Source organism: Poecilia mexicana, unplaced genomic scaffold, assembly GCF_051168715.1.
Source record: "Poecilia mexicana isolate PSO_F unplaced genomic scaffold, ASM5116871v1 scaffold_2, whole genome shotgun sequence".
Taxonomy (NCBI): Eukaryota; Metazoa; Chordata; class Actinopteri; order Cyprinodontiformes; family Poeciliidae; genus Poecilia; species Poecilia mexicana.
Genome location: NW_028263371.1, coordinates 43319073 through 43391161, shown reverse-complemented (window position 1 = coordinate 43391161; position 72089 = coordinate 43319073). Strand labels below are relative to the sequence as shown.

General features: G+C 36.7%; 1 protein-coding gene across 1 annotated transcript; it reads right to left on the bottom strand.

The window, feature by feature from the left end:
- Positions 1-35950: 35950 nt before the first annotated feature.
- fign (fidgetin) lies at positions 35951-70511 on the bottom strand. The gene is made up of 2 exons (XM_014976124.2): positions 70199-70511; positions 35951-39568 (listed from the first exon to the last, which is right to left on the bottom strand). Exon 2 carries the CDS (start codon positions 39558-39560, stop codon positions 37335-37337), a length of 2226 nt encoding a protein of 741 aa, XP_014831610.1. The 5' UTR covers positions 39561-39568; positions 70199-70511; the 3' UTR covers positions 35951-37334.
- Positions 70512-72089: the final 1578 nt, after the last annotated feature.

Genomic DNA, 72089 nt, shown 5'->3' with positions numbered 1-72089 from the left:
GGGAAGGGGAAATACGTTGCCCTTGTTAGCATATGGGCCACTTGCATTTCAGAAACTTATTATCATTCGGCCTGCACATTTCAGAGAATAACAGTAATAATCTAATTGTCAGGCAGGAGGAAAAGGCTTAATTTTCATGCCGTGAGGTCAAGATAAATTGGTTAAAAAGAGGGAAGATTGATTTTCTTTTTTGTAAATCAAATTCATTTAAATGAAGCTGCGTATGTGTAGTCCAGATGTATTCTCTCTCTCTCTCTTTTTTTTTGACACAAAGAGAATAATGATTTATAAAAATAGTTAAAATAAGAAGAAAGTAAATCACTTTGAACCCGGCACCTATTTTATAGGTTCTTTCTCAAAACAGCCGCTAATCAGTGAATCCTCTCAGCTTTTAGCTGTTCAGGGTAACTAAAAGCTTTATAGGCAGGGACCTAATCAGACACATATAATGCTAGCTTCACCTCCACGCCTCTTGCCCACCATTAAAGCTTGCATTGACATCTTTGTGACCATTTATGAAAAAAAAAAAGCTATAATAACCCCTTCACATATGTCCTTTGATTGCTTTATAGCTATCCTTGCACATGGTAATAGAACTTTAACAAAGATAAATGGAAAAGGGAAGAAAGACAAGCTCACTATGGTCAGTCAAAAGTCAAAGAGGAGCTTACAAGGCAAGGAACAGCATTGAAAGTGAAAGGTTGTTTTTTGAATTCTCTCGTCAAACTTGTTTGATGACGGTAAACATTGTAGAATCCTTCCACTCAGTCTCCTGTCATTGGGAATGCGAACAGCAGAGGGCAGCTTGAAAGCATGAATACAAACCAGAGGGGTGCATCTCTCAAGTCATCAAAGGCATGCACTCGTTTGCATCCCCGGGTTCCCAGCATACATCTTGGCTCCTGTCTGACAGCCGGCTGGAGAGACTGTGATCAGCATTGACCCCATCGCGGTCCCACACTGGGGACACAGTGGCGGAAGAAGGGGAATAAAAGAATTGTAGAGTGACAGGTAATTGACCAACACCGGGGAAGTAGCAGGTAATGTTTTGAAAGCGTTGTGTCAATTCGTGAGTCACATAAAATCTTGAGTTCCCTTCGTCTGCCCCCCCTCGCTCTTTCCTCTCTGCGCCTTGCCGTTTCCAGCAGGTTGCAGAGAGTTACAGCACTCTCTGCCGAAAAGCAAACCTCAAAGAAAACACTACTCTGTGCTGCTTTTATTGTTAAACCTGTGTTCAGCCATTGTCTGCCCTCCCCCCTGAGCTCCATCTCTCCCCAACACCCCCCCTTCTCTTTCTCACTATGGCTCAAGATGAATCTGCCAGCATGTGCCCATGCTCTTCATCACTGTCAGATGCCCCATGGTGGTCCTCCTCCTCTTTCTCAAACTGGGCGCCAACCGCTGGCTAGAATTATTCCTCACCTCCAAAACTCTCCCCACTGTTTCTAAATAAATGTGGCTGTAGTAACCGAGGAGTGTTGCTCATCCATCTTTACCACGCAGTGTGTGGAGTGTGCAGTGTTTACTGAAGTAGACAGAGAGTCCAATAAGCTGCACGGCACTGGAAGTGTAGAAACACAAAGTGCAGCAAATATTGGATTTCTGTAATTTGTTTAGTGGTATTTTGTTCCAGTCCAAAATTTAATGAAAACTGTTTCTTTGTTTTATCAACTGCTTTCCTGTTAATATCCTTAAAAAATGTATTTTGCTCAATCATCCAAAGTAGCTGTTTCCACATTTTTTCCCCCAATATTAGAGGAGCTCTTTAGCGACAGCTTGTCCACTTACATTGTCGAAATAGCTAACTGATAATATAATGTACCAGAATGCTGGCTAAATATATTTTTCCAGCTATATTCTTGTCTCTCACATTTTCTCATGTTTGTATAAACTCCTGTTTATTTTATCAGGCATTCATCTGACAAGTCAACATATGCAAAAAAAAAAAAAGAAAGTTAAAGAAAAAGGATATACAGGTTTAAAAATATTTAACAAATAAATATAAAAATGATATATTTGATGTTTTAGTTTTTTTTTCCCTCTATTTACTGTGGCTGTCCCGCAAAATAGCCATTTGTCTTCTAAAGTCAGCTACTTTGTAAGTGGAATCCAACTTTGTGTATCAATTAAACCTTATGTTGAACTGTTCTGTGAACGCCTCAGAGGTTCATTATATAATATTAGTGAACAAACAGCATCATGGAGTCCAAGGAACACAAAAGATGGATAAGCAGTACAGTTGATAAAACGTTGAAAGCAGGGTCCCAACACATGGCCATCCACATATATTGACAGGCTGGGCAAGGAGACCATTATTTAGACAAGCAGCTGTGAGGCCCATGGGAACGTTGCAGGAGCTGCAGAGATCCACTTATCAAGTGAGACTCTGTCAGCAGAACAATTATTATTCATCTACTTTGTAAATGTGGCCTTCATGGGAAAGTGTAAAGGAAAATGGCATTGTTGAAAGAAAACTGTAAGACTTTCTGTTTTGCAGTTCCATATAAGCCAATATGTAACAGTTCAAGGTTTATCAGTACTCTTCCCAAAGTAGCCATTGTGATATATCGGTAAAAAGTAAAAGTAATCAGTTAAAAGTAAGCCCTTTCAGTAATTTAATTGCAGAAAGGACTCCTATAATATGGAAAATGTGGTTTGCAAATTTAACAGTCCTTTCAATATCGCATGGATACTTTTGCAAGACACTGCAAGATTTAAGTAGAAGATTCATGTTGCATCTGGCTACAGGCAGGTGTTGGTTAAAGAAAGGCAAGAACATTTTTTTTTTCTGTTGGTGATGTAGAACCAAATACATATAACATGTTAAGCCATTTTCCTTTAGTGTAATTAAGCTCTTTCAAGGGACTAATGTCCTCACTGCTTTATACAAATTTGATTTATTTTTTGTGAATATTGTGTTGTTATTAAATGTTTCTATGCACACATAATAATTTTCTGAGAAATGATAGAAAATTGAAAGGGAAGTTGTTCTGTGTCCTTTAAAAAAAGAAAGTAATTTAAAAAAAAAAAGAAAAACACCTGAGATTAAACTTTTCTAGCAGTTTAATCAAATGACTCGCTGATCTCTTATGGAGCACATCTTCTAGGATTTTCTCCCTTTCCATGTGTGAATCTCATTCCTGAACACAAACTCACACACTAAGTTCGCCCAAGTTCAAATTTAAATGGTTTCCTAATTAACAAGTAAGCCCAAGCTTTAAAATGTCACATTTATTGTATTTTCCTATCTCTAAAATTCAGTGCAGAAACAGAATGATGTGTGTTTTATAGCAGTTATGATAAGAGGCTTACACAGTCAAAATCTCAATATAGATCATTTGACAAACGACTTTGGTGGCCACTCGTTAAATTGGTTTCACCCGCATATTTGGGCCTTATTTAAAAGATATCTTTGAATAATGGTAAGCAGTTTAGTGCCTCTGAAAAGAGGAGGGTGAAGTAAATGAACTCCATTTTACACTGTTTTGTTTAATCTAAAACATTGTACATTTTTTTTTTTTTTTTTTGCTTTTTTTTTTCTCCTTGCTCAGTTTATGGCTTATATATTCTAGGACAGATTAATACAGCTTAGGCACACCTATCTCAAATTTAAGGCAGTCTAATTCTCCGTGTCGCATATCAAGGACACAAGAACATATTATCTGATCATTCTGTGCATTCATTACATTAATGAATCAAATATGAATAAGTGTTCCTGCTCGGGAAACTTCATTACCATATGCATTAATATTAATGTCATTATGTGGCGAGGTTGAACTGAAATATCCAATGACACGTTTCAATATGCCAGATTTTGCAAAAATAACGAGGAAACAAAGCTGTATTGCTAAAGGTTTCAAATCTGGAAATGACACATGCAACAATAACTGTGAAAACATGACATGTGTCACTAATTATAATTAATTGCCCGCAGTTTGCTGTCTTTCGCTGAGCTGTATGCATGTATGTCCTAATCTTCTGCTGTATTGTGCAAGCTATGTACCTCGTTTCTTTGTAGATTGCTTTCAGCAAATCAGAAATTCTTTGTCCGCAGTAAAGATTTTTTTTTTCTGTTTTCGTAATATTTTTCCAGACTTAACTCTTATTGCCCTATTACTCCATTGTACTCATTTAAATAAAACTGTCCCCTTTTTGCCCATTTGATACTGTAACCACATTGTAATAGAAACTCAAATCATTTAGACATAACGAAGACAATTTGCTGAAGTTCAAACTCATTTCAAAATGTTCAAGAAAGTTACTTTGTGCCTTGGTTGTTTGGGGCTAGTCTGAGTATATCAGATACTGCTGATTTACTGAGATTTCCACTCAGAATGGTCTGAAAAACAGAAAAAAAATCCAGTGAACAGCAATTTTGAGGACAAAAAGTGTCTGGTTGATGTCAGGAGTTCGAGGGTTTAAGATGATCAAAGGCAAAAGTTGCTCAAATAACCTTTTGTTAAACCCAAAGTTTGTGGAATACCACCTTTGAATGCACCTCACATCAAATCTTAGGTACTAGGGGCTCAAAGTATCACTGTAATAATCAAACCAAACTTAAATTTAGTGTGAATATTAAGAAACACACATGCAACGCACTTACTTAATAAACATTACATGACCATCACATCTTTAGGTAGGCCAATATACTTAGCATGATAAGAAACATTAGCAGTTTATTTTTTTCCCCCTTTAGACATCATATGGAGATTTAGTGAGTATCCCGAGCAGTGTGAGCACTGCAAAGGCCTATTGTTTTTTGGTTGTTAGGGCCTGCCATAGCAATGCACAGGAGAGATATTATCTATTACTCTAAATAACTGTCACTTCCTTTCACCGTTAATGGGAGTTGTTCCGCTGCATGCTCCCCCCACAATCAAAACATGCAGCTGAATCTCGGCACGCGGGCTATTACTTCTGTTGGCATTTCGAGTAACCATGGCGAGTTACTAGATGGCAAGCCAAATTCAAATCAAAACAAATTCTAACTGACACTGTTTTGTGTCAGGCTCAGAACAGAGTTAGAATTTGTCTCCCCCTCTGTGTCTCACTCACACATGACAGTTTTCAGAGGATTAATCACCATAGCAACAGAACACTGAGGAGGGCAGGGATGTAGAGAACTACAGAGATGGCGGAACACTAAGTTCCTACAGAGGAGGGCAGAGCTTCCAGTTACAGAGACTACAGAGACACCACCTTGGCAGAACACTTACTACAGAAACTTATACATGTCTTACAATATATTTACCACCAATGACAAAAGAAAAAATATATACTTTAACTTTTCGGCAAAAATCACCAACTGCACAATTCTTGTTAAGTAGTACGTAGTATAAGATAAGTATTTCAAAAAAGCAGGAGAAATCTTATGTTTTTTGAACAATAACAATATTTGTTGTTAATCTGTTGCTTAGAGATGAACGCGTTTTCTGCAAATATAGTGCCACAAAGAAAAGATCTGATTTTAATTTTTGCTAAATTTACCATCTGTAAATTTCTTGTGTCTAAGCATATCGATAGTATTTCAAAATATGATTGGTTTTGTAAACAAGAATTAATTTGGTGTTCAGAAATTAGTGTTTTTTTTCTGGTAACAAAATGCCACAAAGTATTATTCAGATTCTTTACTTTTGTGTTGAATGTCTGTTTTATGATATATGTACCATCAATGCCAAAAAAAAAAAAAAAATCACTTTTTTGCAAAATTCACTAACTACACAATTCTTAAGTAGCAAGTAGTATAAGATCAGTACTATTTCATAAGAGCAGAAGAACTCATGTTTTTTGAACAATAATAATATTTGTTGTTAATCTGTTGCTAAGAGATGAGCGAGTTTTCTGGTAACTAAGTGCCACAAAGTAAACATCTGATTTTTAGTTTTGCAAAATTTGCCAACTGTAATTTTCTTGTCTAAGCAGATAAGCATTATTTCAAAATAGCTTATGTTTTGTAAACAATAGTATTACTTGTTATTAGATTGGTGTCAAGAGATTAACGTTTTTTTTTTTCTAGTAACGAACTGCCACAAAGTATGAACAGGTTTGAATGTTTTATAATGTATTCACCACCAATGACAAAATAATAATAATTAAAAAAAATTCACTTTTCTGTTTTTGTTTAGCCATGTTTAGCACATTCAATTAAGGAAGTCAATGTAAGACAACATGCTAGTTATACCCCACATGCCACTGGTAGCATTTAGGCTAACATTAGCATTTTGGCTCATTTTAGCTTATACACTAATTTTATCATACTGAATGGACTAAGCCCGTATTGCTCAACATGCTTGTGGCTCTCCACATGCTATTGAGTACATTGCTGGTTACTTTAACATTGATGCTGATTTTTAGCATCAGAAGGCTGGGTTCCAACTGATGTGCACACTTTGCAGGCCTCATTTAAATTTCTTCAGAAATTTTCTAGTTTCTCATTATACTTCCGTCAGTTCCCCTTGCACAGTCCTGGCAGGGTTGCACTGACCCTGTTGTTAGTTTCAACCCATTAGGTGCAAGAACTAATGGGTTGACTGGATAAGAGTGGGTGAGAGTATCCAGTCAAACAGTCAACATAGAAGTTTCTCCCATGCTCTGCAACAAATTTGGCCATTTTTGCTTGAAATGAAGCCTACTGTAAATTCAAATGTAAATTCATCTCACCTGCTCAGCCAATCGCTTCATCATGCCTCTCTTTCCCAGGCTATCAGTGCTGGTCTTCTCCTCATCTCGTCCAATCATCATAAGGCCAGATCTCATATCTATTCCACCTCCACCCCTTCTCTATCATTGACTCTTCACTTCCTCAATATCCCTTCAGTTCTTCACTATCCTTCCACCACCAATGTCCAGGTCCATGGAAGAAGACGTTTCTTCAGGGGTTTTCTGCTAGGGCCAGACCGCCAAATATAAAAAAAAAAATAATGATAAAATAAAATAATTCATGTAAGTCCTGCAAAGAAAGTCAGTGGCACAAAACATACAGTCAATAGTCCTCATAAATTCCCTAAGAAAATGTCATGGTCAAATGGTGACATCACTAAAGCCCCAACCCCTGAGAAAAGGAAGTGTCATGTTGTACTTTGAAAGGTCCATAATAGACCCTGTTGACCTAATCAATATGAAACTGTGCCCTGTGACAAAAGATAGGTTGATGTAACTGTCTTCTGAAATGTCTGTCGAAGGGGTGTGGCCATGGTCGCATGGTGAATCTGGCGTCATGCTGTAGCCTTTTATTTCCATAGTTATTTTCTGATCTGCACAAAAATCAATATAATCAATCTTAGCCCATCCCCCAAAAGATATTGGGTAAAATATGCGGTAGTTGTAGTCATTAAAACTGTCAGCTCTATGCTTTAGCTAATGTTTCTCTCCTTAAAGCACAGAACTAAACAGACTTTATTGTAAACTGCCTTCTTAGATATTTTATTGCCATTAGCCAGACACAAAATTAGTTTATTTCTTATTTATGAAAATGTAAAAAAAATCCTGCCACCATCTAAAAAAAAAAAGATATTCATTCTTCAGTTTACTACAACTTTTTTATTTCAACGGGTGATGAATTTAAATAAATGCAAAAACAAGAAAAAATAAAAATAAAAGAATTAAGCAGCCAATGTACAAAGAAAAATATTAAAAGATATTCAAGAAGCATGCAGTTCATTTAAAAGAAGCTTAAATGCTTAAATGAAAAGCTTGTTTGGTCTAATTTATTGAATATCTTTACATGACATTGTCTTATGAAAAACAAAACATGGATTATATTTCATTAGCATTGTGCCGTGGGATGCTATAATATTCTCACACTATATATTTTTAGCTTTTTCTTTAACAAAACAAAAAGCAGACAGCAACAGATCAGATGGAAAATGAAATATTTTGGCACACATTGGAAGAAAAATGTGCCTTCAGTGTTCTGAAAGCTGTTGCATGGTCACTTTTTTTTGGTTCCAAATGCACGAACAAGCTGGTTGTATTTTACCCCCGCTGAAACGTTGGCTGTCAGCAGAGCTCCCATCAAGAGCAGCGGTACCATCTAGTGCCTAGAGCGTCTGGCTCTGTCCGCTCTCTTTTTTCCAAGCAGACCGCGTCTCTGGCAGCTGCGTGCATGCACACTGGCCGAGGTCAAAGCTGTCACTTCAGAGGGCACTGTCAAATCTCAGCCAACGCTGGATGATGTGGGAGTGCTCCCTACAATCACCCAGATGTTTCCAATCAGCTGGACTTCTCCTATCCTCAACACCCACTTTCTGCCGCTGAGAGTGGACTGTCACTCTATTCCACCGGCTATGTTGGTGAAGGAAAAAAAAAAAAAGATTAATTGAACAGAATTTTTTTAGCTTGAACAACCAAACATGAAGTGCAGAATTTGGGATGTTTTCACTAAAGTACATATATTAAATGAATGAAATCTGTAGGGCAAGAAAGCTACGATAAACTATTCCTATAAATGAACAAGTTGGTCAAAATCTATTTAAACTACACATCATTTCCTTCTATATTCAATAAAATGTAAAGAACCAATGGGATTTCTGGATATTATTCAGGTTAAAATGTATACGACATCAAACAAAATGATCATACTTCAATTAAGGACTTTAAGAAAAACACTGCAAACTAAGATTTAATTTAATCAGTGATTTACCACATGTTGTTTAGTTTCTAATGATGCAATTAAATACACAAACATAAAACATAAAAAAAATAAAAATAAAATAAATTAAAAAAAAGACCAATGCTAAATCTACTCCACAAACTACTTTTACAGCAATTGGGGAAGAAAAATAGCATGCAAAATGTTGTCTTAGCTAATTCAAAATGAATCTTTTATTTCAAGGTTACTGGTATTTAGAAAGGGCCGGCTCTCCATCAAATCACCATCAAATTCTGACTCTAATAAACATTCATTTGAGGACCAAATAATTGGGTGAGGAGAATTAATAGTATAAAACATTATTTCTGATTCATCGTCTCACACCATAACCAAGAGAGAAGTAAATTGTAGGAGTGCCTTAAGCAGCAGTTGATTTTCTCAAAGCTGTCCCATGCTTCTTCTCTAAGTTACCTACATCTCTAGCTGAGCTCTAAGGAAGTCTGATTTTGTGCTCCAACAGCAAATTTATTTGCCCTCGAGTGATCATGAAATGACAAGTCGTACTTGTTTTTTTTTCAGGTGTTGGCCTTTTTTGAGATGTTTGCATTCTGATGTGCTGTAAATCCAAACAAAAGAAAGTCACTAAGCATGTCCAAGGTTTGGAGGAAAAATAAACAAAATTAGATTTATATCACAATTATGGAAAACGTGTCACAACCTGGCTCATTGGCTGTGACAAAAAGATAAACAAAAAAAATCATTGAGGTATAACTTCAAATAAAACATAACAACATATGAATTAACAGGTTGCAGCTTATTGAAAAAGACACCTTAACAACTGCTTGATTTAAAATTTTATTGTGAAATTTATTCAGTGCTGAGTAAAATGTCAATACAATTTTACAGTCTCAGGAAAAAGCACCTGGGAGAAACAGTCCACTGAATACGTTGATAAACATTTACCAGAATATTACGTATGAAATTGGTTTCTGATATATGTAATGTATTTCAGCAGGGCAAAATTATAAAGCAGCCATACATTGTGCTGAGTGCATAGTACATTAAAGCACCTTGTAGAAGAAAGGCCTGAAACACATTGCAGTGTGTAAGTAAGCGAGTTTATTTTACTCTCCAAATATGTACAACACAAAAATCAAAATGGTTTTTTTCAGTGCATCTGGGCATTAATCTTAAATTATAACAAATACACCTCAAGAAGGCCTTATTGAATTTGACAAGCGCATGGCTGCCGCTGTGTAGAAATCTAATGTGTTAAATGTGATGGATAAATGTACCAACTGTAGATTGTTTTACCTGAAGGAGCAAGAATGAATCATCCTTGACTTCACACCACCACAACAGTGAAGTGAGGCGTGTCTCAACCATTCAATGCAAATGATCCCAATTCGAGTGATATATTCAGCGGAAGACCGTTTCTAAATGGTCAGCCGAGCTAGCCACAGATATTAAAATAAATTATGTCTAATCTGAATTTTAGTCACGCTATATTAACTAATAGAAGTTAATATAGGCATGGTCTTTTTTTCAAAAGACAAAAAAAAAAAAAAAAGCGTTTGCATGTAAAATTAACAGTGGATGGGCTGACCTGTAAGCCATGCAATCTGATCACCATAATGATAGAGTAATAGCATATTTACATTGAAATCTTGTCTGCTAAGAACAGACTTGAATTGAAAGGCTGCGTCAAGGATTATTTAGTCTGGCCTGCTGGCCTCTTGCTGAATGTTTCTTTCTCAACTTCAATATGAGTCAAAAAGTTGCAATTTCATGAGTATTTATGCAGCTTGTCTCTTTGCTTCCCGACTCACCACCCTGATGTTCACTTTACTTCCAACCTTTTATCCTTCATCTCCTCTCTCTTTTCCCTCCTTCATCTTTAAAGGCAATTATCATTTTACTTCAAAAGTGTCAAAATCCTGCACTTCAGCTATATCTTGAGGAGTTTCGTGGGGATGAAGGAAATTCTTCACCGACAGAGATGAGCAGTGCTCTCCCACCATTCCCAAACCTTCTGATATTGCTGTCTTTGAAACAAGATAATTTCTTTGCATTTTAAATATTCCCAATTCATTTCACCCCACTTTGATATCCTTCAAGACACTGCTGTGCTATTTCAAGATAAAGGATGTAAGCACAGAAGTGATAGGATCAGAGTGGTGAAGAGGTTTTAGGTTTAAGTGGCGTGAAGGCAGTAATGGAAAAAAAAAAACGGTCTTGTAATACTAAATACTTTTCAGCTTAGAGTTTGACTCCTTGACTTGTTTAACACAAACTGCACTGATTGTAATTTTACTGTAGTACTACAGTTAATTAAGCTGATATAAATGTGAAAACAAAACAAAAAAAGGGGATTGGATGCACAGGGAAACGTTGGACCTGGGAGCCATTCTTGTAAGAACTACCACTGCTAAACCCTATGGAAAGGGCTTGACCAGCTATGTCGCTAAGCGTCACGATCTAAGATTAACAGTTTTTTTTCCAACTATTCATATAAAGAAGCCAATCACCTTCTGGGAAAACATTTTATAGTCAGTAAAGACAGAGAGTGAGCCCTTCTTGTACAATAATGAACATAGTTTGTTTACAGGAGACCTCAGACCTCTGCAGTAAATGTGGGATCATCTTTTGGAATCAGGTACTTTTAACACATCAACAGAAAAAGTTTGAGGTGAAGTTTGAGAGTCTTTTTTTTTTTTTTTTTTTGCAATTTCTGCAATGCATGATACTTTCCGTTAAACTTTGCAATCCAAGGAAGACACAGCAACAACAACAACAACAACAACAACAAACAGTTAATCCGCTAAAAAAATAAAAGCTAAAATATTGATTAAGTAATATTACCTGACAAAGCTTAGCCTCACAAAGTTTTATGGTCTGCAAGATGATCTGAATGCTCACTTTGGTGGACTTATTTGTTGTAGCCGTCGGATGAATTGTGTTGGATTCTCATCCATCAACGTTGGGTGTTCCTTTTCTTGAAGCTGAAGTTCCAGTTGTTTCAGTATCCTGGGCTCCCGAACAGAGGAGCTACAGTATTTTGGTGAGTGAGGAGAAATCAGTCGCTTTCACCTATTTCAGTTCACATATCAGACCCCAGGGAAAGTGACGGTGCTCACTCCATTCTTGCATTTACATCTTGGTTTTGAAAAGGAGTGTCTGCCATATGTGTATGATGATACATATAGTAGTGCACTTAGTGCTTTAGAGAAGCGCAGCTCCTAAGGATCTTTTTGTGTCAGAGAAGTGTATAGTAAAGTAAGTGTACTGGAGCATAAAAGACAGCCAGGTTGTGTTTTTTTTATGTTCTAGCACTTTTTAGAATTAGACTGTTAGCTTTTCTGGTGCTAAAACACAATATTTCTCTTTTCATTTAGATTTGGGAAGTCTGACCAAAGTTGCTCTGGCTTGAGTGTAAATTCTGTTTATTACACTTTTGAAGGAAAACAAAAATGCTTTTCAAGAAACTGGTCTTCTATAGAAATAGTTCTTTCTCCACTATCTTCACTGTACATATGACTCAATAATATTCAAATTTCGCCTGTTATTGGAGATCCACTGAAATAGGCATTGAACAAAATGTTGTGGTCAGTTTAGTTGGCCGCCTTTTTAAAAATCCTCACCACATGGGTTCCACAACATTGTTGACTGTGAATTTTGCATCCAGACATCCTGCAGGTTAAAAGAGGTGACATGTATTTAAAAATGCAAAATGACATCTAATGTTTAGTCTGGCTCCTTGTTTTCCAAACCCAGGGGTGGATCTGACCATCTGCTCCCCTGGTCAGATGGAACTACGCTTTTGGCAGCGCTTAGAGCTATTTCATTGGCCTGCATCTCAAAGGACTCCCAGTATTATCAGATTTCTCTTCCCTTGAAAAACTGAGACAGTGACACAGTAAGAATAACAATATGCTTAGCAAAGGAAAGGGGTGGAGGATAAAATGAGTAGAATGGAGGCGGCGGGACAACAATAACAACAAGTTGTCTTGCTAGCAGCCAGAGACTGTCACATTACAGATGGAATCATTTCACAAACATGGAGAATTAATACCCTAATGAAGCTTCGAGTGGCCATTAGGTGTGTGTAATGTGACTCCAGGGGGCTTGGATAGATGTCCAGCAGCTTTAGGCCCTTATTTGCGCACAGTCACCTCAGCGGTAGCTTTTATTAGGGTAGCATTAGAGGAAAAGGGAGAATGCCACAGAAAGATAGCGTTTTATTACTCTGGTTCCCAGGGAGCCATGCTCTACCTGTCACAGGCACACAATGCATGCTGTTTTAGTTCATTTTACAGCTAAATATCTCTGATACAAATGTTTCTGTCTGTAGAACAACATTTGGGCTATTATCACCAAAGTGTTCCAGCGCTGCCTGGGGATGAGTTATTTGGTGTAATGCTTCAAACAGTGTGGAAGGATTTCTGTGGAGACAGCTGTGAATATAAATTTCATTCATATTTTTCATTCACATTAATATACTCAATTCTTCCCTTCTCTCTCCCCCACACCTCTATTTCACTCCCCTGTTCTTTTGACAGCCCAATTGCACGCCTCTGCTTTTTTTTTTCTTTCTTTCTTTATCTCCTTACATTTTCAAGGAATGAATTGCTCTCCACTGTCACTAGGCTCTAGCCAAGAATTCATTTTTAGTGGGTCAAATGTTTCAGAATGTCATTTTTGACAGGAACCAACTACAGCCACTATGAACACAAGAACAGACACGGTTTGCTATTGTTTAATCTCTCCTTGCCTGTATCTAAACCCTCGTATTGTTTTTACACATTGTGCCACAATACAAACAAGAACATTGATAGATTTTATAAAGAGAGATAAACATAAAGCAACATAACAGTAAAATTTAGGAAAATGGATGAAGCAGTTTACAAAAACAATCCTAAAAGTGTGGCATACCCATGTATTCAGATCCCTTTTGTCAAGTTGACAAATGGAGCAAAATTCAGGAAATGCCAGGAAGAAAACCTATTGGAGCCTGCAAAATCTTGAGATGGGTGGAACTTCCTACAAACAGGAACAAAAATCATTTTGGTGTTTAGTTCTCTCACTCAAAATCCAAATCAGAATCTCTGGCAAGACTTGGACATTTTACTGATCTGATTGATCCTACCTTATAGATCTTGAGCTAAAATGTGTTAAGGAGAACATTTATGGTCGACATGTATAATATTGGTAGGTATGTAGTCCAGATGTCTTGCAGTTTTACTGGTAGCAAAATAATTTAAAAAAAGCATTATTTTTTTTCCCTCAAATTGTGCTGCATTGAACTATATCCATTTCCCACCAATTCATACCAACTTACTTGCTTCTGCTGAAGAAAAGCATTTACACAGCATGATACTGCCACCACCACGTTTCACCATGTGGATGGGGGGTTTTCATGGTGACCCGGAGTTCTGTTCTGTAAACATGCCTGCAACACTATGACAGACATACCCCAAAAGTCTACCAGATGTACAGTACCTGCACTAAAAGCTGTTTCTACAAAGAAGAGTGCATATGCAATATCATACAGCATGTTCAAGTTCACGGTTGTAGTGTAATAAAACGTGGAAAAGCTCACCGGGTTTGAATACTTTTGCACGACACTGCTGACATTATGCAAAGCAACCAAGCTATACGGAACACTGGCACAAATTGTTAGCTTAGGAATCAATATTGAATTAAAACACTCCCCACTCATGAATACAAAAAAAAAAATAAAGCACTAAAATGAGTAATGGTAAGGGGCTAGTGGAGCTGCAGGACTCTACAGTCAGCTAATGAAGGTTATGTTGCATGGCAGAATTCAGTAATTGCAACGCACAAGTGAGGTATTAGACAGGATGTAGCTAATGGAAAACAATCACATTTAACATGGCTCCTTGGTTCTAGCTGTTCAATAAGTGAGCAGCAGGCTGGCTCTCAGAAAACAGGAGGCGGCGGCGGGGTGAGGCGGGTTCACACAGCACAGGGTTTTAATGTGATCGGACTATAACAGACAATCTATTTACAGTGTGCTCTGGGGAGCTAATAAACAAATGTTGAGTAATTTCAGCCAGCAGTAATTACCCTTGCAGCTGACAAGGAGAGTGTGATACTCTCTCCTTCACCTCCGGCTCAGTCCAGGAGGCTCTTTGGAGCTTGGTCCTCTTCTGCTCATAGATGTGGCTCCGGGCCAGCAGTCAAAAATACAGGATCATTTACAGTACGCTGCTTCTCTCTGGGCACCGGGGGTGTCAGGTTCTACAAACTATTATGCTATTTTCTTCTTTGTTAAAGCAAGGCTGATGAGAATATGATTAAAACCTGATAATAAATGTAGAGCTGCACAATTTCTACATGGATGTGTTGCGGTTGTTTCCATATAATCCAATTATATTTAAACCCCTGTTACCGGTTTGAGAGCTAATTAACATTTTCACATTTGGTTTCAGTAGCGCTCCTCACTTCCTATAACCACACGCCTATGCACACTATTACCCCATTTAGAAAGCGTCAGACGAGGAGAACAAATATTAAGTTTAGGAAGGAAATGAATTAGTTTGCAGGTTAGATGGGTGCCAAGGCCAAAGTCATCTTCTTCCAGGGAGCTCAGACTTAATCCCTCGGTTACTGTGAAATAGATTTTTATGCAAATGTGTGTATTGATTGCTGCATCCTTCTTTGATGGGGAAAAAGTGTGTGTAATTAGATAGAGATAATCATTATGGAATAATCTATAATGGATCTTGTTTACATCAGCATAGAAAAGATTATCTACTGGACACAACTTCTTTATGGGATAGATCACTGCAGGTCATTTTACCCTTTTATGGGATTTTTTTTTTTCTGCTGTCGTATTGCACAGTTTTGTTTTCTCTCTATGAAGAATATGCGACAAACAAAAACAAAATAATAATAAAAAAAAGGATATAACCCTCTGCATATCTCTGTGCATTAGCTCAAACTGTCTGGTCTCCCTGAACAGTATGGCACAAACAATGCCACATATCAGATCCCTGCATTCTGTCCAGAATAACAAAAAGGAGTGGAGCGGTGACGTGCACGGTCCAGTTTGAGGGGCTGACAGACGGATAGTGAGCCAGCCGGTCCCTTATCCTCAGACAGGCAGATGTCCCCTCTCCCTGCGTGGCCGGCTGCTGACCAGGGGAGAGCCAGGCGGCTGCTGAAATGAAGAAACTTGAGAGCTCCTCAGGGGGTGAGCTGGTCATTTGATGTCCAGCACAAGGGCAGGGTGTGATGCTGAATGAGCTGAGGGAGAGAGGCAGCCTCTGCAGTCTGTTACAAAGGCCTGCTCAGATGGGTGGGGAAGGAGGGGAAATACTGAGCACACACAGAGTGTTACTATATTCCAAGCATTTTGAACCTGATCACCAAGTAGGATATCTGGGGATCAGATCAACTTACAAAAATGCTGATTTTTCGAGGAATTGCAGCAACAAAAGCACGTTTTAGTATTTTCATGAATAGTAGGATTTTCTCAAAAATGTTGTATGACACTGATTCACCTGCAGGACAAGCCTGCTGCACATTTACTGATGAGTAGTATTCTTGTGGACCTGTTGAAAGCTTTGGTTACAGTTGGCCATCATATGTTTGAAACATCAACAATATTAATAAAAACACAGTTACTGTGTCCAGCACAGTAAATTTGTCCTAAAAAGGTTTATTTACATTTATAAGTTCCTCAGGAATTAAGACTTTTCCTTTTATTTACATGAATTATTTGTGAAACGTCTGACATATTTTTTACATCGGCGATTTTTGCAGGCAACAGTCTTAGTTTGTGTTATTTAAACTTTATTTTGCTAATCAAGATTGTGAAATTAGAACTGTGTTCAGAGTGGGCCAGAGGTACAAGCCCACTCCAGGAATACTGTGGATCTCTCACACAGAATGCAGATTACAAAGTTTCACATTTTTTGCTATGCTTAAAATGTAAACAAATTATTATTTTTTTTAATTGAAAGTGTATTCAGCATTTAGAAAAAAAATATAAAACTAATGTTTTTAAAACTGCTAACTGTCATAATTCAATATTACCAATTTAATAATTTCTGTTTGTTGTATCTGTGCTGGAGTCATACTTATTGGACATAGTAATTGCAAACTTATCAAAAATCAAAACACAACTGGTTCAGGCGTTCTTAATTTAATGAGTCTGTATTGAAAGGCTGTTCTCTTTCAATACAGCCTGAGTTAGAATGTCTGAGAAACAACCTCCCTCCTCATTATATGCACTGCTTTGTACTTATTACTTAAAGTGAACTAAAGTAGAGGTCCTAAATCAAATTCCACCTCATGCAATTGTAGGCTTGCTCTGAGTAAGTCACATGATTTAGAATTCAAAAAATTTTACTTTATTACATTTTAATAAAATCACAAAATTATCAATGAAGAAAAGTATGTCCTCAAGATTTATCTAAAGGGAAATTTCAGTCTTAATTTTAATGCCTTCTACAAGATTTGGGGAATTGCTGTTGGCCTCCACAACTGCAAATTGCTTGGGACTCTGAGGTAATTATTTTGTCACTAAATATCATGTCATGCCTTTGCCTTTTTTATTGGTTACTGATCACTGTATTGTCAAACAAAGTCATTTTGCTTGGGTTTGCAACCACAACATAGGCTGTGATTAAAATATTTAGTCAGAAAGCTGGTATTTACAAACATTTCTTTAGTTTGTAATTTTTAGATAAAAAAAAGATGCAGTGGATTTTATAATAAAAATAAAGAAAAAGATAAAGTTCCTAAATATTGTAGGGTATTATTTTGTAAAACTAATATATAATTTTTGGTGGAATTTATTCTTCAGATCCTGCACTATCAAAACTAAATTTAGTAGCATATAAATGTGTTATTTACTGAAGAAATTTCCCACCAGGATAGCAACATTGTCTTTATAAAATCAATAAAATAATTTTATAGATGTTTTTTTTTTTTTTTTTTTTTTTGCACTTATTTTCCCTCACGGCAATTCCTTTGATTGTGTTGTCCACAATAAGTTACATTTAAATTCCCATTTAAGTTGATCTTTTTTTGACAATTGTTGCTTCTGTTGAGATTTAGATGTTTTTAAGTTTTGTATGTATTGACACCTAGACTCCACTATTTTACTGTTTTGTATATTTTAAGAACTGAACTAAATTAAGCTAAACTAAACTAAACTAAATTAAACTAAACTAAACTAGATTGTCCATTGTACAAAAAGAGAGTGATACTGACACAACCTACAACTGAAGTCCCATTGAAATACATGAAGTACAGTCACAGTGGCACTGTGGCGCTTTTCTCACCTGGCCTAGGTTCATTTTTTTCAGGCAGCAAAGAACCCCTTTGAAGGCTACAGAGACAAGATGAGAGGAATCCCTACCTGCAGAGGGATCAACTATGCTGAAGTGCCAGCACCACCGTCCTGTAATTAATCGCCAGCTATGGCAGCCTCAGTCTTACAGCTCTGCTCAACTTTTCCCTCACGACAAAACCTGCGGTCAAGAGATGTTAGGCAACATTAACTGCCTATACCATGTCCATTTTTCCTAGGGGAGGGGTGCATGTGTGTGTGTGTGTGTGTGTGGGTGTGGTGGTGGGTCTGTGGGTAGCACTGCTGTGGGAGCTCAGTGAGGAGAGCGACGGTGCATAAGCCATGGCTATGTACCTTTCATCTTGGAGGAGATTTGGAGAGGTTTCAGACCACAGAGACTTCTTAATTCTCACTAATTCATTTGCGTTCCAGATTCACTGGGCTAGGGATAACCTGAGAATGATAATGAACTCGCAAGGGGAGTGCATGGTCCCTTGTCTTTGAATGTGCCCAGAATAGATTCAGATAATCTTTCCCTGTGAATCTTTCTGGAGGAGAAGGATCCTATTAGGAGTGATTGCTTGCCATGAGTTGTTCTCAGAGTTGGAATATTTAGCTTGCAGACAAATAAATATGAGAAGACCTATCTTTGCTTTTAGATCCAAATTATACTTTGAAATACATGTCTATTTGCAAGACGCATGATCTGCAATCAATAATTTCTACCCACTTGCTTACATACAATCTGATTTTTCACCTATAGAATTCAAGTTTCATCTAAACAACCATTACCATTACAAATGAGACAGCAGGCTATTTACATTTATGGATTGAAATGCCTCATATTCAATACAATACACATTAGAGACATGTGTTTAAGTCTTTACTGTTCTAAAGTTTTTGTACTGACAAACAAAATGTTAAAAGTTACCATCTGGTGTGATAGTTTGCATTAATTTTATTTGCCTATATTAATATTATTGACTAGAAATTCTGCTAACCAGATACAAAAGACATATAAAATGTCTTAAGAAGTACTTACCAAACATTTTTTCCTGATCGATGAACAAGTTGGCATCTGTGATTGGCCACAAGAAAGCAATTCCCCCTAAGGGCATTTCGAGTTAGACATATTCTGAAAATGGGGATTCTGAGCTTTCTCATGATGCCAAAAGCATAGAAACAAAGAAAAATAAAAGAAGATAAAGTCATTTCAATGTCGGCATTCTGGTAACAAGATTTATGAGTAAACCGGCCTTAAAGTTTCAAACGAATTACACCCAAGCCTGATGATCTATCTGGGTTTGTTAAACAGGGCTGTTCATTTACATCACTTTACAATAACAAAACCTTCCACCATTGACTGTCAACAGGAGTGATTGGGAAGGCTTTTGTCTGGCTTATCTAATTAGAAATTTTAGAAGTTTTCATCTTTTTACGTCTGTGAACCCTAAACCTCAATGGAATTAAACCATGCCTAAACGCAACCTGTTTTCTTTCAGCCCCAAGAAAGCCTGGCATAAATAATTATTTTGTTTTAGGTGTGAGTGGTACTTTATGGAGATAGTCAGTGCTGTACGCACCGCTGCTCATGCAAGACCCGTCTGGTCACTGTCATATTGCATTCAGCACAGCGGCAGCAGCACAATGCAGGGCCAGGCAGGCCTGGGTTTCTAGGAGAAGTCATGCAGGACATAGCTGAGCAGACTAAAAACAGTACGATGGACATTAAGACCTATTGAGTCCATCATATTACGCTGCAAGTCTTAAATGCATTTCTCAAAAAAAGTATGTGTAGCCTTAGGTACTGTCATATTCTAGAAACAAGCAGCATTCATTAAAATATGTTTACACTTTGTTCCTTCTAAAAGCCATGAAAACATATTTTTGAGATGAAACTCATCCTTTCACACTTGACATTCACAAGCAAACTCTGTTTGTCCTTTGCAGTCAGACTGACACCTGAACTGAAGGAATTTTCCATATGCTTCTTTATAGTAGGCTGACAATGAATAGAGAGATTTTCGAGAGATTTATAGGTCTGTGGAGTTCTGAGGGATAGATTGAAAACTCTTGTGGAAAAAAAAAAAAAAAAAGGAGGGAAAGCTGCCTTACTTCAGGGCCGGTCTCATCTTTGGTCAAACAGAAGTGAGCTTAATTTGTGGGCCTGCCTGGGGAATATCAAAGGAAAAAAAGCTTTGAGTGACGCCGAGCTTGAGCTCCCTGATGTTAGTGAGATGAATGAAAGCAGGGTCTGCGGGCTACGGGCCTTCTCACTCTCTAACATTAACAAAGGTTCTTTAAGTTTTCATCAGTCATTTTCTTTAATTGGGTAGAATGCAGTTAAAAGGAAAACAGTGATGTAAAGAGCTGAACAGGAGACGTTTCAAATAAAAACGGTTTCGTTCCGCAGCCAAAACTTGATCCAACTGCTTGTTGGCATACCAATAAACATCAGCTATTTTTCTCTACAGACTTGTTGCACAAGTGCTTGTCATCGGAGGCGTGGCTGCTCTATGTGCAATTATAGATTGACGCTAATTAACAAATCACTTTCTAAAATGCATATGTCCCAAATGTGTCAAAATGTATAAACATGATAGAAGTCGTTTTATATCAGTATTTCTATTATATAATTTAAAGTTGGATAATATATAGATTCATTCATTCACACTGTATGTTAATTGGAAGTGTTTATTAGTGTTAATAGATTAATACATAGCTGATAAATTGTTAGAATTTAATAGATACTACAATTACTGTTGTTGATAATTATGGCTTAAGCTCCAAATTTAGTTTTTCAGAAAATTACAATATGAAACAACACCTATAAAAACTCATTTTGAATACAGAAATGTAGACCAATTGTGCAGGTTATACACGTGGTTGGGTTCCTTTAGCTTGAATTGCTGCCCGAATGCAAAGCGGCATGAAAGTGAGTCTTTTGTTCTGCTGAGGCGTGAAGGAAGCGCAGGATTCTTTAATAGTGAACTTAAGTTAATGTCCATTGTTTTTGTTGTTTTTGTTCCGTCTTCATCTGGGTAACATTGATTTTCTATGGGGTTTAGCTCAGGTAAGTTTTTGGATTATTCCAGTAAAGTGATACCATGGTGATGAAAGCTGGCACTTTTGGCTGCACGGGGAGATGTTATGTCTTGCTAGTACAATACAGTAACATTTCCTTAAAACTTAAAACAGACAAACACTAACAGATCTCACAGTTCCCCAGATCCAGGGAAGACACTTTTTCTTGTCTCTTCAGCAACTTTGATTTTGTGCCTCTTCAGTCTTACTCTAAATTATGGGATTTTTAATTCCAAACAAAATACAGGATCTGTTTTCATCAGAAACAATAACTTTGAACCCCTGAGCAACAGTTTAGTCCTTCACTGATTGATTTAACTCAAACACGCCCCCTCAATCCTTACATAGCGTTTGTGGCTTGTAAATTTATCTTCAATGACCTCTCCTTCATGTTGCTTGTGTACCTTTTTTTTTTTTACGGTTTTTAAATTTTACTGTATTTATACATTTTTTCAAACTTATTAATAATATTCTTAGATATCAGTGATTCTTGAGAATAGGGACAAAATGGGTTTTAATTTTCCCATATTTTTTTAAAATTATTTCTCAACCTTATGTATGCAAATATGACAAATAATGTTTAGAAAATATGAAGATGCTAAGGTACAGGCTCCCAGTTGCGAATTTTTTTTAAAAAAAATTACATTTTTAATCGACCTGACCCAAAACTTTGTCATCACCATCTGACAAAAATAAATCTAAAATGATTTTTAAAATACCCCATTAGTGATATTTTTACTCAATTTACAGACAAATGCTTCTCAAGAAATAAAATAAATATTATTTAAAACAAAAAACAAGAAAAAGTCCATCTGATGGAGTTGACAGTGCATGACGGAGTTGACACAGAACTGAAGGTGGTGACAAACTAGTGAGTAAAATGAAAAACTTGGTACATGTGAAGTAATGCAATTCATGTAAAATACATTAAAATGAATTAATTGCACAATTAAGTGAGATTTGACAACAATTTCACTGAAAGAGTCAGAAAAACTCTGACGGAGTTGACATCTGACGGAGTTGACGAAATGCCAAACTACCTCAATTTATATGATGTTATTCTGAAGGAGGCCATATTGTAGCTCGTCAGGTCCATGAAATCTTTACATTATACCAAAATTAAGCTTTTATTTCGCAAAATTTCATCAAAGTTTTGTAAACTGTCAGTTATGGAGTTGACACATCATGGTTGTGACAAACAACTTAGGAATAAAACAGAAGAAAAAACTAAAGAATAACTTAAGCTAACCGGAGCTAACTAGCCCTCCTAGCAAAGGAAGAGAAAAGACAACGTCATGGGGTCCTCAGAAGTTCTGGTGCCCCCCAATAATGCCTGATTTTTTTACATTCTTTTCATTTCTGACGGTGTTGACAAAAACTAAGGACAAATTTTGACGGAGTTGGAAAATATCTAAAAATTATTTTTAATTCAATTTATCGATACTTTTATAATTATTTATATGACTACTTATACTTAATTGTCATAATATATCATTTTAGTATTTCTTTAATTGTTTTAAACTATAAGAATGTGTTGAGTTCTGCTCCTGGACAAGGGCTTTTACAGGCATCATCCACCGACTACAATGTTTAAAATAAAAAAATATTCAGCAAAAAAAAGAAAAATATACATTGTTGTGCTCACATGACCCAGGTTAGTTTAGTTAGATATTTGAAAAAAATATATTTTGTGTATATTTTATTCAAATTTCATGCTTTATCCATAGGACCTGTTTTGTCCCTATTCTCAAGAATCACTGGACAGTCAGCTAGAAATAAGTTATGGGGGGAATCTTTCTCCCAATTATGTAACATTTGGAGAAAAGACATCCCCCTTAATACACAACACATTATTAATACATAGCATTTATGTATTAAAAATATCATTTTATTTGCATGTCATATTCAAATTTTCTGAGACACAACCGTTTTGGCTTTTATTTACTGTAAGCACCAGAAATAAGTTATTGGAATAAATCACTTTGTGTGTAATGAATCTTCGTCTTTTGTGTTTCAATTTCTGAATTGAATTACTGAAATAAACAAGCCTCCCAATGATGTTGTTTTTCTTAAGGTGCACCCGCAGATATCTGGGAATGTTTTTCTAGATGTCAAGCAGTTCTTTATTCTCTCATTAATTCCTCTGAATGTGACACTCATTGACGTAACAAAGCTCAAGTAAAAGAAGAGAAATAATAAAATGTTCTAATCTGACTCTAGTGGTAAATACAACAATTCAGCCTCTTTCCCTTTGAATGTTTTCAGACAGAGGGCTTTCTGTGCTATGTACGGGACTGGCTAACCCTGATAGGATGACCTAACATTTTGACAGGACAAAATATAAAGCTGCTCTTTATTCTGTGTATAACTCACTAGATGCGGGCATGGGAACTGCTTTAATCAATAGCAATGTGGGTGTACGGTATGATTTATTCCAAGCTTTGCTTTGTACACAAAGAGACCTCGAATATTGCCACAAGAGCTGGCTGTAACGAGACCCACTCAATTTTCCCTGAAAGCTTGTGTTGCGATGGTTGTTGCAGTGGAGTATTTACAAGTGGTATCTTATGAGCCTCTAAGGCTCCCCAACGAGACAGACCATTAGGTACGGCAAACAAGCCTCATCACCAGCTAAAACTGATGACTCAATGCTGGATGACTGACGGCTCTCTTTGTAAGATAATGCACTGACAGTGTTACACCAATCAAAACAGAGCTATCACTGTGTGCAAAGAAAGGCATTTGTAATGTCATTAAATCCAGATATGCCTCTCCTCACATCTGGCAGGCAGCCATGCGTGTGAAGGAGGGGGAGGGGTTAAGGGACAGGAAGAGCGAAGCAAAGCAAAAAAAAAAAAAAAAAAAAAGTACACCACTCGGGGCAATCATTCCTGGCAGAGTGCCGGTATCTGCAGTGTTTTTATTATTTTTGTGTAATTTCAATATGTTTCTCTGCACCTCAAGCTCGGGTTCAGCAACAGCTTACAGATTGCTTATGTCATAAATTTTTGACAAACTTCTCAATTGGTTTTGACCTTCATCTTTAGCCATCTGCTTTATTCTCTTTCTTCCATGTAGTCTCATCAGGGTTTTAACCAATAATAAATTTACATAGTCAAAGAGATGTGTTTGGACATTAAACTTAAAGTCATCTCTGACTTGTTTGTTTGTAAAGAAAAACAAACCTTTGGCCACTAACCTTCATACAGTAGCTCAGTTGAGTTCATTAAGCAGATATTCAGTCTCTTTAATGTCCGTATTTAATTTTCACAAACAGTTCTGTATAACAATACCTGCTCCATAATATCTATCCATTGTTTTGAAAAAATTAAGTCGATGGGAAAGCACAGGGCAACATAGATCCATGAGCATAAACCTTGTTATTTGTTTGGCTGACTGGCAAAACTTTAAAACATAAAAAATGAAAACGCTTTTTGCCGTCCACGTTATTTTGTTTCTAAAGTGAATCTGTATTTTCAATAGAGCTTAACCTTTAAAGTTACATTTCTTGTAATTGTTCATAATTTGTTCACCAGTCAGCAACAAGGTAGCTTTTTGATGCTTGTGGTTGAGCAAGTTAAATTCTCTTGCTAACATCTACCAGGTTTTGAGAGTAGAGGTCAAAAACAGTGAACTGACGAACCATATAAACAAAGTAGAAATCAATTGTTAAGGTGCATCATTTGTCATTAGTTTATCATCGTAAATCTTTTTTTTTTCTTTACCTTGAAAAAAAAATCTATTTATAACTGCTTCAGGATGGATAGATCACTTTCAGAGCCCATTTCAAAATGTAATTTTATAATATCACACGATGTTAGAGCTGCTGTTGCTGTTTGATCATCACATTCATTTGTTTTTTGTTTAGCTTGGTTTTTGTTATTGTGGTGTGAGAAACCTGCTTACGCCCATTCAGATCAAAAGCATGATAGAGACCTCTCGAATTGTAAACTGAGAATGTGGCATGAAGGAGTATCTTGTTTCATGATCCGGTGATCAGAGTAAACAACACGTTTCATATAACACAGCCAATCCACAGTTTGACATTTCCCTCTGATTTTCATATCTTTTCCTCAAATGACAGTCTGTGTAACATGTGGAGGCTTTAAAAATGCCATGGCTGATATGAAATCAATTTGCATTTCCCCAGTGCCTGGATAACATGGCCCTGTCAGAGGGCCCAGCAGATCTGTGGGAGATAATGACGTTTTAGAGGGCGACTTGCACAGTGGAAATGGATGAAATTGAAAGAGTGACGCTCTGTGTTTCTCATGATTGCCTTGACAGGGGAACGAGTGGCTATTGGACATCTACTCTTCTGTCTTTGCTCCCCATTAGGTCCTCTTGTACCCGGCCAGGGGTTAAGACAGACTAAAGAGATTCACCAATCTGGCCAGCCAATGCCTTCTTCGGTAAGTGGCAGTGTTTCAGAAATATCAGCTTTTTATATGCTGGTGAGGAATATACACACCACATGTTGCATTTCATTGGGACTCTTGCAGTTTATTTGACGACATGGACATGCTTATTTTCAACTCAGTACATGATTAGGAAGACAAAGAGAAAAATAAATTATACAAATAATAATAATAAAAAAAACTACAAATCTGTAAATAATCTTACGGAATAGCTGGGTTGAAGATTTACTTGCCATCAGCTTCATTTCCCAGTTTCTCTGTCAGGTTCAAGATGGGACTGAAGCTAATTCTGTTCAAAATGTTTACATGTGAATTTAAAGTTAAAAGATCACTTTAAACTTAAATCTGCCAGTGTTGTGAATATTTTTGTACTTAACTATATCTAATCATTTGTGGTGAGTAACAGTAAATTTCCGAAAGCTGAAAATGGATGCGTATCTATCATCACATGTAGTTAGCCCAATATTAACATCCTTGATCAGCCTATTGACATTTTATAAACCGATGGCTGATGTATTATTGTTAATGTCATGAAAAGCATGATCCATCATTTACTATTGGCACTTTATCCTTCCAGAGAGCCAGTGCTTATTTTCAGCAGTCATTGGGCAGGAGAGCAGGTTTCCACATGGAAAAACAAGGAAATACACAATAAACAACACAGTAAGTGTAAGGGAAGTTCAATGTTTTCCATCAACTCTAAACCTCTTTTTTTTTCTTTCTTTTTTTTTTTACAGTGAATGGAATCTAGAATAATTTGGAAAAAGGCCCCACTTGCATACAAATTCACACACCTCAGCCAGGCTTTGAAATCAAATTTCCTAGAACGACTCTGATGCTTTTTGTATTTTCTTAGGATTAATATTTGTTAGCCCACTTCTTAATTTTGGAATTAAGTAGATAGAGTGTAATTCCTCAAAATAAAAATTGACAGATTACATTGCCGTGAAAGAAAATTTGCTCAGAATATATACTCTAATTATTTTTTCCGGCTCACAGTTTGACTTGTGGATCCACTTTTATAAATATATATATACTCTCTGTGCACCTCATTATTTTTTCAAATCAGTATTGAATTGCTTTGAATACCTGGGGACATAACAAGGTCACATCATAATAATCTAAGAGTATATGATGCTGGGATCTCTGAAGAGCAAAATATGATGTTTTTCTTCTTACTACAACAAATAAAAACAGCTCACTTTGTAATCACAAGTGGCTCAGTAGGTCCAATGTCTACCTTTGGCAAGGTGTTGTGTATATTTTTGTTGCACTGATTTATACTAGAGTGTCCCAGGTATATAATGAGGAGCAGTCTTGCAATCTTTGGTAATGAGACACCGTGGCTCTAATCAACCTTATAAAAGTCTACTGGGGAGGAAAAAAGGGACTGTCACCCCAATAATAATTTTCAATTAATAAAAGCATCATTTTGCCCAGTCTCTCAGGATTGGGATAACTTAAGGGCCTACCTTCCCTTTTGGCTCCAAAACCATGCGAGACAAATACGTAGCTGATCGCAATTTTCCTCACACACGCGCACATGCTAACACGCACACACGCAGACACACAAGACAAGAATTTATACTTGTCCGTATGGTTTGTTAGCACTCAGGAGATAAAACTTTACATGTTGCTCCCAATTAGCACAGCAGTGACCGTGCACTGTCTCCCGTGCTCAGCTTCCCTTCTGAAGAGGCTCTATTTATGTAAAGACTCACAAGGATGTGAGAATTGAGGCAAGAGAGAGGAGATATGGACTGTGTGAGATAGAGGGTGTGTGAGTGTGTGCATAAAAAGGGTGAGAAAGAGAGTAGTGAAAGAAAGCGATAGAGAGAGAAAAAAGGGAGAATTGAAATGGCTTAAGCGTTCATTTTGAGTAGAGAGACAGGTCCTATTAACGTTTAACAGCGTTTGTGCAACTTGGTGCCGAGGTTATGATGCAAATGAGGAGGAATTAAAACTGGCCAGAGGTTTGTCATTGATGGATTGCAGTCTGGCAGTGCTCACACTTCCTAGTGTCCATCAGAAGCGATTACTGTGTAATTAAACCTTATTTCTGGACTCTCTAGTGCATAATTACTTTGTGAATGTAACCATCATCTAAAAGCTACAAAAAAAATGCTTCACCATTAGTCTAGCAGTCAGTTTTGTGGGGCTTGTGTCAGATATAGCCATCAGACGGCGCAAAAGAACTGTCACTTTTAATAAGAGGCAAAAAATTAAATGAAACAGTATGCTTATTGCAGAAAAATTAGGCTTTCAAGAGTCCTTTCATTTATTTGCATAATTTATCCCCCTACCCAGCCACCACCCCTGCCTAACCACACATCCACACACTGCAAGCTTTAAGCAATTTCCTTCACATTTAAATAGATTGCACATTTAAGGCTACTTAAGGAAAATTATCACTTTGCATATTTTAATTGTTATGAAGGAAGTGATTTGAGAGAGGTCTGTGGCTCATCCTCTTGAGCCAAGCGTTTGTGGAGCTGTCTGATTCGGCTGCTCAGCGCTGCGGCTCCACAGATAACCTCCGAGTTCACACACATCCACTCCAGTTTCATCAGAATGCAAATGAAGCCCAGAACACTGGGACAAGTGGATCTTTGATATTTACAAAATAGGCCGCTAATAACTCAAGTATAATTTGTTTGACTCAACTTTATTTTTCTCTTATCAGTCCTGATTTTATCTTCAGGTTGCTTTCCCCCCCTGCGTGTGTTGAATGTCTGTTTCCCTGGTTCACTCGAAAAAGCGAAAGCGTTTTTTCTCTGCAATATTTTTTTTGTCCTGAATGGAGAAAAAAATGCTCTGCTGTGGCGGACGATGAAATGTTGTTTTATCTGTATCGTTTTAATGTGTGTTGATCTCTATATCAGTCATTAGCACGCATCAGCTATTGGTACAGACAAGTTTGCTAAATGAACAGATGAGGTTTTAGTTATATCTTGTTGTCCCTTTCTGGATTTAAGCTTTTATCTAATCTCAAAATGATTAACTGAGATCAAAGATTTGTTTTACAGGAGACTCCTGGCCAAGACAGGCAACAGAAAAAAACAAAACAAAACAAAAAAAAAAACAAAAAAAAAAACACACAGTTTCACTAGTTAAATATTTTACATCTAACAACCAAAACTCTGCGCAGACATAAAAGAAAAACATGAAAGATAATGAATAAAGACAAAAAAAAAAAACCTGAAATGTGTAATGAATTACATAATGTAGCAAAAGTGCTTAAAATTAGCTTTAGATGCCAAAGCTTTGAAGAAAACAGAACATCACTTCCTTAATTGGTTCTCATTCATTTTACTGTTTATTTTTTGAAGGAAGTGAAAAAATGGTCACAATGGATTATATACATTTTTACTTTGGGTTGTTTTTACCTTGGCACATTAAATTATGGCATTTTTCTTGAGAATCAATTTTAAAATTGTTTGAATACAGAAAAATATATATATATATTGTAAAACTATTTGCAGTAAAATGCAATATTTTTATGGAATTTACCTATGAAGCTTTACTGGAGTATTGACTTAAAAGCTTTATTACACACATAATTATATATATTATTTGATCAATAAAACACATCAGCTGTACACCAGTTTAGCAAACATTTGAATATCACACAATACCACCTTTAAAAAAATAATAATTAAAACTTTTTGATTTACAGCATCGGAAATGTCTCTCAAGATAGTTGCTTAGCACAGCGACGTAGCAAAGCTTGTCAATAGAAAGTTGAGTGGGGAAAAAAAAAATGTTGTAGTGTGGCCATGAGAGGATTGTGAACCAAAGCCATTTTGAATGTTTAGGCCAGATTCACAAGGTGTTAATCTAGATTATTTGTGTTTCCCCCCATTTTTGTACATGAAGTCACTTATGCTTTACATATGAATGGTTCTTTACATATAGACTTACTTCCATTCTACATATCAACATGTGTAGAAATGTGCTTTCTTACTTCCATCCGTCTTCTTATCCCTAGTGGGGGTGCTTGTGCCTATCTCCAGTAGTCAGAGAGTGAGAAGCGAGGTACACCCTGGACAGGTCGCCAGTCCAGCTGTCTTTATTCCTTTAATTTAATTTTCCGGCAAAGAGATTTGTTAAAAAATAAATTGTTTTTGCATTCAACACTCCACTACTGGATTGTTGAATTACTATTTTTAAAGTGATGCTGCTCTTAAAGTGGAACATGATCAGTCCATTTCAGGAATGGGAGTCAAATTTGTTTTTAAAGTACCCAGTTTTTACCTTACTGATTTGCACCATATCTTACATGGACACATACGTTTGCCATATTTGAAAAAAAAAAATAAAATAAAACTATATATATACACAACAGGTTTTATAATGACAATATCTGCCCTTATATAAATAAGGTTGCTCAGAAAAGAAACCAAGACTGAGAGCAGAAAAAAAAAATAAAAATCTGCTTCATGTTATTTTTAAAACTATTTCACACCTACTAACTTGAACCAAATGTGCTTCCCAAGGTATAACTCTTTAGTTTGAACTTAAATCAACTTGCTATTAAAAAAACTGTGATGAAAACACTTAATTGCTGCTAACTTAATTAGTTTTACTATGTTTATATACAATTCTAGTGTGAGATCCCTGAGAAAAGTGGATACATTTTTATTCTGTTTTAGCTCGTGTAGATTGATGAAGAAATTAAATGAAGTATGTTACAAAACAAACCAGAGATCAGACACAGAAAAAGAGAGCGAAAACAACTTTATTCAGTTTTTCAGTAACTTTTATGTACCGTGAAATTAAAATACAATTAAGTTGACTGTACTGTAAATATGGCAATACATACACACATATAAACAGTTACGTGGTGCTTTTTTGTATGTATGTTGTATATCAGTAGCAAATGTACAATATATATACAGCTATGTGCAAGTTCATTTTCTGTACACATGTATGAAAAGTAAAAATTCAGAATGTTCACATGTTAACCTTGACTCCTCTCACTTGCATGTAGAATTGCCAGTGCACGTACATACACATCAACATGGCACTACACGGTCCACAGAGAATCGAAGCAACTCAATTTTATTTTATTTTATTTATTTTTTTTTTTTTAGGAACAGAGTTTGCGTTGAAAAAACTCGCAGAAAATACTGACAACACCTCAATGAGAAAGTGTTATAGATAAACTGTATATGTCAGAATGTGCAGGTAAGGTTCATCTTTGTCTTAAAGGTGCAGTTTTTTTCTTCGTTTTTTTTTTTCCTCTGTGACTTGTACTCGACAGTGTAGACAGCCTTTTTGAGGTAGACTGCTCAGATTCAAGGGCAAGCTTTTCTTCGTGTTTTTTTTTTTTTTTTTTCCATACAGTTTTTAATTCACAAATGCATGACATTCAAAATGAAACAACATAAGTACTACAAGTACAATATGCAGCAATGAGGTAGAAATGGTTTTAAAGGATGCACAACTATAAAACTAGGATGGGAAATACATTAGAAGCAATTCTCAACATTAAACTAATTACAGGAACACTGAAAGAAAGTGATTTAAGTCACAGAGTCTGTATCGCTTGGAAACTTGATGTGCTTATCAAAGGCCCTGCTCAAGTGCCATCTGTGATCACAGGTCCTTTCTTTTTACCAAACTCCATAATGTAATGCATCTAGTTTTCTAAATCTTTAAAGATTAAAAAAAATTAAAATAAAATAAAAATACATGTGAAATATATACCACACATTTTGAAATGTTTTCTTTTTTGCAAAAACACAGTCCTATTGTCAGGTTGCTATTATATTTAATTTCATGCAAATGGAACATTAGGTATAAGTAAAACACAAAGCACATTAATGGACATTAAACCAGATGCTGTAGAGGGAGACACAACCTTTTTTAACCACTGTTTGGCATTTTATCAAACTAAACTTTTGCTCTTTTGGATAATTTAGGATCACCAAACATTTCTATTATTTAGATGTCAAAATATTAAAGAAGACAGCTTATTTTTCAAATAAAGTGGTTTATAAGAAAATTGTGCAACTTTAAAAATATTAGTAAAATATCTTTCTAGACTGAAAGACAATTCAAAGAGGAAAAAACGGTTTGCCACTCCAGGTGGGAAGTACATGAGTGGGAGCATCATACTGTGTGGATATTTTGTAGGAGAGGGTGGCACCCTACAAAAAACTGGTGACATCATGAGTAAAGGATATTATGTATGATTATAAATGGACAATGACATCACCAGCTCTAGCCCTAAGCACAAGGCCAAATTCCTTACAAAGCTGTTTGAGGATGTTTTGAAATGTCCATCACAGAGATGCTTCCTCAGTCCCAGAGAAAAAATTGTGGACACAGCTCATTACCTACAAACCTGGCTCAGTTACACCAGTCCTGTCAGAAAGGAATAAGCCAAAATGTCATCACACTGCTGTGAGAAAAGTGTGAATGGAAACCCAAGATGTTAGGACCAAGTCAGACAGAATAAACAAATATATGCAGAGTAAATCAATGGTGGTGTGGAGAAATTAGTTTCTCCCTTCCTGTTTTCTTTTTTTTTGCATGCTTGTTACACTTGCATGTTTCAGAACATCAAATCAATTTAGATATTAGCCAAAGACAACAGAAATAAACACAAAATGCAGTTTTTTAAATGATGAATGATTAATAAGGTAGAAAAAAATTCTAAAGCTACATGGGCATGGGTGAATTATTTTTTCCCCCCATAATAATAAAGAACTTAATTTAAAGATTGTCTTTTGTGTTTACATGTGTTGTTTTTGTCTGATGCTTAACTTGGTTTGTTCTGAAACACTTCAAATATGCGAGGAAAAAAAAAAAAAAAAAAAAAAGCAGGAAGGGGCCAAACACTTTTTCACACCACTGTATATAAACATAGGAATTGAAAAAAAAAAGTTAATCAAATATCTTTAAAAAATGTATTGCTCTGATTATTCTGACAGGAAATTAGTAATTATTTTTGATAACCCCAGATACCCAAAGAAAAGTTAAGTGTGATTTAATGTCAGACAATGAGAAATAGGTTGTGTCTTTTTATGCAGTGTATGTAAACTTCTTTTTTACTGGACGGGACCAGATCTTTTAATATCTATGATATCACCGGTGATTGATATATTTTACCACACATCTGATTCACCACTGAGCTCTTGAACCTGTAAGATGTGTGCTTGTTCACCCAACTCATGGTTTCAATGCCCAATTTTAAATGAAATAACAACCCAACCCACTACAGTTAGAAGTTTGTATTTTCAGACATTTTCTGACTTGTGTGCCATTCATGCTTTTCAGTTTGTGCTCAAATAAAAAGCTGTAAACTGTTGATTGACTTAGAGAGTTACATTTTTAATAACAGTCACAAGTTTCCACTATTGATAGACATTGCTAAAAATGTTTGCATATTTTTGGAAATACACAAAGGTAGCACTGAAAATTCAAGAACACCAATTCATAAATTATTTTGAAAAAATGTCATAGGTTCTGGTCAATTTTCTTCTTTACATTTTGAAGCCTTGGCAAATTTTGGGATAAATTGACCCTTTTACTACTGGACTGTTTGTAACGATCACAGGTCAATTTGTGGCCACCACAACTCTTATTTAGGTTGTGTGCTGTTGTTAATGGTGTTTTAAAGCTACAAGTGGTAGGCTGTTTTATGCTAAACCAATTAGAAATATTTGCATTCATACTACAGTATTGTCGACTGTAAGAAAAGGTGAACATAAGAATTCAATAAGTAATATTTACCAACAGACTGTTTCAAAGAGTTGTAGTTTAATCTAGAGTTGCATTCCATCAGGTTTAATAAGAGTCAGCCTGCTCAAACGGTGATTAGAACCAACATGATGGCGAGTAGAACATAAAACATCTTCAGATAAAACATAATTGAATTTTAATTCTAAGCAAGATTCAGGGGTATTAAGTGGTATGATGATGATTTATCTTCATGGTTCATGAAAACACACAGATGCAATCACAAATAAATCACCACCATGGTTTCAGTGCATGGGTACAGAATATAGTAGTTCTTGCAGTGGTACAAAATGGGATGAAGTGGCAGTGAGGGTGCAAGCTGATGAGGAGGCACACAGAAGAAAATAAAGGATTGTAGTTTCATTCCAGGTTAAAAATAAAACAATAAGTGATACACCAATGTTCATCATCTAACTGGAACCATTGCCATCTGAATGTTTCAGGATGACTATGTGTCTACATGATTTCTGAAACAATTTTAACATGCGACTCTACATGACACACTTGACATAATTTGGGAGATTTATTTCTATGCAGAAAAAACAAAACAAAAATAAAACTCCAGAGTAATTATTTATGAAAATTTTGCAATGTGATTCTTAGCTAAAAAAATGTGACTCAGCAGGTAATCAGGACTCAAATAAATGACCCACACCCTTAAGGAAACATATAGGCACTCAATTCACACACACACTTGTCTCTTCATATACAGACTTATAATAATCATTTTACAAATGACAAACTTGTGCAGTTTTAAAGATAATGCAGCAAAGATATTATAACTGGGAATACAGATAAAGCATTCAACATAATGTAAAAGTAGAGTCAAGTATGACTCTAGACTAAGGAATAACTTTCTCAAATTGTGCCATCGTCATGGAAATTCTTTAAAAGTCCAGACCTTGAGAAGTTATTGGTTCCAGCCATGTTTCAATGAGAAAATGCTTAGCATTTGACAGAAGACTGAAATACGGTAAAGCATCAAGAAATATTGTATTAAGACACCTTCTTACAAGGAAAAAAAAGTCTGTCAGTGCCTCTGCAGTTTCTGTACAAGTACCCAAACGGTGCTCTCTTCTCCTCTGGCATGTTTCAGTGCGAGTGTTTTGCTCGCATTATAATACATTCAGTGCTTTTACTTGCCAATTAAGCTTTCAGACCGACTCATACATTGTTGGAAATGTTCTATGGAAATTTAGCAATTATTGGCAGCAAACAGTTTAATAATAGAGCAACTGTTTAAAATATGGGAGGAAAAATAAGTGGTATTTTGTACGGAAACTCTGTGAGTTTAGAATATAAGGAATGCGAATAAATTAATGAATTTGAGATAAAGAAAAGTGTAAAATCACTTGTGTGAACTTCTTATTGAAAGACTTTAAGACAAAGTATGAACACAGAATCACTAGGGTTTCTGTAACATATTTCTGATTTTGCAGGTTCAGGGTTCAAACAATGTACAGCAAGAACACCAGGCACTGAAAATAAGATGATAAAACCAAATTGTCCTAAGGCAAAGGCAAAGTGTGTCATTAAAAAAAACAAACAAAAAAAAATCTAAATGTAAAGCATATTTTACACAAAAATACTTTTTTGTTTTTAGCTGGGTATCATCATGAAATAAGATGGGCAAGCTGTGACATTTTGATGTCACTGTGAATTTGTCCTTCAGAGATAAACATAAGGTACAAAGGAACTTACACTGTACATAATCCTTGGGTTTTCATGAACGATAAAAACAGCAACAGGAGGGGGAAACGTAGCTTGGATCAGCTGTCTCGCTCAACCTTGAGATGTTTGTCTGCATTTTTAAATTTCTCTCGGCACAAGTTGAACACTTTAATCTCAAAGCTGGGATTAAAATAACGGGATCATTGTATCTGTTGTAAGTGAAGGTTTCTGACTTTGCAGCCAGCAGGAAATAAGAAGAAAAAAAAAAAATCAAAAATGTAAAATGTATTAGCTCAAGGCTGCAATTTCACCCACACAATGGGGCCATTATTTCCAAAGGCAAACCCGTAATTGCAATACCAAATTCTATTTAAAAAATAAATAAAAGCTGAGAATCCTAAACAAATTGATTTTTAAGGTTTGCAAATAAACCATAATTATCCCCTCATACATTCACTGCAGGAACCTTCTCGTCTTGAGATTCTTGAGCTACCAAAAAACCTTTTATATTTTAATGATGCAATTTTAAATGTGAGGCAAATGTTTATCACATGTAGTGTTTTAATACAAGCTTAGTAGTACATATTACCAACACATTCCTGAGTTTTCAAAAAGAAAACGGAAAATATAGTACAACTTTTCTGTGTGAATTACTCTTAGTAATTAGCTGTAGAAATATTTTTAGGAATTTCACAACTAACAACCTCCAAACTTAAAGATGTGCAAAAAGCCTTAAAATAAATAAATCTTGTTCTGTAATAGCATAATCAGACATTGCAAAATGTAGAAAAATCCAACTTGAGTAAATGTATTCAGTCACTTAAGAAATTGTTGTTTTTAAATAAAGTCCCAACCCTTACAGTGAGTGGGATCCCAAACAATTACTTAAATATAAGCAACTGTTGTGATCAAAGTGTTTAGGAATCCTTAATTAGAAATTAATGAGTTTCATTTTTTCTGGGATATTAATAGGTTCTGACAAAAGGGCCCATTCTTCTAAACCAATCCTCAAAATGTAAAAGTGTGTTAATAAATTAAAACATGGCTACATTATAAAGCAATGGAACAGGAGGAACGCCTTGGTGCGATCACATTGCTGCCTGAAGTGACCCAATTCCATTTCTTTTTTACGTAATGCGACCTGTATCCGATCTTTTCATGGCAGTGTGAACAGCACAGGTCAGATTCTTTTTTGAATGTGACCCATATCCGACTCAAATGCGACCTAACGTCCAGGTTGCATTCATCCGAACTGAACGTCACCGATTCTCAACAAATCTCAATATTCTGCGGCCTGATACGCAGAAGTGGGAAGAAAAACAACAACCATGACGGACTGTATGAGGATTAAGTTGTTAATATGCTGTTCCGGCCGGACAACAACTTCAAATATGTAAGCTAAGCTCCACCGTTAGCCTCCATATTTACTTCCGCAAACACTGAGCACTTCTTTTTATGGCAGCTGGCAGAACACTGAAAACGCTGACGCTATTGCGCCCTCTAGTGCGCATGCGGGACACTTTCAGGTCGTTTGCCCGTTTACACTGCAGAACGCATACAGGTCGCATTTACTGGCAGTGTGAGCGGCTCCGGCAAAAACATCGGAATAAAAAAAATATCGGAATTGGGTCACTTCAGGCTGCAGTGTGAACGCACCCTTAGTGCTCTCCTGTTGGCAAATGAGGTTTAAAAAGTAATATAAGAAAGGGCATCAATAGCAGTGGGGATTTAACACTATTATTTCTTATTAAATTAATGTACTCAAAATATAATATGGGATCTGCAAAAATATTTCAGTGTCATTTCAACCTCCTGCAATAAAAAATATATTTTAAAGCTTTTAACACATCTTTATCACAAATCCTAAGAGTTCTAGAGAACATTAATTTAAACTGAAATCACATTGACCAATTTATCCTCAAGCCTACCAAGGAAGGGCTACTGCAACCAAATTTAAGTCTTTAATGCAAACAAAATTTTAAAGATATGTGCATGTCCATTTTGCTATGATTAAATAAATCACATGCACACATAAAACCTGTGCAAGGTAATGATGCTCAGGGAAAATTCTGCCAATCAATTTAACTCAGCTGAAATTAACCACAACAGTTCACGGAGAGCACAAAACAGACAAAGCTGAACACTTTTTGCAGTAAAAAAAAAAAAAAGGTTTCTTTCACATTGTAAAGCTCTTATATAAGCACACCACCAATGAAGATTGTGAGGCAAAATGAAACTTAAACAGCACCATCTCAGGCACTTGATAGCAACAAAATCTCAAAATCAGCATTATATCTATATATATTTGTATATTTATATACAAAAAAGTGGGGCATCCTTTTAAATTTACTTTCATAAACACGTAACACTGTGGGATGTCCAGATTGCTTCCATAACTCTAGATAAAATGCTGATATCACCACTGTTTTCTTATTGTTTGAAAAGAACCAAATACTGTTTTTACTTAGCACATTTTAAGGAAACTGTGTTTAACTGGTTCCATTCACTGACTACAGCCAAACATTTTATTCCACTCAGTGTACACATCAAGCTCTTTTTGTGATATGCTCGGCTGGAATTTGCAAAATACATTTTCAAAGTCTTGGTACGCGACTGGTCTCATCTGACTGGGATGGATGCTGGGAAGGTCAGCCCCAGGAATGCCATGGAGAGAGCCAACGACAGCCTCTTGACACAGCTGGACTACATCCAGTCCAGAAAAACCCTCTGTCCTCTGAACCAATAATGAAATTTCTTTGTCACTGAGACAATAGTTGTGCTGCGAGAGAAGTTGGCTGATTATCTGGTGGCGTGCGGTTCCATCAGGCAATGGGATGAGCAAACGCTTAGTGAAGTACCTCCGTAAGGTCTCGGGTATCTCTTCTGGCTTACTGGTGGAGCAGACCACAAGAACATGGTCCTCTGCGGAGGTTAGAATACCATCGAGCTGGATGAGAAGCTCAGCCTTGAGGTGATTTACAGGGCTCTCCTCGGTAAGCTGGCCAGACAGTAGCAGATCCACATCGCTGATTAGGACTACTGCTGGTTGGCGACAGCGTGCTACAAGGAAAGAAGCTTGGATAATCTTGCCTCCTTCTCCAAGCCACTTGGTCACCAGTGCTGAACCACTCAGCCGCAAAAAAGCGGCCCCCAGCTGGCTGGCCATGCAGCGTGCCAGTAGCGTTTTACCAGTTCCCTGAGGTCCAAACAATAGCAGACTCCGAGGTAATGTGGAAAGTCCGCTAAACATGTCAGGTCTCAAAATAGGCCACAATATCTCCTCTTTAATAGTTGATTTGGCCATATCCAGACCTGCAATGTCAGTCCAGTCTACCGGAGAGCCCTGCTGAAGGATTTCCGTGTTGACCATTTCCACCAGGTTGGAATCACTGTTCTTTAATTGTTCCTCTGCAGCATGGATGGACGAGGTAGCCGTTCCTAAATCAGGCCCTGAAAGGGAGTGGGAGAGGTGCTGTCTGTGCTCATCAGTTTGCTCGCTCATGATTGGAGACCCAAACTTGCTGTAGGGCTCGCCAGTTCTTAGATCTCCTGCAGAGTTTTTGGTTGATCCGTAAGATGGAGGAGTTAGCGCTCTGCCAGAGTGCACATTAAATTTTCTTTGTTGATCAGAAGCCAGTTGCTGTTTGGTTGGTTTAAAAGCTAAAGACGATGGTTCGGTGTTTCTTTCAAAGCCAGTGCCCCTGTTTGAGTCTGAGACACTGCTGTCTGCTACTCTGTACATAGGGCTCTGTGAGGAGCGCTGTTGGCTGTAGTTGAAATTACCGTAGCTTGAGTCCACATCTCCATGTCCGCTCATGTAGAAAGCTTTTCGTTTTAATGAGTTGGATGAGCTGCCATTCAAAGGTGTAGGTGTGATTGGTGTGTGATTATGAGACTGGTAGGCGTATCCAGGCAAAGTGGAGGGAGGTATTGGAGTGGGAGCTGCAATGCCAGACGGTAGATAAGCAGAAGGTGGTGGTGGTGCTCCCCCAGGGCTATACCCAGGACCCACGGCAGTCTGTGAGGCATACCCTGTTGGAGGATAACTGTAGTTGGGAAGGTTGGGAGACCCAGCATTGTAGCTTGGCACTAAAGCAGGTGGAGGTGGTGGGGGTTGTAGAAGCCCAGCACTCTGGAGAGGAGAGGGGTGAGGGGAAGGGAGGGCAGGGGTGCTCTGGCTGCTGTAGCTGGAATGCAGGTAAGAGCCATTGTAACTGGCAGTATATTCCTGAGAGGGGAGGCCCGAGTGAAGAGTGGTGGCTGGATGACTCCCACAGTTACTACTTGAGTAGCTAGGCTCAGACAAGCTGCCTGCCACCCCTGGGGAGCTTCCTATGCTCGCAGACACGTCTGTAGGGGGGAGGGCAGCTGTCATTCCAGCTTTGCTCACAGATATAACATCTGGAGCACAGTTCATTGGGTAAATCCCCTCCTGCCAGGACTCATTCTCCGACTTTCGTCCATTCACGAGTCCACTGGAGCTATCGGAGTAGGCACACAGCAGGGCTCTTTCATTTGGGCCTTCTAGGATCCCAGAGTACTTCTCTGCATATTTCTTGAGCAGATTGGAGGCAGTCAGTGCAGAGATGTCATCGTTTGCCCACGCATACTGGTATGTTCGCTGTAAGTGCCCCCGATAGGCCTCCACTTTGTGTGCTGGGGAGCGGGTAGTGGATGAAATGTCAAAGTGTTGTTCTGCCCATTGTGTGTGCTCCGGGGTCCACTGCATCTTTAGACCTAGACAGTATGCATAAGGAAGAAATATGTCAACGTAAGCATTCATTTTTTTTCCACAATGGGCATGAGTGGGTATGAGATTCTCACATTATAACATTGAGCAGAAATACCACAATTTATGATATTTTGGTATTTAAGCAAAACTATGAAATGGAAATCTATAGATCTAATTAACATGAGACAGAAAAAACAACACTTATACCAACTGATGCATGTATATATGATTAATTGTCATTTTGATTTTGAGGAATTTACTTAACACAGCTCTGGAAAAAATTACAATCTGCTGTTATTTATTATTATTATTATTTATTTATTTTTTTTAAATCAGGATCCCTTAACTGTATGATGGCCTTTCCATTCCGGTGTCTGAACAACACAATAATTGGAAAGATTCAGAAATCAGCATTTGGCATAGTTCAACAAAGATGAAATTGAAATTGCTTTTGTGTGTAAATAGTAGTCAGTAAAACATGAAAAACATTGCAGTGGTCTCTGATTAATAAATGCATAAAGTAGTGCAATAAAGTAAAATTAGAAACTGTTTACTTTAAATGACTGTTGCGTATTTTACTATACGGTTAAGGCAGATAATTAATACTCCCAGGAGGAGTAATATTGAATTTGGTAAATAAATAACTTGGAAAAATTAATTGGAATGCAAATAAAGGTTTTTCAATTGATTATGAAGAGTATGAATAATTCTCAATGTGCCATTGTCAAAATACATGGCTAAATAATAACATAGAAAACAATACTCATTTGACATCGTTTTATCATCTTTTGAGAAATGTGCATCTTATACCCTAACCAAAACATGCTGTTTGGTTGTATGAGTATATTAAATGTGTATTGATAATGTTAGTCTCATCTGTTTTATATTGTATTTAAACTGTTTTATTAAACCTTTTAAATATTTAAAAGAAAAAAAAAACAGTAGGTTGATAATTAGTAGGCTGTGTGCAGTAGAACCGTTCTTATAGTTTGTAGTTCCTTTTAGCTTGCAGCCATAGTTTTTGCTTTTTAAGATGAAAAATTATTACAAACAGCCAAGCTAGGGAAAATTTTAGCCTTCTTTACACAACTTGACCCGCAATACACAGCAACATGTTTAGGAGGGCAGTGTGGTTCTACTCCCAAGCCTATTTAACAATAAGAAAAAAAAAAAAAAAGAAGAAGAAAGAAAGACATTTTATTTTTCCCAAGCTGTTGAGATTAAAACACTAAAAGCTGCTGGAGTGCATTAATTTTAAATATACAGACAGACATACACAACTAACTTAATGGTCAGCATGAGGATATTGGAGCCAACACCTGGTTACCATGGAATAATCTATCCAATGCAGAGCAGAATGACACAGACATTGCAGGTCAGTCTATAATCCAACTCTCATCTGAGGCATTCTGAGACAGTTTCAAATCTGCTTGGAGGAGAGCAGCAAAGCAATCTTCCTTGGCAGCGCTCTGTTGCTTTCATCACACAAAGCCCTCAGCCCAGCATGAATTACATCCACATCGAGTCTGCCTACTGCTTCCCACCCGACAGAGTGAAGAGGGGAAAAAAAAAAACAAGCTTCACTTGTCTTTTTCTCCGCAGCTTCGCTCAGCCTCTATATGAGGCCTAAAAGGGTTTGAATGACAGAAATAATGAAGTTAAATCCTAAAGTCGATCTGCAAATAATAATAAAAAAATATTCCTTCTAGCTGTGCTTCTTTATTCTGGGATGATGGGGAAATATTCCCTCAGAACAGTTTGCGGGAGATTAATTCTCAAAACAATTTGAAATAGTGAACAAAGTCTTGTGCATCTTTCATCAGCATTAAGCTGAGTGAGACACGCAGACACATGAGAGAGAATGATCCAAACATGTCCCTCTCTTTGTTCTGTTGACACCATGACGCTATACTTTATACTTCAGCGGGTTAAGCAGATATCAGACGATTTGAACTGAAAAACAGCTAGTGTCCAGAGGCAGATTACAAACGCAAGGCTTGTCTGTGAATTCCCTTCCGATTCCCTCCCAGCCATTTGCCAACCAGCCACACTAGACACCAGCAGCTAATTAGCAGGATGATGCTGCACTAATTGTGTTAATTTACAAGGTTTTAGTCAAAGAGATCTGTGCTGTGGCTCACATGGTTGTCAACCATCCAAGCTAATGACTGAAGGGAAATAAGCCTGAGGCAATAAGCTTGTGGGGAAAAATACGGTGATCAAAATAACAAAAAAAAAAAAAAAAATCCTAATGGATTGCAATTGAATGGAATTATTAAGAACATATAATCTGTAAAACAAAAAGATTAGTACTGTAAATGCATTTGTAACAAATTTATGAATTTTCACTAAGCAAACTAACAGAGATCCACCAATTAGGATTTCCTGGCAGATATTGATTTCTGGTTTTCTTCGAGGGATAATCAGCTGATTCCAATATTGATGGATTCTTATTTTTTATTCTGAAGAACACAACACATAAAAGAGAGAAAAAAATGAATGCTCAAAATAATGCTTATTGCTATGTATACATTGAAGTATATGCCAATTACCTTATTAAGATTTGTCTTGTGGGAAAAAGAGAAGTTTTCAGTTTTGGCTGATCTAACCAACAAAAAAAAAAAAAAAAAAAAAAAAAAAAAAAGTGTTTTATTGTTGGAGCCAATCCCGAATAAAACAAGCAGAGTTAAGTGCCTGGCTGAGTGATTGGTGAAACTCCACTTTTCTTTTTAATCAGTATGTTTTAGAAATCCTTATTTTAAATCAAACTATTTCTAAGGTAAATCTGATTAATTTTTTTTTTCTTATGAAATGAAAAAAAAAAAAAGAAAGAAAGAAAGAAATATCTTCCAATTAATGCAGAATTGAGGAAGCAGCAATGAGTGCTGTATTGTCTGCCAAGAATCTAAAGCGGTGGTGACACTGCAGCGAGAGTAGCGGGATAATGGATTTTGTAAAAATCATTCAGTTGAGTTCCTTAACACTCAAGGCCCATTTTGTCAATAGCAAAATTGCACACAGCTCACACCGAGAGAGATTCTTCTATTACTGCAAATCCTCTCTGAACAATTTGCCACTTTGGACAAATCAAAGAGGAGCTACTCACAAAGTGTACTTGAGCTCACTGAGCATCAGGTGTTTTATATAAAACGGAGAAAATCCAAGATAGTCAAAACAGATTTGCACTTTTTTGTTAGCTTAAAAAAATATACTAATCAAAGTAACCCACTTAATGCAAAATATTACTGACATTTTGTAAATACTCCACGCACTCGTAGTGCATGCATTTTAATTCTTTGCAGTATTACACATTGAGGAAAAATACATTTTCAAATATGATATGCTGCATGGAAAGCACAAACTCTATATTACCTTACACATATTTTCCATCAAACCAGATGATATGAACTCTAAAAGAATTCCCCCACAAAAAATTTACTGATAAATACTTCACATGCTGAAAAGTATTCGACACACACACAACAATCCGGTGCTTTGGATACTAGAGTGAAATGTTGCCCTTTATTCGACCTGCACCTCAAAAAGGGGAAAAACCATCTACAGTTTCCTTTGTTGTTCTCAAATAGTATAATTAGAGACCGTTCAACAAGAGGAATGTTCTCACTGCCTTAGGACATGAGCTAAAGTTCCACTGATCAGCCAAAAAAAAAAAAAAAAAAAGTCTTTGTTTTCCTGTTTTGAATTTGTCAGTTCTTGGGTGTATTTAAATTCTGAGAAGCCTATTTTGCAAAACTTTTTTTTTCCCCCTCCCCCAATTTTGGTCATGTTTTGTCGGTGCCAAAGTCAAATAAGCTGTCTTCTACTTTATGTGAAATCTAATTAAGAACCACACATTTCTGATAGGCATACAGACTTCTCATTGTTGGCATGAGCCGGTATGAGATTCTCACTCACTCTGTACAAAAACTTAACTGAAATGTGATTTTAATTATAAGGAAAACATACAATTATTCCCGCTTCTTCTAAAATATTGATACGTTGATTATTGCAGTTCTGATACCCATTTATGCAAGTTATTCAGTATTTTTATTTTATACATATGCTTAATTAGTAGGACTATCTGCTCTGGTAGTTGACCATCCAGTCAGCTGCTCAACACACAGGCTGTTTGTAGAAGCCTCGCATAATCTATTACAAATTTAGTAATGGGACATAGCAAATGTCCACTTAGAAAAACTCTAGCTAATTATAAATTGTAAGCAATATACTCTGTAAGTATAGTTATTACGTTGCCTATGTTTGGTAGGTGCCAAAGTATTTGGTGATGCTTGCTGTATAGTGCTGCAGAGAATGTCTACAGGGTAGAAATGCTGATAAATTCAATATGAGGATGTGTTGACATGGAAAAAAGATGCTTCATTGACAAAACAGTGATTGCAGCCTGATGCAGGTGGAACTTTCTTGATAAACTATGTTTGGTTTGGAAGGAAGGAATTTATTCATTTATTCCAGTGTGTAAATAAGGCTAACTGAGGTCCACATTTACAAATAACCCAAAGCAATATGATATTTAAACTCCATCTTTAATTATATCGTCATGGCAACATTTGCCATCATTATCACATATTGAATGTTGCCTAATATTTTGAACTTCTCCCTCCATATTTTTTTAAACTATAATTTAAAAATATTTCCCAATGGGGTAATTTGCAACTGGAAATATTTAAGTAATAAATATATAAAGTGGTGAACTTGCTTTTTTTGTAAGAAATGGATTAAAGATTCAGAACTCTCCACCACTCTTCCAGGCATCGCAATACAAAAGACTAAACTGTAGGAGCAGAATGACAGAAAAATTTAGGAGATTTGAAAATAATGATTGCACACTTTAATATCTCATCTTTACACTCATCTCTATGACCAAAGTGTTATGTACTAATTACTGCACATACAATGTCCCGCTCTTCAACAAGAAGAAAAGAAAGCATTGATGGGAGGCATCTGGCAAGTGGTAAAGCAATGGTGTCATTTGGTGCCGTGCTGTTTAATTTCTGGTTGAGTGATCGTTGTCGATGAAACAGGGACGCTGACCTTTTTGGTAACTATTAATTTGGTAAGCCCTATAGGCCGATTTTAAGCAAACAAGGCTGGGGCCTCCACTCTGTCCATCCAATTTCCTAGTGCGTAAATTGGACCACCGCTTGCACAATTCTCTATTCATTACAGTGCTGCTGAAAGGAAGCACAGAGGTGGCAGAGTGGTTTTCTTTCCCCCTTTCTGTGCATGTGTGCACGGTTTGTGTGTACGAGCAATCGGGTGAGGAAGAGAGAAGCAGAATGGAAGCGAAATGCCTTCCAGGAGGTTCCCAAGCATAAAGAGCTGGACCTTCCTTTCGTTCTGTTGCTCTGGACGGGGGGGCGGAGGGGGGTGTAGAGTGGGTGGGTTGAGGATCGTGGTGGGGGAAGTAAAAGCTGTCGTAATTGAAACGCAGCCTAATCAGACTCATTACCATTTTTACCAATTTGCACCACCAAAGATGCTTATTAGGTAACTGTGTTTAATAAGCTGCTCTTTAGAAAACTCACTGTAATGAGCTCTTTAAAGTCAGACTTGAGCGTGATTACACACTGAAAGTGTTTTTGCAAAGCTGAAGCAGACTGGTGCATTAAACCATGTAGGATGTCATAATTAAGCAACACAATCTCAATGCTTCACACCAACAACAGTCGATGCTAAAAAGTATTCGTCGCTACTGATCATTGCAATTCAAGGATTTTTTTTTTTATCACTGGATATAAACTTAATTATGGAGATGTTTGCTTTTATTCTGCATAGACGGAGCTTTTTACTCGACGAGCACGCAAATACAGCCGACAGCCAGCAATTATGTTTATAAATAAAAACACTCTCGTGCTTACATTCACATTCACTAGAGATCGTCAGAGTAGGGATGGGACGAAACACTAATGCAATGTGAAATGGTAATTGGCACAGCTACGGACAGTCATTCATCTTACATATCAAGTTAAGACAATTTAAACTCAATTTAGATCTCCGTGTGGCAGTAATTCTCATCTTTGGATAGCAGGGTGCCATTTAACCCCTCATTTGGAAAAGACACGTCTTCCTCTGTTACTGTCTTTTCCAGGGCTACTGTCCACACATTTCACAGCTTGGCCACCCATGGCAGCAAATTACTGCTCTCCTCTAAATTCTTTAGAGTCCTCTGATCCAAGCAGATTATATTCTCATCAAAGGTGGAAAACGACTGTAAAAGAATGCGTTTTGAGATTTTAGGTACCACGTTGAGAAAACACCTTTCAGTGACGAGAGCTTTTGTTTGCAATCAATGACAAACGCAGAAGGTGGATAGCAACAGAGTCACTGCAGCTAGTAATTTAAATCAGCTGTTCTAAAGGAACAAATCGCGAGTGATTTTCAGTGAAAATCAAAAATGTGTTTTAAAATGATGGCCAATGGATTGAAAATTCCTGTTAATAATTACTCAAATTCAATAAAGCATTATTAATTTATTGGACGATCTAGAGTCAATAACTATAGTTTTGTATAGATTTCTAGAGGATTTAATGACCAGATCAACCTGGATGTCAAGGTAATATATTCTAATGTCTTGAACTATTGCAATTATATATATATATATATATATATACACACATATATTATCTGATTTGGTTAAGTGAATGAGACATCAATCCCACATGCAATCGGTTTTAAAATTTGAATCCAAATTAAATGTACACAATTTTAAGATTTTATATACGACACATTTATAATGGCATTTATGAGTATTTTACGGTGATGAAACCACTCACTCCCAAAAACATTTTAGCATTTTAAATTGTCTATTTTTCAGATGGACTTGTATTTAAGGTATTTCTAGTGTTGCTCCTTAGAATTTTATATTTATTGCATAAAAGACTCTTTATAATCTGATAGACGTTCTTAGATAGAAAGCATTTCAACCAGTTTGAATAATAAACTTGACTGCATTGTTTGATAATTACGATACATTTTGAATGCATGCCAATATAATAGATTTGCAGGCTCCAGCTTGAATTGACATTTTCTTTTGTAAAGTATCTCGAGATGATCTCGAAATTGGTTATTAGAAAAATAAACTGGGTTTAATTGAAATAAGCCAACTGCAATATATGGAAAAAAAAAAAAAAAACTTTAGTTACAAAGAAGATTTAAAAAGATGAATGACATCTGGCACTAATGCAGGCCATGAAGACAATGTCTAAGCATGGAAACAAGCATATTTTTATATATTTTTTTAACTTATGGCACAGTCTAAATTATTACCCACATCTGTTTGCAGACGTTTACATTAATAAAAGATGAAGACCTTCATTTTTTTATAGTCTGCTGTATATATGACAAATCAAAACTTCTGTCATTTTCCTCAGCGAGATTTCCATTTACTCTGTAGGACAGCCTGCTGTAGTGACTTGCACAATAGACCATGTCACTGCTGGCTGCACCTGTTAAAGCAAACAGATGGATACGATGATTATGTTAGATACATAATCACAAAGTCAACAGATTCTTCCACTCCTTATATATCAGAATGTAGGATGCTCAGTATGGTACCATTAGACCCCTTCCAGACTCACCAGTCCTGTTTAAAGTTTAATATCACATCAAAAGTTGTAATTTAAAGTATCTAAAAACAATCTAGCTCGGATCACAATTTGGACACAGTCTTGGTTCTTAAAGTAAACTAGCTCTATGAGAAGCAAACTCACTTTTTTTCCCCTCTCTACACAAATCTACACATTCCTAAGCCAAGACAATTCAATGTATACACTGTAGTCTGAAGATTCATTACTGAACTCATTACTTATCATTACTTATAATCATAATATATGATTACTTAAAATGATTCCTAAAGTTTTATCAAAACAGTAATTTAACTTCAAACACATTTTATACTTTGCTTTTATCAATTCAATTAGCCAACTATCACCATAGTGGTTTAGCAGTGAAGTCCAGGTTAGTGAGTGCTCCCCCATAAGTTCACCAATAATGTTAATAACCAGAGAAAGGTATATTAGAAATCTTTTCTTTTAGCAAGGGTTTATATTTGCTAACTCACTTGACTAAGTCAATAAATAGTTCAGTAGAAAACATACCTGGATCCAAAGATCTTAAATCATTCTACCAAACTCATAAGAGAATGGGTTCTGCATATTGTTATTCCAGTCATATTTCTCCAGGTACACGGAGGCTTTGCATTTCTTATTGCTTTATTTAATTAAGGTGGTCATCTTATGGCTTTAACAGATTTTCCATGTTCCAAGTGTGGTAGGTCTGTGCTTCTATTCACACAATTTATTTCATTTAATTTTCACAATACAGCTCTAAGCTCAGGTCTACAGTGTTCAGTCCAGCCAAATAAGAGGGGACAATTAGCTTTTTGTCAATTTCCTACTTGGGAGGGTGGGGAGTGGGTGGAGTAATAGACTTAAGTAATTTCTCACCAGAAATGAGCGCAATTAATTTGTTTTTGTCATACCTCTGTGATAAATTGTCCGTATGCGTATGAACAATCTCCAAAAATAGTATTTTCTCAAAAAGCATGTTTAATTCTTTTTAATGGTTTGAGACATGAATTTTTTCTGTTATGTCTTTGCTGCTACCCTGTGAATAATAGCTTAACTGTTGTTAATGTCTTGTCAGACACTCATGTGTGGTCAACAAGTCCTGGGCTGTAACAAGGTGAATGACACAGAAACCTGCCAAACTCTCATTTTAACAATCATTGCAACATTGGTACCAAGTTATCTCTGTTTCTTGTGCTTGGCTTACAAAATGGTATCAAACCACATGCTTTACCTAGAATTTAAGGTTAAAGCTTTTGCCAGCACAAAATGCTTCGAGCAAAAGAAAAGCTTTTTCTGTATAAAAGGATAAAAGTTTTTTTTTTTTTTTCTCTGTACAGAATTAGCTAGAACAGCCCTAAATTATGGTGAGTACTGGGCTATGAGTCAATCAAAACAGGGGGAATTGTGCTAATGTTGGCCTCATGCAAAAGCAAACTGCACAAGAGAACATTGTTAGCAGAAGCAAGATGTGAGTTGATTTAAGATTGTAGGTGTCAAGTCAGATTTATGTTTAGAAAGAAATGACACAGCAAAACACATTTTAGGTGAAGAGTTGTCAGAACATTATAATAACTAAATCGAGTTGTCTGTTGGAGCAGAATACTAAAGGGGCACTATTATGTAATAACTTTTTTGAGCTTTACATCATGTTACAATGTTATTCTGTCATCAAAAAACGTACCTGGAGGGTTGCCTCAATTTTTTTCATACATGTTTGAGAAATACTTTCATCTCCTGTGGGGCAACCACTCAGCTGTGCAAAACGCCTGGGTGCACCTAGCACCACTTTCAAGATGCAGCTCTTCCTCTGAGCTGCAGCTTCCAAGCTTTCGTACTTCCGCCTCACAAACCCCCCCCGCACCCCCCATTTAAAGCTCCTAAAGATTAGCTTGTTGCAATTAGCAAGCACCTGTTGGAACTTGTGCATCACCTGAGCACATTGTATGAACTACTTCTCAGTAATTCTGGTGAAAAAAATAGTTAAATGAGGACTGCTGTTGTGATAACTTTCTGAAGGCGAAGTTTCAGAAAGAGCAGGAGTTTGTAAAGAGACAAATACCCAATTTCAAGGTGTTAAATTACAAAGTCAAATTTCTTTTAAGTCATATTTGATAAATATAGCATTTTTATAACAACTGAAGTCAACAGTTACTTGATTGTGCAATAAAATGGCACTGTGCCTGGAAAATGCATAATACTGTTCCTTCTGCATCTTAAAGAGGCTCTGGATTTTGGATAAAACGTCCTATAGCAACTGCTTAAATCTTCATAATTAGCATTGTTTATTTTCTTATGATTCCAGAAACTGAATTTTGTATTTGGCAATTCTAAATCATTCCTGATATATTAAATGTTCCGTTTTAATTGAGAGGTGACCAACAGCAATGTTTTTTGTTTGCTTTCTTACAATGTGCATGTGGTTTTGAGTGTAAGGACATAAGACCTCTAAAGTCTTTGCAGCGCCATTTCTCAAGACTGCCTGTCACATAATTTCCCCTCTGAAAATACCCTGTCAAATCTTATGGGATGTGTTTCATTTATAGTAATAAGACGTTCAATAAAACAAGCTGATATTTTACTGCTGTTTACTTACATTAAAAGAAAAAAAAACATTGAAAGAGATAATGGATTTCTTATATAATCTGCACATAAAACTGCTTGATTAATTTGGAAAATAAGTTTGGCAACTACAAAGCTGCTAAAATCTTGAATCTTCCATTTAAAAAGTCACTGGTCAACTGTTCCCAGTGATCTTATATCACCAGGTCAAATACTGAAAAATTAAATGCATTAAATGTAAAAACTCCATATTTTGGTTCTCTGAACACATTAACCAATAGCTTGTACTTTGATGGTGTTGAGCTGAATAAAAATCAGAAAATATTTTAAATTATAATTAAACATTTGTTTTGATATTTTTGTATTTCATGTTTTTCAATATAATTTCTAAAACTTGATTTACAAAATTATTTACATTTTGTTTCCAGGATACTTTCAAAACATACAAAAAACTAAACAACACATTTCAAATAGAGTAGTGTAATGGTGTTAGCAATAAACTTAACAGTAAAATTATTATTCGTCTTAGTGATTAAGAAGGGTCTCTGCATAAATCCACAGTTACATTTCTGATACTCCATTTTATGGCACATTGATTTTTAAAAAAAAAACAAATCTGCAATAAACTCCTCTGGCTTTCCACGAGCTACGTTTCTCATTTTCCCCACTAATTCAGTAAATTGTGAGGTTGAGCTGTCATTTCTTTTTCTCAGCTAAGCTCATTAAATTATGACTCTTCAGGCCAAAAGGGCCCAAAGGCAACATCTTCCATTACTGCCCTAAGTACAGCAAAGTCTACACACATACTGAAAGAACGGACCCAGCACAGTCCAGTGGAACGTAAACACTGGTTTAATCCAAGTCAACTCCTGGAGACAGCCTTCAAAGTGTTACTGCAGTGCATCATTCTTAGGAATACTCAAATGGCTTGTTAGCTAAAAGAACACAACGATTTAATGCAAGCACTGGGTAAAACACGTTTAACCTTACAGCACAAACATAGGAAAAGCTGTAATTTTATAAGCCTGTGTGCATAGTCACTTCACTTCTTCAGGGATTACACACTTCAAGAGAGAGCAGAGGCAGATTGTAACCCTACTACGAGGGATCATTGACCAAAAGCTACTCACTAACATCTTTATAACGCAAAAGTTTAGCAGCTAAACAAGAAAAAGAGTTTAGCTGCCCCAAGGAAGAGAAAAACAAGCTCAACTCCTCGACTTTTACTTTAAAGCTGCACAGAGAGTCATGTGACTTTCACACCAGCAGGCCCGCTGGACATTCACAAATTATCCTGTTCACTGGACCAGGTTACAACTGTGATTAATTCCAACCATTAGACTTTATAACTGTAATAACCTGATTAAGAGAACACAGTGACATTATAAAGAATGTCATAATTCACAGTATTGGGGAAACTCAGTTTTTTTACAAGAAAAAGAGCCACTCAAAATGAACCGTAGTCCTTCTCTAACTAATGACATTTGCTATTCTGATTTAAATATAAACAACTTGATTGCTACCAATTTTTGTTAAGAATGTTTGTAATTCTATGACACCATGAGAATCACAAGCTTGCATATGTATTAAGGAAAAAGGCAACTTGTAGTTATCTTGTGGTTATACTTTGAAGTTACTCCTTAAGTTTCTGACTTTTAGTGACTAAGTGTTGTTGGGAATGAAACATGTCCACTTCAAGTCAATACTTCCAGACGATGTCATGTATTCACATCTATTAATGACCAACAATGAGAAAGTTTCTGATGGTAAAAGCAAATTTAAGCTTCTTATCCTTATGTCAGAAACTCATCACAAAGAAGGACCTTTAAGGTGATTTCCTAAATTGATTTCCACATCTGACCTTCAACAGCTAATTTTATTTAAACGCCATCAAGGTTATTTCATTGCTTCAGTAACGGCCTTCTATAGTACAAAATTCAAACAAAATTCAAACTAAACCCTAATTGAAAATACCCGAGCGAGCAGAAATAGGTTGCTTGTCTGCAATCGCTGTCAGAGACATTGTGAAGCTTTCTGTGGTTTCAACTGCAAAGTCTCAAAGAAGGTCACTTTTCCAACACAGGCCAGACAAAAGGTGAAATGAGACAACTGAAGCAATCTTAGGTCAATATGAAATAGAAATCTCTCAGCTATACTGTAATAAAGTTACTGAAGTGAAGTAGTGAAGCCATAAAGGGGAACTTTTACAAGGAAAGAGCTGTCGAGAAGATTGGTTCGCCTACTGGCAAACAATGCCTTCAAAGAGCTAAGCTGGCATGGCGAACACGGCACCAAGGAACTGAAGAAAGCATTTTCACTTTTAGCAAAAAGGATCGGGTTTAAAACAAATGCAAATTTATTTTTTTAACCAAGAAAAGCCTGTATACTGCCAAATAAATTCTGTATACTGTATTAATGTGGCGTTTAAGAGGGTTAAACATAAATAAAATAAACAATCTTTACCTGCTTAACATTGTGATAGTGTGACTTTTCCTGACTCTGCTTTGGATGTTTTGAGACCAGACAGAATTCTGGTATTTTAGAATGTTTATACTTTTATTTCAAAGTTCAACTTCCTGGTTGTGTTTTGGACAGAGAGTCTCACAATATTTGTAAGAAAAGGCACTGAAGATTTCTGGTTTTATTTAATAAATGTGACAGTGTTGAATGCTTGATAGTTTTGACTTGAATTCCAAAGAGAAAAAAGTGAAAACCAATGGTAAAAACATCTATCCAAATAAATACATAAAATCTCTGACATGATTGTGTTTGTGCAATCCTGATACTAGATATCCATTTACTCAGATACTCAGCCACTTCTACTGTATGTCTCTTTGGCACCATGCTGCCAGACACCAACACACAAGCTAAACAGGAATGGGAAGTGACTAAGCTTACAAAGATCCAGTTTGACAGAGAAAAAACTGTACACTCCAAGTCTGTTGCCCAACGGACTCAGTCAAGTGCCCTCAAGCACTTTATGATGCACATGTGCACTTAGAAAAAGAGCCAGGAATTCATAAATTTACCAAAACTTTTAGCCATTAAATTCTAATTAAAGGAAATTAATTAGCATTGTGCTTAAAAAGGTCAGCGCAACAATTTGCCCTTTCCGTCATTACGATATGTAAAACATGAAAAAAAAAAAAAAAAAAAAACGGAGTGCAACATCCATACAATGAGGACACTGTTCGATTTAGAAAGTTTTACGGAATATAGAAATTTTAAAGTTAGCCATTTTCAGTATTAGTGAGGTGTAGAAAAGTGAAGTTAGAGGAACAAGAAATGCTTTAGAGAGTTATTTAAAGGAGAAAAGATTTGCATTTGAAATTTGTTGGCCGTTTTCATTTAGTCGATGGACCCTTGTCATTACGCCCACTTTGTTTGCAATTTGGCTTGTTTTGTACCAATTGAGGATGTCTTATTAAACCTGAAAAAAGGGCAACATGTCGCTGAGCAGACATCAGGAGATATCTGGCAGCAAAGCTTTTTTGCTTTATGCTTTAACATTTTTTAAGACAATATGCTAAAGGTAGTATAAAATGTCAGTAATGAAACCCTGATTTACAGACTGCTCTCTCAAACATTTGGTGTGAGGTTACCTCAACTTCTATTACCAAAAAGAAAGAATAAACTGTCCTAGAAAAAAGGTCAAAGTGGATATTTTGAGTACATTTAAGAATAATTATTGTGTGTTACACCATGACCATAGCTTATTTCCAATTTGTTGCAAACACAAGATCAATAAAAAAAACTATTGCTGGAAAACCGAATTACCTATTCCTGCCACAGCTCTGAAAACTCATATGGTGGATACAGAGGGTTTCAAAGTTGTGATCCAGAGAAAACCATTGAACAAAAGTTGCATAAGTCATTGTGGTGACTGATGCAAGGACTAGTCACTTCACGCATTCAGCATTAGCTTCTGCCAGCCATATGAGCAGATAATGGTCTCAGAAATAATTTCAATGTGAATGGAAATATTCAGACACAGGACAAAGTTTCAACATTTGTAGCGCTTACTTTAAAAACAACTGGATCAAAACTCTGACATCAAACGCAAAACTGAGGCGTATTTAGGACACTTTTTAGTTTGTGCAATTCATCTCAAAGAATTATCTTGTATGGAAAAATGAATTGGAAGGGGAAGCAGAAAGGTAACCGACATCATAACAGGCGTAATGCGCACATGACATGCAATAATAAATAGGAATGACCTAATTCAGTCCCAAGAACCTGCTCATGCTCTTGAGCAATTTCTAAATTATTGATATTGGAGTAGCTGGCTGCAGTCATCTTTCTATGGTTTCTTGTTAGCTGCACCACATACTCTTGAGGCCTAGACACACTGCCTGCATGTAACTCTTCACGCACCAATCAGATTTTTATTTTTTTGGCTTCAACTCAATTGTTTCTCTACTGACCACTGGACCTGTGACATCAGGTATTCACGCGAGAGTACACAATGGAAATATCTCAAGAATAAACACAAGTAGGTCAGAGAGTAAACTCAAAGCTACAATTGCTGCTCACCAGACACAAACAAGATCAAGATTTAAGTTTTGTTAAGTTTTGTCTAACATCTTCCAGCTCTATTGTGTTGATTGTTGTAACTGCAGGACAAATCAAGTGCAAATCTTCTGGGACGTGTGGTTATTTAGTCTATAATAAATAAACACGACTTAAATTACACATTCTCATTTGGCTGTATGCATTGCATGTATTGTAGGACGTCACAGAAGCCCGAACTTGGCCTGACCCAGCCCCAATTTCAGGTCGAGCCCAGGCCACAAATCTAAACTCTGGCTGTAAGAGGTTGAGAGAAAAAATGTTTTCCTCTGCCTACATACCCCAGAATGCCGGACGATTCTGGATCAGACTTCAGTGAAATTCTAAGAATTGTATTTCTATTGATATTGTCAACATATGAATCATTAGCTGTAAAAATGCAGAGAATGAGTAAAGACCTAAGACTGTAACTCATGAGAGCTGTGGAACTGTTGCTATGGTTAAAAAAAGCTGATCAAGATTAAATCACTAAGTTTTCTCTGCATGGTGAAATACTTCCAGATCAATGACCAAGAATTATGATGAAAAAAAACTTTCCAAAGCAAACTGTGGTAAATATGAAGAGTCCGACTGAACCAACTGAAGGTGGACGAGAATGGGGATAGATAATATGAATAATTTATTTTTTTAAAATGTTAATTTCTAAAAAGTAAAATGACCATAAACACTTTATCATTTAGTTTTGTTTAATAATACTTTAAAAAAAAAAAAAAAAAAAAAAAAAACTATGGGAGCAGTCTAATATATCTTTCACAACAACTGATTAAGCAATCTGACCCGTTTCTGTTAAAAACAGAACATTTTTAAATTATCCACCAAGAAATGGAAATGATTCATGTGCAATTTCACTTACAGATAGAAATTGCACAAAGAGAAAAAAATATATAAAACCTCAATACAGAAAGATCCCAAAGCTGAGAATCAAACCAAGCTGCCCATCACTGTAAAACATCAGTGACAACAGCTGGGCCACCATACGACCATTGGTTGGGCTATGTTGAAACAAATCCAAAGACAATTAAAAACTAGGCTAGCAGAACGCATACGTTGCAATTGACCTTAGTCTTGTAACAGCATATTGTAAGGAGGCAAATCGTCCAGCCTTCTCACTGAGGTCTGTTGGAATTGAACATATCTAAACGTTTGGAAGAAGATGGAAAAATAAAGAAATTGTTGCTTTAAACAAAAGTAACAATTGTTTCATATTTCCACACAGCAGACCCCATTTACAATTAAGGACACAACAGTTTTTTAATCAATAAAGTCTGCTGTGAATTTGAGTACATTTGTTCAACTTGTACACAAATGAAATGTCATTTTATTAGTGGTAAGTGATATGTACAAATTAATACATTAGCAATAAAAATATATTTTTATAAATCTCTCAGTAAAATCTTAACAAATGTTACTAATTTGTTGTTCTGATTTGGTCTTGTGGTTTTTCCTAATTTTCCTGTTTCAGATTTTTCTGTTGCTTTTTGTGTGCAATTAATTTTGTCATTCAAGGAAACCACACTTTTTTTAAAAATCAAATTAAATATTTTTTTTTTTGCAATTAGCGTTCTGTTCTGTTGTTTAAAAAGGAAGATGCGTCCATCTCAATTTCAATCCAGATTGTTGACTGTTGCGGCTCTACACCTAAAACGTATCACCACTACGGAGTGCGTCTGTGTGAGTTTGTCTCATCACTGTTCTGACCCGACGAAGATCCAGGTAGGATTGAAACGTTAGCGATGAATGCTGCACAGTTTAAATGTGCAGGCACCTCTCTGTTCACATTATGTTACCATTTCATTAAGATCATCATTACACAAAAAAACAAATCTGTAGTTTCACCTTTAACTTTTGCTTTTAGTGGCTACTTCAACTTTTCCTCACAGTGCAGACCTGGCTGGTTGGAGCATATTTAGTTATTAGCAAAAGGTATATTACTGTAGCTCATTAGCATAATTGTTGTCTGCCTGCAGCATTATTTGCCAACATGTTGGAGTCTGCAGTACAAAACTAAATAAATAAAATGATAATCTATTTAATTTAACATAATTCTGGAAATTTCAGGAAATGTAAAAACATTTTTTGAAAAACAAAAGATATATGCAGCACTTATTTAAACTGTGTTGCAAAATATATTTCTATATACTGTAGAGCTGAAGGAAACTGTACAAAGAGAACAATGAAAACTGTAAATCACTGTGAGGCAGCCAGAAAAGAGACCAGCGTCTTCAGAGAGTTCAAAGCCTTCACACAAATGAGAGATATGCAAAGAAAATTATTCCGCACCATTCCTTAATAGATTATGAAATGAAGGAAAGAAAAAGGGTCAATTTGTGTCACAAAGCAATTGTGAAAAATAAATGAGATAATTAACAGAAATCAAGAGGAGCACATTTCAAATATGTCTCTGTTTTCTTTGTTCAACACAGCCTTTTTGTAATATCCATCCATTTCTCAGGTAAGACTCAAAGTCCTGCACAATAAATTACAAGTAAGAGAACGGATTGCCTCCTTTTCATTATGTGCAGTTCTTTATGTGGTTTTAAAAACATGGCGGTTCCACAATGTGCTACATTTGCATGTTCAGAATTCAACCAATTAAAAGCTAATTAATTAGACACAATTCTATTAAGAAACAAATCCCAGTCATCAATATACACAACCAAGGGTCACCCATTGCTTAAATGCGAATTGGCTCCTTGCACCACGTGGACTAAAGAATAGCACAATAGCACTATTGGAAGTCACAATAAACAGTGTGGCACGCATATATTTGTTGGAGCATGAACTCATCAGTGCTGATTGATTTTACTTCCATGGATAGAAAGCTGAGCCGTTGCTTCGACATACAGATCTCTATCAAGTGGACGCTTCTTGGAAAGATCTTAATTCCCCCTGGTGATTGTCATGTTATGGTAAACACTCTTGCGAATTCTTCCTGAAAACCGTCCTATTGTGTAAGAAAGAGAAGGCACACACACACACACACACACACACACACACACACACACCCTGACAAAATTAGCCTGATATATTAGTTTTTAGCCAAAGACGTGCACTTAACTGTGCATTGTGTATTTGATGTTTGTATATTAGCAGAGATGAACCCATCACGTGTCGGTACTCAATCTCACAAAAAAAAAAAAAAAAATTTTTGAGAACCTCTGTTCTTACTGAATGTCTAATACATTGTTGAACAATTTTCATATGGAATATTTATGAATATTTTCCTTAATAAACATTGACAATAAAAACATATATTTATGTAGAAATGAATATATATTAGGTTAGAAATGTAAAGTCTGTTTTAGGGCTGGTAAATGGGAGGAAGACAAGAAAGTAAAATAATGTCTAAATGAGCACATTTGGTCCTGCCACAACCACACATTTAGTAATAAGAATAAGCGTAAACAATTGTAATGATCCCCAGATAAGTTGAGAGTTACAAGCTGGGCTGAGGTCTCAACCACTTACAAATTGTTTGACACAGAAAAACAAAACAAAGGAACAGGGAAAATATGAACAAGTTATAAATGCAGAAATCATGGTGCATTCAGTAACTGCAGATCTCAGTTACCATCTGCTTTGACGCTTCCTATTGGTGCCAAAGTAAATTTTGCAGTCTTCTGTGCATTTGATCAACAATAGTTAAAAATGTTTAATTCTTATATTGACTAAAACTGAACTAGACATCAGAGAGTCTATAGAGTACAAAGTGAGCTTTCTGAGATATTTTTTCATTTGTGAAAAAAAAAAAATCTAAAAATTACACAAACATAAAAAAGACAATATAAAATATTGCAACTACACTGAACTCTCTTTAAATACAATTAAGAAAACAATTATGAATACCCTTGGCAGATTTAGGCTTAATTGTTTTGTTTGACCAATTTGTCTTTTTCTGATTTTAAGCAATATCTTTGGAGTGGCCAAGCCACGGTGCCAAATTGAATCTGTGAATCCTAAAGATTGACGTGACGGAAAGAAAACCTTTCAACCTCAAAGACTGGGAGCTCACCACTAAGGATATAAATCTTTGGTAGATACCAGTAGAAACATGCATGTTTTAAGGTTTTGATTGTATTGGCAACAGATATTTTTACTGATAATTGAAAAGAGGCACAAATAACATTTGAAATCCCAAATTGGTACAAAGCAAAAGGTTAAATAAAAACAGATCAACTATTTGTATGCTGATTTCTAATAAGAAACAAACTTCGTCTTTAAAGCAATTTTGAAGGATTTTTAGTTTCCAAATAATACTGAAATATTTTCAGAATCTTTAACCCGATATCATGAATCATTTCATGTCATGAGCAACATGCATTGTCTCACTCCTAATGCTTCATGGCGTCTCATTGCACGACTTGTATGTTTTCCTTACTACAGCCTTGTGTCTGCCTTGCACTTGGCAGCTTTCCCTGTGATACGCTGAATGTTTATAAAGGAAAGTGGGCAAACGGCCTCCTGGCAGAAAAACGGCATTAAAAAAAAATCATTTACTCCTCTGTTTATTTCTTAGGTTTTTGCCTTTGTTACGAGTTAGGTCCTTACCGTTAAATAAACTGTTAAATAAATCTGCCTGTGGGTAGTGCATGCTCCCTTGATGAGTTGTGAACGGCTAAACGGCGAACTGAAAGGATACTCGTCCACTTTGTACAAGGCAATTCATGCAGCCTTGTTCATTTGGGTATGCATGAAGAAACAATATCCTACTGGGAGCACTCCGAGTTTCAAACACTCGGGGTCAACTACACGAGCAGATTCCACATGTGTAGCCTGCGGCCGCTGAGGTTTGGAATCTACCTCCCTCCTGGCTGGGTGACGTTGCATGTTCTATTTCCAGACCAAGGGTTGAAGTGAGGCTGCGGGGAGTGTAACACTGACCTACATGACCTGTGGCCTAGAAAAGCAGCCTGAAGCACTGCACACTAAAAACTCCTCACTCCTTCTTCTGCAGTCTTACAAAGGATTCAAAACCTTTTTTTCCCCCCCTCTTTGCACATAGCATATGTCTTTTGATGCCAAATGATTTGCATCCTTTTTTTTTTTATTCACATCTTTGACTTGTCACTGCACACAGCCTAGTTGTCGGAACCCGATGCCCACTTGCTGAAGTCTCAAGTGGGAAGACGGAAAAGAAAGCCGAAGAGGAAAAACTGTTTTACTTTCAGGCCCAGTGTCTACAGGCCACATGTCTCCAGTCATCTGTCACTAGTTTACATACATACTATGACACTTCCCCTCTCAGTGGGAACCCGTTGTCACCACTCGCCCGCCAGCGAGGGCTTACTGGGTGCTAGATGGGTCTCCCCCAGGTACCTCGGGGGAGCCGCATTAGGCCTAACTGACAGACTGACAGCAGCACGCAGGCACACATGCACACAGTCCATCCCTTTTTTTCCAAACGGCGCTCCCTCCTCCTACAGCGCAACAGCTCACATTCTCCCAAGGCACACCACACTTTGCATAAAGCAGTGACTTTGCTTTACATCAATTTTTTTTTTTTTTTTTTTTTTTTTCCCAGACACAAAATTATTTTTCACCCCTCTAGCCTCTTCGTGCTACGTGGAAGTTTTGAAATGAATAATGGAAACAACAGAGCTGAAGACTCATGGGATCCATTTAAAGAGGCGATGCAGTCAGAGTTTGGGCTGCAAAAATATCACGCTCCACGTAAATGAGTCTGCTATTGTTCTGCACTTTATAGAACGGCTGCTTTAAACCATGTGCAGAGCAAATAGTGCCGAGAATGATGTGGTATAAACACATTTTCCCCTAATAAAAAGGGAATATTAGCGAGAGAAAAAACTAAATAAAAAAATAAAAAAAACAAGCTAAATGTAGTTAAATTGTTTGACAGTGAAAAAATAAAAAATAAAAATAAAAATCTGTGACTTAACTGGCCAAGATGCACTGCAAAGCTCTATTACTCTGCAGATTTAATGTTAAATGCTGAAGAACACACAACATGCAGGACCGGTCAAGAGGACAAATGGATTTATTTCCTCCATGAACGCAAGAGTTTAAGCCATGTTTAACTCTTCTCAGCAAAAGCCACAACTTGGTATTTCCACCCCAGCTTCCCAGGTCCTTACAATGGAAGTCCTCAGGAGCAGCCACGTCAAGTCAACACAACTCCCTGAGGTGATTTTCTGATAATGAACACAAAAGAAGTGTCGACCCTCACAAAGCCCACCGACGACTGTAAACCCTCCAGTGCTCATTTTTGCCCCGTTTTTTTTTCCCCCCTCAATTAAATTAATTAAATATGGGGTGGACGCTAAAAGGGATTATCAAAAAAACATGTTCAGAAATTATTCAAATACACAAAAGACTGCAGTACATCACTGGAGATGCAATAGTCCGGACCTGAAAAACACAATATTTCTCGGACCTGTCAACACAACTTATCTAACCACAATCAGACCTCAGAAACAACACTCTTCACTTCAAATGCTGTTACTGATAGAAGACATTTCAACATTGATTGTGTTTTTTGTTTTTTTTTAGGTTCTGTTGAGGTGTTTAAAAATCAAGCCAGAGGAAACATGAACAGTGGAACAAGTTATTTAAAGCAAAATACCTTTGTCTCTACAAAAACTCCTGCTCTTTCTGAAATTCCATCTTTAGGAAGTTATCACAACAGCATTCCTCCATTAACCCTTTAACATACAAACTTACTAGCGCTGCATTAAGAAGCAGCTCTGATAATGAGCTCAGCTGATGCGCAGCTCCATCAGGTGTTTGTTAATTGCTGCTGGCTGGCTAGTCTGAAGGAACTGAGCAGGGGAATCGTGGGGCAGGGCTACTCTGAGGCAGCAGCTCGGAAGATTGGAAAGTGCAGCGCTGCGTCTCAAAGGCAGCGTTGGTTCCAACCAGGCGCTTTGCACATCTGAATGGCTGCCAAGGGAAATTGAAGGATTTCTCAAACATGCATTAAAGGATCAGGGCAACACTCCACGTATGTTTTCGATAAGGGAATAACATTGTAACATGATGTAAAAAGTCAATTTAAGCAGACAATAGGAAGGCTGAATGGAGGACAGCAAAGTTGCTCCATATCATTTTTCGGCTCGATTTGTAGATGTTACCAGACATTTGGTAATATCAGTGCGTTCTTACCAAAAGTTAAACACAATGAGGTTTTTAGTTTGTTTTTAAACAAACTCCTGGGTGTATGCTGCAAGTTTAGGCCAAATGTCTTTCTGTAGCCAGGCTTGTGTTTAATTGAGGGGTGTGGGAAAGTAAGCAAATAAAAAAAAAAAACTTAAAAAAAACAATGTTGGGCAATTATCAAGACGTCTTATCAAAATACAGTTTAAACTTCAGATATTTCTGCGTTCAGTGGTACAGAAAACACAAAAATTACATGATTTTATCCTCTGCTGGTTTAGAACATCACGTCATCTTGTCACATTTACATTTGGTACTCCTGACCTAGTCACATTGACCAACAAACGGAGTGAAAGCTCATATAGGGTTTTTGTATTGTACGATTTTGGTTTGCTTGGAGATTTCTGTCTGAAAAGGAACTGAAACCACCCAAGAAAGTTACGCTTAAACTTATGAACCGACTCGGACCAGTGTAAACAAACCATTAACTAGATGTTAATGTAAGCATCTGCAATCTTTAGGGTATCCACAGGGAACCTGCTCTTTTGACTATGATAGGCCGCACTAACAGCAATGTTTGCTTCCCTTTTCCTTTTGTTTTAAAATAGTGAAAGCCTGTTTTATTGCAACTCCTACCTTACATAGCGACATGATGTGGCCATAAATATTTAATATCACTGCAGGAAGGCGAGAAAAAAAATATTTGAACACTAATTGTATTTCCCCTTGTAGCTCTGAGAGAAATTGGAATTGGTGTAAATTGCTACAGGCATGTCAAAGTTTTAAAGAAACCCGAAATTGGCAAAAAAAAAAAAAGAAATTCTTAGTGGGTCATCTTGATTTCTGAAACTGATTCACATATGGGTATACCTAACAAAAAAGCAAATAAATATTTGTCCTTTCTTTATCTAAATGCCCTACCGCCCAGCCTTTCTTCAGCACAGACTGGCATGGTCATGTCACCATGCCACTGTAGACACCAGCTGCCTCGCCATAGCCTGACACCTTAAACCTCCATGACGGCACACAGAAACACACACACGCACGCACACACACACACACACACACACCCCTCTATCCCTCCTTCTATTCCCTCCAGGCATCCTCGTCCCCCTCCTCTCTACACCATCAGGCAAACCCCAACCCGTCCTCTCGTCGCTGGCACTCGAGGCTCCCTCTGCTCGCGCCTGGCACGGTGCCAACCTGTCAGCCACCCAACGCCACAGAGGATGAATGAATCACTAAGAACTTTGAGAAAAGCACTGATCGCTCACATCTCATCTGATCAGCGCTTCAGCTAATTGTCTCAAATTGATATTTAAGACAATTAACAGTGGAGCGGGGAAGTGGGGAGGGGGGTTAGAAATCGGAGGAAGAGAACGAGTCAAAAGATGAGCTTTTATATTCACACGCATGCTTTTGAATGTCGATGAAAGTTAATCCAAGCATGTATTTTAATACATGAATTATAAGAGTATAATAGACTATTACTAGAACCGCAAAGTGATTCGGTGTAATGTGCAAACAGTACATTCAAAGCGAGTTATTATTCCTGTCTAAATTTTAAAGGAATCAAAAGACAGCTCTCTCAAGTGTCCTCATAAATAAAGGAGATACTTTGAAATAGATTAATTTAAATTAGCACAAAAGAACAGGTAAGTTCAAAGACTCCACATTAAAGCTAACTGGGCATGTTATGCAAGTCAAATTCCCTACAAGTTTCCGCTATGTCGATGTTCATTTTCAACTCCTACATCTCCTTTACAACCTCTGAACTGTGGCTGCCCACTGCTGGTCAGCAGACTGAATGAAGGTTTCTATATCCCCCCCCCCTGCAAAGCAAACAAATTTGAATGCTGGGGACTATTGGTGGTCATGCAGGTGAAAAACTTAAACACCCTTCATTGATCTCAATAAGTTGATAATGTTTTAAAAATTTAGTTGGCAAGCTATGACTAAATTTGGAATGTGGTTATCCAATGTTTCTTAATAAAAAATAGTAAAACGATAATATGTTGCATCTTTCTGTTGAAAGCTGCCAGTTTGTGTTATACATTTTTGGTTGTGATGTTTTCTGTATTTACTGTGATGTCATCAAACTTTTACCTAACGTTATAACATTAAAAAAATCATCTGCCTACAGCTAACAAATACATTTCAATTAATATTTTTTTTACTCACACACCTTTTTTTTTTAATTTCTCTGCAATGATGTATTCAGTTACCACATTAATCAGACAAAGAAGATAAATTATTTTTCTATAATCATGAAAGGCTTGCTTTTTCACAATATGAGCAGTTTTTACAAAAAAAAAAGAAGAAACGCCTTGAAAGAAGGACAGGAACAGTGGCCTCTCCTCACCAAGGTTATTCAGTGATAAGCAACAGTACTCAGGCAGACAATGACAGCCCAAAGTGGGAGCTATTTTCAAAAGTCGCTAAATTGTAGAATTTGTTAATCATACTCTCAGAGTGTTGGGTCCTCGCACCCTAAGAGTGACAAGATGTTATCCGTTTAAAGACGAAAATTGTAGGTGTGGAATCAGATTTGGACATGTAGTCATTTCATACAGGTGAATAAAATGCTCATGCTGTCATCCGGAGCCGTCGACAGCTCCTGCATTCAGTCCATGTGCGTGCAACAACATACGATTGATGCTATCTGCCAGAATGTACAAACATGGATTATAAAACTATTTGAATAGGATGTAAAAAAAAAAAAAAAAAAAGACTGCCATTGCAAATTATGAAACATCTAAAATAATCAGTCTTAATTATACATTGAATACACATTTGAACTGCAGTTTTTAGCTAAATAAGTCCTTATAAATGCCCATTTATTTTGGTCACTTGACAAGAAAAAAAAAATCTAGAACTTTGCATCACTAATTAAAATGTAAACAGTGTAATGAGGACATCAGTGATTTAGGCAAACGTCTCTCTGGCTGCCACAGGGGATATGATAATTACAGAGGCGAATCTATGAATGCACATGAATCTCCTACAAGTCCAGATTAAAAGCCTTAGTGCTAAACCTAGTTTGGTACACCTGGGGATTGTCTATTCTAGCCAATCCCCAAAAGGCTCTGAGCTGCCTCGTCTTCTTATGAGTGCAGAGACACCTCATGTGAGGGAGATGAAACAAAGCCTCTGTTTCAGCATGTTGGAAAGGGGAAGGAACAAGGCGTTTGAGGCAACAAATGCAGCACTTTGAGTAAATAATACGCCAGCCAATGGCCTGAATAAAGCAGCCCTGCCCATGCAACACACTTTGTGGTACTGTTACAATCACAATGAGCCCTGCATTCTGGAAGGACGCCGTTTTCTTTTAAGTATGATCACATGTGTGGACTATTTGTTTTAAGCAAAGGAAAGCAATGGTGACCGTAGCTGAACTAGCTCAGGTCGGACATTGTACATAAAAGGTAATAGAAGTTTAAAACAGTTAAACTTTTCCAAGCCATTTTAATGAGATGCCAGAAAAAGTGCCACTGAGATTAGAATGTCACCTTCCACACCCTTTCCTGTGTACTGCAGTTCAGCTGGCTTAGAAAAGGACTCGTATGCTTTTTCCTCACTTGCAAAGACAAATTGGGCTGTTTGGCCGACGTGGAAATCTCAACCTTAAGGAAAATGTCTACTTCCTCTCAGGAATACACCAGAGGACTGCTGCCCGCCAAGTACGGTAACTGCTAAAATAACATGCTAAACACAGCTTAAAATGTCAACTCTGCAAAAACTGTTAAACATCAACTGCTCTCACACACATTCACACAGAACCGTCGCTGAATCATCTGCTGCTGTGCACTGCTGATAAGCTGGGTGAAAGCCTGCTAATGCAAATTGCCCTGTTTTGAAATATTCTGGGATAAGGTAAAGCTACATAAAAACTACAGCTGGTTAGCCACAAACTCTGTTGGGTTATGCAGCTGCCTGTAGGCAGACAACTCGAACAGATAGCCCAGTAGTTTATCGGCTAATTTCAGATTGTCATATTTGTGTTATTTTATATAAAAAAAAATACCTATCTTAAAAACTACTAGTAAATCTTACGTTTTAGTTAAAGCCTGTTTGTACAAATAGCTTGCAAATTACAGCATTACATTTATAAAAAATACTACATTATTTTTACAACTTTATGAAAGTTTTCTTTTTAAAACAAATGCAATAAGGCTGTTATACTTCTTTATTTTGTGTTTACATTTTTGTGTTTTTACTATGATACTTTGGAATTTACACACTCTTTTCCTAACTTAAAATTCTCACATATACCCCGTTTGTGCTATATGATACAATAATATACAGCTCTAAAAATAAATAACAGTTTTTATTTAAAATTTCTGGTTTCCTCTATTTGTTGTTTTAGGTATGCGTTTCAGTGAGAATCACTTTTTACCTTTCATATAAAAATATAAGAATTTCTGGCTTTCATTTGCAGAAAATGGGAAAAATGTTGAAAACAAAAAAAGTGCAATGTTTTCACAGGATCAAATAACGCAAAGGAGGCTAGTTCATATGAATTTCTAAACACAGAATATATATTTTCACTTTGAGAGAGTTAAGAAATCAGTGTTCAGTGAATAGCTCAGATTTTCAGCATTTTGGCAAGCCATCCATTTATCTTTAGCATTGCTGCTGGTTTCAGGTGACTACCAAACAGTGTGTCATTAAATAGAAAGACATGTGCTTGTAATGGAATTCAGCAGATACAGGAACGGAAAGGCTTCCATACATGTACTGTTGCTAAGTTCAGAAAAATTTGCAGTGTTCTCCTACTTTATTTATTTTATTATTATTATTATTTATTATTTTTTTTTTGCTGGACTCTATAAAGTTCTATTTCAAACAGGCAGGACAGATTTTAGTACTATATTATCCAACCTACAATTATTTGCCCTGTAAAATCAATTAAAATTAATTTGTAATTTCCTTTTACTATAAGGACTGAATTACATGTAGCTACAAGCAGTCAAATGTAGGCACATGCATTTAAAAATGTCTATGCCATATGCTGTCACTCAGAGGAAAAAAAAAAACAAAACAAAAAAAACAAGTCTGAGCAGACAGTCACTGTGTCTAAATGAGATGGTGGTAGGAGGAGGAGGGGAAGGAAAAGGGAGGATGTCAAGGATTCATGGTCCTTCATCTTTGCAGTAGAGCAAACACGTCCCTCAGTATAGCAACAGACAGCTGCCTCCACCTTCTAATGCAGTCCAACTTAAATCACTGCGAGAATTGTCAGTGTAGAGAGAAAACGCACAAAGATAACATAGCAGGCTGCCATGAGGGAAACGACAGAGATGTGGAAACAAGAAAAGGAGAGACATAGACAAAGAGAGAGGAGGGAGGGGAAACGTGTTGAAATACTGGAGTTTTTTTTTTTTTTTTCTTAGTCTGACTCCTATGAGGACTCTTGCTTTTTATATGTATAAAAAAACAACAAAGACACCACTTAACATATTTCCTTAAAGCTGACAATGCTGCTCTGATCAGATTTAATATAGTCACTCACAACGAGATTTTTTTTTTTTTTTTGTAACTGCGGTTCTATAGATCCATGTGAAAAGATTTAACATTTCATCAATTTACAAAGCTTCTGCAGTGAGCGACATCAGTGTTAGCCTTTAATTGTCATTGCTGAAGTGTCACGCCTGTTGTGTACATTTTTTCCCTTTATTTTTAGGGACGCGAGATGCTGCACACTTTAGAATATAGACAGAACACTTAGAGACACTAAATTGCTTGGCAAGGGCATGTCAAGTTATTAATTCAAAGATTTATTTAGGACTCGCATTGCTGACTTTTTCTGTTTGTGCTTTGTTGCATCTGGAAACAATAGACTAATGTAATATTCCTGGTAGATAAATAAGCAAGCAAGCATTTATTTGATTAAAAGTGAATATTTAAAGTGTCAAATTTCACTTTAATATTTCACTCCCAATCTGACTACATAACACTGAACCAGAAAATCATCTTTCAACAAGATTTTCTTTTGTTACTTCAACTGCCTAAAAGTAAAACAAACATCTTTACCTTGTTAATATTAGCCATCACTCTTTACAAGAAAATGTGACAAACATTGAAAAGGGTGACAAAAACATGGGGGGGCGGGGGGGTTCAGCATCTGTTGCTGACTTTTTTTTACCCCCCTCCCCCCCTCTAAGGTTTATGTCAAGCAGAAGCTGGAATTGTTAACGCAGATGTTGTCTTTTCAGAAATAAACATCGCTGCCAGCGTTCCTTCTATGCACATCCGAGGTGTCTGGGGTTAAGTAAGGATCTGCAAGAATCGCCTAACGCTCTGCAGGAGCTCAGGCGTGGAACCCTTCAGGAGACTGAACTCTGAAATATATGCTCAGGCACTTCTTAATTATTAGGGGTCAAATACTGAGAAGTCTGAGAAACCAAAAACGTATTTAAAAAGTTGCTTTTTTTGTGTATTTTTTTTCTCTGAAAACAGTACTTGTCTCAAGATTTGATGAGAAACTAGAAAGTTGAAATACATCCGTTTTAATTAATTAACCCACTAAAAATCAAAAATAGTAAATCTGCAGAGAACAGCAGGACAAACTAAAATATAAACAGGAACACATATGTTCCTACAGTCTTAGGAGCCAATATCAAAATTCAGTTCAATAAAAATACCCATCACACATGCATGGCAAAACACAAATAGAACGATACATTCAAAATACAAGCAACCAAATTTAATATCCACTTTACAAAAAACAAATTACAACAAAACACTTACACATAATGAATGTGATGGTAATGTACTTTTTTTTAACTACTGGATGACAGATGCTGGAATGCAGTTTTTTTTTTTTTTTTGAAGAGGAATGAAAACACACTTCAGCTCACTGATGGCAATGTTTAATTTCCTCTCAGAGCAAAACATGCAAATGAACTGCAAGAACACAATTAAGTGAGTTGTTCATAACTGGGAGGTGGAGAAAAGGTTCACACAGGACAAAGTGTTTGCAGGGGGAGAGAATTCGCACAACTTGTTACGTACCTCTCTCCCCCCACACACACCCATACACACACACACACACACACATACACACACACACACACACACACACCCACTACCAGACTTTGTGTCCATTTACTGGCTTGTCACAAATAATTACCGCTGGAACAAAGAATGAGAACTATTCCTGACATATGAAGCGATATGTGTGAGCAGAGGTTTTCTGATTTTATTTCGACTTGTGTTTGAAAGACAACTGAAAACACTCATCCCTTGTTTAAAAGTCAACTTAAATGGGACTTTATTGTTATGGTATATTTTGGTTTACTGTCATTTTTCTGTGTGTATAATAACTAATTGAACTGAAGTGCAATTATTGCACATCGATAACTGTGAACATCAAACAGTAAGTCTACACTCTAAATAACTAGCTTAAATATTCAAATAGATTATGAGCTTTTCTGCATCATTAAGCTGGTAAAATGTATCAAAGGAACTAGGGTGAGCAATATATGATATTTAAAACAAAGATGTGAAAGCAATCCTCTACCAATAGCATAAAAATAATTTGGATTTAAAATGTGTTTATTAATGCAAATTTAAATGCATTCATGTTTTTTTTTTTAGATTTATGCATGCACAAAGGTTTGAGAAGTTGAACAGCACTTCTAGAAACAACAAGCAAAATTAAAATGAAGGCAACTGCTTCTGTGAACTCAAATTGAAATAACTGAAAATGCCATTTGTCTGAAATCAATAACACACCATCCTCTCATATCTCTGATCATTAAGATATCAACCATGTGTTAAAGAAACTTACTAGGATGAACCATGCACACAAAAAAGACAATAAAAATACTGCAATGACAGCTTTTCTCCTCCCAAAATATAACAAATAACAAAAAAAAAATATAACAATGAAGATAATTGCAAATTGAACATAGGCCTACCATAAATACTGCTGCTAGTGATCATGTCTTCAAGCCTAAAAACAAAAGGAGAGGGGGGAAAAAACAGCAGAATCGGAATTTTCACGAGGTGGAATTCCAAAGGTTGCTTCTCATTACAGCCACTTTCTTCCCTATCAGATTTCACAACTTGAAACAAAAAGGCTCCGTTGTCCTTTTCCTTACGCGCTCATTTTAGCCGAATAATTAAGGATAAGCTAAAAGAAAGAAAAAAATGAAATCAATAAAATTAATTTCAAAAAATAAAATAAAATAATCCCGGGGACAGAGACGCGCGTGCAGGGGCTGTCACTTCTTGCGCTGAGTTGAAACTAGAGAATAGGAAGCATGTGAGGCTCTGTAGATGACATAAAACACACATTCTTCAAGCCGCCCATTAAGAGGAAGAGGCTAAAGCAGCGTGAAGCCCCCCTCCTCCCTTTACGTTTAAAATAGATTACTTGCCAGCAGTTGTCCCACTAAGAGCGCAATGACAGCCCATCTTTCTATTAACCTCCCGCCTGCAGTTCCAGCGGCCACTTTTATTCAGGCTGACATGCAAAAACTTCCCAATGCAGGAAAGTTATTTAGTGAAAGAAAGCCTGGATCCAGCCCTCAAACTACGCAGAGTGCCGCGTCAATAAAGTAGGTTCCAACTTCAAAATCATGTACCTCGCTTTTTTTTATTTTTTTATTTTTCTAATGCGTGCCATTTCGTGTGGGAAATAATAGTAAAATATATATATGAAACACGCAGGATTGAGCGTCCGCAGACGGACAGCGCTGCAGCCCTCTGATGCGCGGCACGGTCTCTCAGCGCTTCCACGGAGCTGCTCAGTTTCTCTTTCTATAATTTGTTCGCATCACTGGCAGACGGAGCGGGACTCACCTGTGTGAGGTGACAGGGCAGTCACAGTTTACGGGACCATCGATCCGCGGAACGCAGGGACGAACACGGGACTCGCCGCGATCAAGCGAAGCTGCTCTCGATTTGAAACCATTCCAAGTTAGTCAGGGAAAGACTGACCACAGCCTCTGCCATGTTGGAATTCCAAATCCTGGACAGCTGCTCCACTGACTGAAGGCAGCACGCCGCGCCACTGCGCATGTTCCGTCCGGTGAGAGCCAAATTCAAAGAAAGTCACCCCCAATGGGCAGCAGTTAAATATATTCAACGACCCGTGCGTGTTTTAGGAATTAGAAACCTAAAAAGGGCTTATTATATAGATTTAAAAAAAAATGAAAAAAAAATTATATATATATATATATATATATATATATATATATATATATATATATATATATATATATATATATATATATATATATATATATATATATATATATATATATTATTTTTTTTTATTTTTTATTTTTTCATATGATTAAATATTTTTAGTCAAAAATCAAAGTGCATGATTTTAAACTTAAATTTGTTTGGATTCTATTTTCAAATTTAATCAAATAAAATCACTATCAAAAGTTTTCCTCTCATATCTCGCCACCCTCCACATTTTAGATACTCTTTTTTTTTTTTGTGTGTGTGTACGTTTGTAAAAATTGCTCACAAACTGTTAGCGGTTCAACGGAACGGAACTCCGGTCCTCAACGGCCACTGTCCTGCAGTTTTTAGATGTGCCACAGGTACAAAACACTTGAATGAAATGGCTTAATTACCTAGTTCTTGTGTAGATCAGTTCTCCAGAGCCTTGCTAATGACCTAATTATCCTATTCAGGTGTGGTGCAGCAGAGACACATCTAAAAGTTGCAGGGCAGTGGCCCTCCAGGACTGGAGTTTGACACACATGCTTTGAACAAGTGTTGTAATTTCACACATGTGGAGTCTATGGGAATTTGCCACTGTTGTGTTGAGGTGGTGGTGCCCACTGATAGACGCTGAGAACATGGTGAATGGCTGATGTTCTTTGTGTGGAACAGCACTCCATTTTAACAAACCCAAAAATCGCAGATGTCTTCATGTGCCCTTAAAGAATTGCCATTGTCAGTGGCTGTCTGTATTTTGAAGGAGGGTTTTCAACATTGACCTCACAATTTGATTTATGATGTTACAAGACACCTCTTTGTCCGAATTCATCAAAATTACTAATTTGCATGTGATAAGAAAATTATGTAAGTGGGACAATGAATTGAGGTTCATATAGAAAACAGTGTCTCCCACATTCAAAGCAATTGTTATTCACAGATTTCATTGCTAGCAGGAAGAAAATAAATCTAAAATGATGTGGTGTGTAGCAACAGGGAAACACCTAAACATGCTGGACTGCAGTAGCCCCTGGGGACCAGGGTGGGGGACCCATGTGCTGCAGCATCAGATACACAGCAGATTTAAACAGGAACATTAGTTAACAAAAGCTAAAGAAAAGCAAGACATCCAAGAAATTATATGTTCAGGCAAAACACTAACATGTACTTGTGAAAAGTGTGATTTTTGACCTGGTGTCGGTTAATTAAAACCCAGTTACAGAGTGAGATATATATTTTTATTATACTCATACCTTAATAATGATCATTCTTGTGACGGATCTCTTTATTTTACTGAATACCTTGAAAGAGACAGTTGGTCCCTTTAATACACTAGGGAGACCAAAGAGACCCTGGTTTGACACATTATGTGAGGTTTGGCCCCAAAAGTTGCATTATGCTCCTTCATCTCCATACCCAAGGCCCTGGAAAAGATTCATTGATTCAGCCTTCAGCGCTCCCTTGGCTGCAACATGCTAATTCCATCTGCCCTAACTCTTTGGAGAAATCATAAGGC

What these genes read in the sequence shown, in the direction of transcription:
- fign (XM_014976124.2), bottom strand. Translation starts at nt 39,560, where the DNA reads ATGCAGTGGACCCCGGAGCACACACAATGGGCAGAACAACACTTTGAC.